Here is a 72,089-nt window from a genome sequence, read left to right as displayed (position 1 = left end):
CAGTTTTTCAAGAAAGTGATATAATAGTATTAGATGACCATCAAACCTCCGGTTTAGCACCATTGATCAGAAAACTGAACAAAAAAGTAAAAATAATTTACAGATCACACATACAAATCCGTGGTGAGCATTATCCGAAAGAACCAAGGATAAAAACCACATGGGATTATATTTCGAATAATTTTTTCGATCAAACGAAAGAAAATCCTGAAGAACATCCAATTATTAATTTATTTTTAGCTCATCCAATAGAAACATTCGTGCCAAATAATATACCAAAACATCTCATTTCTTATTTACCACCCAGCACAGATCTGTTAGACGGATTGAATAAAAAGATGTCCGATCGAATCTGTCTATATTATCAAGATACATTCAAGAAAGCATGTTTAGATAGTGGATGTACACCAATTGATCTAGATGAAACAGAATATACTGTATATTGCAGGTGTCCAGATTTGATCCTTCTAAAGGATTGATTGACTGTATTGAAGTTTTTGCAGCCGTATGCGATTACTTGGAAAAGAAAGAGAGTTCTGATAAATATTTTAAACAAAATTCAAATAACAATGCGCAAGTTAGAGATCAAGCAAAACAGGTTGAAGCAAATTCAAACAATCAGAACAATGGTAAAAGTAATAGTGAAAAACAACATTTCAATGACAAGAACAAAAACAAACAGCTGCATCTGATTCTCGCCGGTCACGGCTCAGTAGATGATCCTGAGGGCACCTCTGTCTTTAATTACATGGTAGCATTTCTACAACAAGAAAGATTCAAAAGGATAAAAGACCGTGTCAAACTAGTAAAAGTACCACCTTTAGATCAATGCCTCAATCTTCTCATGACAAAAGCAAAAATAATATTTCAACTTTCTAAAAATGAAGGATTCGAAGTGAAAGTAACAGAAGCACTCCTCCATCAAAAACCAATTATTGTCAGTGATGCAGGCGGCATTCATTTACCGGTATTTGATGAAATGAACGGGTTCATTTGTAAAACGAAAGAAGAAATGATAGAAAAAACGATATTTATCTTAGAAAATTACGAACCATTTCTAAAAAACGTTTCAAACATGAAAGAACTGGCACTCATAAACACCACACCATTCAATATCATGGCCTGGTTAAAAATATTTGATAAAGTATTAAAAGATGAAAGTGGCAATCAAGAAATTATTTATGATAATATTATTAAAAAGTATTTCAAAGGAAAGAAACAAACTATGTTACTTGAGAAATCTTTCAGAGCCAATCCATATAAGTGAATTTACGTAAAATAAAATATATTTCATATTACGTAAATATTTTGCAGAAATTATTTTTCATTTAACGTAAATATTTTGCATAGAGTGTTCAATAAAAATTTTACGTATTTTTTGAATTTTCTCAAAAATAAGTACGACATGTTTAAAAAAATACTATAATTTTCAGAAAAACGAACGTTCATTCAGTTTCGTGCAATATTCTCCCCTTGCATGGTAATATTAGCCTGCTGTTCCCTTTTAGCCTCTTGATAAAGTGCCTCCAACTCATTAGAATCTCTATAAATGAAAGATTCTATACCATTTCTTAAATTATCATCTAATGCTTCACCATTTTTCATATATAAAATAATTCTTGATAAAATATAAAAACCTGCACCCAATGCTGATGGTGACCGGTTGTTCATAGGAATAGCCAAATCAATAAAATGTAAAGAATTATCTGTATTACAAAAAGCAATAACAGGTGTTTTAGTTTTCGCACATTCTTGTATTGTTTGTGAATCAGAGAAAGCATCTGCTGCCAATAACAATTTTGGTTCTGAACAATTAGGTCTTTCGAAATTGGAAAAACCACCAGGAATAAATCTACCAGTTATGGCTGTTGCCCCTGTAGATTCACAGAATTTAAGAACGGCTTTTCTACCAAAAGATTTGTTAGAAACAACCACAATATTTTTAGGATCATTTATAGAAAGAAAGGCTCTTGCAGCCAATATCATTTTCTTCCACATCATATCAGTATCAATAACTGATATTTTATCAGTACGAATACCAAAAATATATGGGCGCATGTGAATATCTGAGGTGTTACCGCCTAAGTGACATGAACATTGTAACAGGGCGGTGACAATCTTCTTAGATGGTTTCTGTAGATCTGACATAATTTAAAATATATTTTTTGAAAACTTGATATTATTGAATGTATTGAATGCAAGTAAAAAAGAGTGATTGACTGTGCTGAGTTGTGCTGAAGGGGTTGAAAATTATTATTTTTTTGTAAGTAAGGGATTTCAAAAAATTACCACAATCAAGCCGTTTAAATTTTCAAACCGTTTGACAGTGAAATATAGAATTTTTCAAACGATCCAGAAGACTTTAAATGAGAAGAAAAATTCGAATTAGATCGGAGGAAAAGAAGGCATTTTTAAAAATATAAAGGCTGAATCAAGAATTTGCATTTTATATTTCTGAAAAAAATGAAATAGCATTTCAGGATCCGATTATTTTTTAGACAAGGTTTATGCTGAGAAAGACAATTGCTCAAATTAACAAAATTGCAAACAAAATATAGAATACTATCAAAATTTCGCTGTTTCTTTAAAATAATTTTTTGTAAAATATTTTTAATAACACTCAAAAATTATTTTATAATTATTATTCTATAAGAAACGGTAAATTTTTGATGAAAAATCAAAAGATCAAACTAGTTTACTAGATCAAACAATCCATAGGTGTTTTTCTGATAATTTCAACATTTTTCGTATTCAAATTATCGTAGAAGTGATTCTCGGTCAACATCAGTATATTTTCATCATTGTACATCCCGCCCTTCGATTTACAGTCAACCAACCTGATATTGGTGAAACAAATGTTCCTAAAACGAAATTCGATGGCAAACAACCACGATTCTGTCAGATCAAAGAATGAACAATTTTGAAATTCAAGAGTTGTCGTATCGGCCACCACATCTTTCAATTCTTCCAATACATGCAGTGGTTCATCTGAATCTCTTATAACTATGTTTGATACTTTTTTAAATCTGTGTCTCCATTCTTGTAATTGCATCGAATGCACCTCTTTAAAAACAACGAAATCACACGATTCTACTTTTCGTTCTGAATATCTTTTGGTAACTTTGAAAGGAACCTTCTGTTTAGAGTTATGATCTATTAGGGTGAGCTCCTTTAAAAACGGACATATTTTTTCAATTGTGGCTATCTTTGCTCTGAATGGGTCTTTGTCACTTTGCTCGACCGTGACATTTTTAGATCTTCGGTATTCCTGCTCCAAATTCTCATATTCAAGAAACAGGTATTCCAAATTGATCATTTTACATTTCGAATATTTTTGTGATTCGAAAATATGAAAAAAAAACGATTCGTGTATGAACATTATGACCGGCATACGTCTTTTTAAACCATCTTTCAGATCTGAGTCTACTATATTGATCGACCAGCCTTGATCAGATATATTCGAATGAAAATTAGATATGTTCGAATGAAAATTAGATATATTCGAATGAAAATTGTTTTCGGGCATCGAGGCTGAGCAATAATATACCACTGGCTGCTTCTGCAATTTTTTTACAAGCTTTTTCCAATGAGCAGCAATGCCGAGCGTGTACAATGATTCATTATCCTCAAGCATCTTTTGTAATACAAATGCGCAAATGTAGCGGTAATGATCGAAGAAATATTCATTTCTTTCAAGCATCTGCAATATCTTACAGTAACCACCACATTTCTCAAGTGTCTCGTTCCAATTTGTTGCATCTTCTTGATTCTGTTGATTCACGAGTGTTTCTGTTATAATTTGAGAGAAATAATTGAAGAAATCCTCTGACACCTCCAAGAATATTTTTATAACAAATCCTGATTCATTTTTTTGATGACATTTGACAGAAACATTCTTGTATCTGAACAATCTGTCTGTATAAGATTCGATCTTGTCAGAGGTGACCAAGTCTGGCAGCGCATTCGTACGTGCACGAATCGTGAATTTCTTTTTGGTTGGTTTCTTTTCAAGACATTTCCTTAATGACCTTTCGAATATCATGAAATTGTTCTCGGCACCTGTGTAAATATTATTCTCATCATTCTCTATGATTTGCTCAATATTTTTGATTATTCCAAGAAAATAGAGTCTTGTTTCTGATAGCACAATAGAAAGAAGAAGAAATATTCTCATGGATATTGTAAAACTGTTTTATTTATAAGAGCTGCCAAAAACTTATTCTAATACTTTTATGGACATGTCAGAATGTCTGATGTTTATGGTAAAAGTTTTTATGGTAAAAGTTTTCATGGTAAATTTAGCGGATTTTTAATTTAGATTATAATACAAAGATATTTCATATTAAGACAAAGATTTTTATTCGAAAACTATCTATGTAGAAACAATTTTCTGTCAATCATAGTTATCTGTCACATTTTTGGTAGTTTTTTTGACAGTTTGACAGTTTGATGTGTATAAAAGTGGTAACTGTCAAATAATCGCTATGATTCACCAGAAATTGTGTATGTCAAGAAAAAGGGAGTGTTTTATCTTTTAATTTTTCAAAAGATACACAAATTTACCATCTGACCGGTTCATTTAAGAAATGAAATTATTTTGAGAACATCTCTCTTAATTTCACTCGGGGCACTGAGATTCATGATTCAGGGCTCAGCAAAAATGTTCGTAAAGACTCATAACCACAAGAGTCATGTTTTTTAACTCAAACAAAAAAACTTTGAAATATCTTCATTTTTTCTTCAATCTCAATAACAAACACGGTTCAATCAGATTTGATAATTTTCAATTATTTTGAAACATGCGGTCAGCACTCTGTATGGGGAAAAATCAGAAGGGGCTAAAACAACATTTTACAGAATATCAGTACTGATCATCTTGAAAATTATAATTAATTTAATATCAATTATTCGTATATGTGGTTTTCTGTCCTTTTCTTTCTTTATTTGAATGCCTTTATTTAAATGCCTTTATTGAAATGCCTTTATTGAAATGTGTTTATTGCAATTCTCATCGTTTAATCAGATGAATCAATCAAATTACATAAATCGTTCAAATCAAATGAATAAATCAAATCAAATGAATCGTTTGAATCAAATGAATCGTGTTACTTTCACACTGAGAAGGAAATACTGTACAGATTACATTATTTTCCTGAACATTATTTTCTGTTTATTGGAATGAGTCGATTTTTAAAAAAATAAAAAATACTCAATCTACATCTGAAAAAAAGGGCAGATCACGAAATTGTACTCAACTCTCAAAAAACTAAGAAGACCTGATTATACTACAAGCTGCTTATTTCTTATTCTTAAATTTATGAATTGATTTTTTCATTTTTATTTGATCAAGGCTGGTTGATGAAATAAAAATGAAAAAAATTAATGAAATAGTTTTCTTTCTTTTTAAAAATTCAACTTGTTTGAAAAGAACCTGTTGATCAAAGAAATGATTTATAAAATGAAAAAAGGTATCTGTTCATCTGAAATTTTGAATGATATTTAAAATGAGAAAATCATTTAAATAAACTGTGCAAATTAAATATGTTTCAAATTAAATGGTTTTTTTAACTGATTGAATTTCCTGTTTATTTTAAAATTAGGAGAAACGTGCCCCTTCAAAATTGAACTAAATAAATTTCAACTGTATCAATTCAAACTGAATACATTTGAATAAATTAAAATTAATTCAATTCAAACTAAATAATTTAACTGAATCAAACTGAATAAATATAAATAAAAGAGAAACATGTTCACACTTAAAAGTGATTTGTTAGAAGATCTGATCCGTTACCGAACCAATAAAAAATCGAAATTATCAGTACAAAAAGAAATAAAAAATAATGTAAATGATGAGCAAGTGGCATTTTATAAATGGGCAGCTCAGCAAATCGGAATAAGGAAGGATTCTCTAATAAGTGACACGGTACATATTGAAAATAAATCAAGTGAAAAAAAATCAAGTGAAAAAAATAACAACAATTTAAATAATTCAAATAATTTGAAAGAAAAAAATAATAATTTAAATTTCATTTTAATTTATTTACAATTAACAAAAGAATCTTCTTTTAATGAAAGAATCCTAAAATATTTAAATAATATTTATTATTGTGATAAAAATATAATAAATTATTTAAATAAATTAAGTATAAAGGAGGAGATAATAAATAATAATTATTATAATGGATTAATTATTTGTTATATTTATTTATTTAAAATAAATGATTATTTTACTGTAAATAATTCAGAATTAAAAAATAAAAATAATTTGAATATTTTAAATAATTTTAATAATTCATATTCAAAAAATGGAAATAAAATGTGCAAATCACTGCGGTGCATCTGCCAAATAAGAGAAAATAATAATTTAAATTTAAATAATAATGTAAAACTGCATTTTAATGAAAAAGATTTTCTAAAATTAAAATTGCAGATCATCAATTTAAAAGGTGTATTTCACCATAAAATAAAAAAATATAATTTTCTAATTAAGAATAGTATCATTGATTTAAAAGAAATAATTTTAAATAATAGATTTATTGATAAAATTATTATTAACAATTTAAAAGAATGTACAATTAATTATTTGCAGAAATGGTTTGTGATTTATAAAAATGAAACGGATTATGATTTTATCAGATTAATTTATAAAAATATTTTAAATTTAGAATTAAATAATTTAAATAAAAATAATTCAGAATTAAATAAAAATAATAAAAATAATTCAGAATTAAATAAAAATAATAATTTAGATTCAAAAAATAATTCAGATTCAAAAAATAATTCAGAATTAAATAAAAATAATAATTTAAATTTAACTGATAAAAATACTAATTCAAATAAAAATAATTTAAATAATAATATTTTTTATTACGCAAATGATTTCACGAGATTGTGTCATTTAAATCAAATATTTTTCTTAAAAAAGATATTTTTAAAAAACACTTTATTTTTTACTGATAGTCATTTAATAAAAATAATATTTTCATATTTAAAAAAGAATAAATTAAAAAAAGAACGAGAAATGATAATTCTGATAATCAAGAAATTATTGTTGAATGAAAGATTGAGAAAAACTGTGATTGATGAAATATTTTCAAATGATTTTGATTATTTATTTGTTGATGAGAGTTTCAAATTATTTTTTGCTTTTTTTTTGTTGAAAAATGAAAATGATATTTTATTGATGGTGAAAAATGCGAACCGGTTCATGCAATTAAGTGAAATTATCAGGTTTTTGAAATTTACGGTTTTTCAAATGCGCATTCATGATTTGAATTTTAAAAATGATGAAAATAAAAATAATTTAAATTTAAAAAATGAAAATTTAAGAAATTCTAATTTAATTGATGAAAATTCATTGAATAATTCAGAAAATGATGAAAATAATGAAAATTTACTAAATAATTCAAAAAATGAAAATTCAAAAAATAGAAATTTAATTGATGAAAATGATTTGATTGTCAAAAAGACGACGGCCATTTTGATTTTTATTTTAGAAAACGTTGATGAAAAATTCAAAATACGAATCGTGAATGAATTGGTGGAGATGACGGAGTGTCTGATGAGAAAAATAAGTTTTTCAAATTTTCATTTTTTGGACGAGAAGGTTTTTGAAAAAATAGTTGGTGGAATCCTGAAATTGCTAACAAAATTAGAGAAGGAGGAGGAACTGAACAAAAAGAAGAAATTGAAAGAGAATTCGATAAATAAAAAAATTAATTCATTTATCAGTAATATCAGAAAATTTGAGGGACAGATGTCCGATGAAAAGAAACAATTTGTGATTCTAAGGCAACGAGGCATTTCTTTTTTTTAGATTATGAAATAAAGAGTATTTCAAATAAAATACAGGGGTTTGCATTCAATTTCGACTTTTTGCAATGAATTCCGTCCTACTTTATTGATAAAAATGTGGAAAAAAAATCGTTTTGAAATGATTTTGGAAGAAAATTCTAATCCCATATTCCTCTATTGCTCTCAGCATGTCGCATTGCTCTCAGCACATGACATCAAAAACCATAACACTCGTCAGCGGTGATTCCATGTGTCAATCATCTGATAGAAATGTTCAGTATTTTTCTCACTATCTGCTTGATTCAGAAAACACGTTATCAATCGGGTTGAATTGTGTAAAAGGAGGAAGAAACATTCAAGTGTGGCTTTCCTTTTAAAAGCAGTTTAACATCTTTATTTGCGTGAAATGGTGCATTAATCCAATCCTTTGATTGCGTAAATGAAACAAGCTCACACATGTATTATAAAATAAGATTTTGTTGAGGGCTGTGTTAGAATATTGTAGAATTCGTATCCGTTTTTGTTTATTGCACAGCATTATGTTCCTTTAGTGCAGTTTTCGTTGGTTTTGTCAAACAGGTGCTCGTATATATTTTGAAGCGTAAACACAAAAACCGACATCATCAACGGAAATAAGCTCTACAGCAACATTGGTTACTGAATCTTGGATCTTTGAGCATATGCTGCTCTTGCAATTCGTTTGCTTCCGTGTAAACTGGCCGAAGATTCCTTTTGATCATTGATAGGTGAAAAATATTTGATCATTTGATACCGTTCTTCGGTAACATTCTTTTTTCTTTTACAACCTGTGTGCTTTTGAATGAATTTTGAATGAAAAAATGTAGATTTATGAAGTTCTGCTTACCGCTGATCACCTTATTATTTATCATATATAATAAGTGTATTTTCACAAAATTTTGCTTCTTATTTGCCTGAGTGTGATATTACACTTTTTTTCTTATCTCGTACGAATTCGCACATTTCTCGAATATTTTTATATTTTTGGCGCCTCACATAAGCTTTCTTTAATTTTTTGGTCATTTATAAGAATATACACAATACTTTTCTATTGTTGATTTCTTTTTGTTGTAATTTCGACTAATATGCGAAATCTGCACCTTTTTCATGGTTTTCAATAATAATCTACGCGAATCATTAGGAACCTGAATTTTGAGTCTCTGCAGTCATATTAAGGCAAAATCATTGAAATGCCATTTTACCTCCATGATTTTAAAAAATATACTTTTAAAAATAATTCATATTTTTTCTTTTATCAATCTGTGAGACGAAACTGAATGCTCACCCCTGTGAATTCAAATATTGAAATTAATTTATTCAAATATTAAAATAAATTTATTTATGTAAAAAAATATTTTATTTAAATTTATTAAAATATTGAAATAAATTTATTTTCTGTAAAAAATATTAAAATAAATTTATTCATGTAAAAATTATTAAAATAAATTGATTTATGTAAAAAAATATTAAAATAAATTTATTTATGTAAAAAATATTTTATTTGAAATTCAAAAAAATAATACTCTTTATTTAATATTTTATTTTTTTTTTTTTAAATATTTTTATAAAACATAGCAGCCGGAGAATAAAATTTTTGCAAATATTTAAAAACAATTTTACACCTTTTATCATTAGAGATTCCCTTCAATGATTTTATTTTATTTTGTTGCAGATTCTTAAAAATAAAATATTTTTTCAATTTCAAATAACTGTCAATTGTCAAATTCAATTTGTCTATCAGAATCATCTCCGATTTATTCAATTTCAATTTTCTCAATTTCTCCTCTTCAAAAATATCCTTTAATTGTTTCTTATTATTTTTTATTTTTAGCAATAATTCTTCTATTAAAATACCATTGAAATATTTATTTATATCATTTTTTGATAAATACGGTGTTAAACAGGCGCATCTCTCATAAATATTTGAATTATTTTTTAATTCTAAATTATTATTTAAATTATTTAGATTATTTACATTATTTAGATTATTATTTAATAAATTATTATTTTTATTTAATTCTAAATTTTTATTTAATTCTAAATTTTTATTTGATAAATTATTTTTATTTAATTCTAAATTATTTAAATTATTTTTCAATATTTTTATTTTCTCTATTTCCGTCAGTTTCTTTTCAAAAATATTTAATTTTTTCAATTTTCTTAAAATTATGAAAATTTTTATACGAATCTAAAAGAAAATCCTTAATTTCTTGTGATTCAGTATTTTCCAATAATTTTAAATTATTTTCCTGATCGTATTCGTCCTCAAAATCAAGATCCTCCCTTTTCAGTGCATAAATAGCAATTTTATGATTATTCGGGTTACTCAGATTATTTAAAATTTCTTTATTTTCTAAAAACGTGTTATTTTCCATTTCAAAAATTGAATAAAAATGTTCCTCAATTTCTTTTACACTTTTCGTTTTCATATTTAAAGAAATCTCTGACCAGTTTCCTATTCCGTAAGTGACCAACATTTCAAAAAATATCAATTCTTCTAGAACAGTCCATTTCTCATCAATTATGGTGTAATCCAGTGGCTCAATGCAGAAATATTTGTGTGTAGGAAAATGGTTGAAAATTTCTACTTTTTTTTCATTATCTGAATTTACATTTGAATTTTTATTTTTTGAATTATTTTCATTATTTTTTGAATTATCTGAATTATTTTTTGAATTATCTGAATTATTTTTTAAATTATCTGAATTATTTTTTAAATTATTTGATAAATTATTTGAATTTTCACTTGAACAAACAAACCGTGGTATTTTCTCTCTCTCAATATTATAATTTTCCAATCCTTTATAATTACCAGAATATTCACAGCCAATAGCATAAAAACATTTTATGCAGATATCCACCTGACACTCGCATTTTATTCGGGTGATGTAAGTTATTTCTTGGTAACAGAAATCACAGAGAATCACAATCTGTTTGGAACTCTCGAAATTGGTGATTGTCATTTATTATTTTAAAAAATAGATAAATTATTTTTATATTGAAATACATTGAAATAAATTGAAATAAATTATTTTTAAATTATTGTTATATTTAATGTATGTTTTTTTGGTTTATCGTTAAGGAATATTTTACTTTTTTAAGGGTTAAAATTTAAAATAAATATTAAATATTCAAATATGATGATAAAAAAATTATTAAATAAAATAAATATATTCTTAATATTATATAATTTAATATAAAAAATATTTAATATTATATAATTTAGAATGAGAAATGTTTAATATCTTTATTATTATATAATTTTTTATTTATTTTAATATTAATTTTAATATTATTAATTTCGAACAGAAAGACACTCCACCGCCACCACCATTTCCAGACACCTTTTCCGTGTTTTGTACAGTTCATTTCTAATTTTATTATTTTTAATTTTCTCAAATTCCAATTGATCAATTATTTTCTCTAAACTATTTTTCAATGTTTCTATCTGATCGTTCTTTATGTAATTAATCATTTCTTTTGATTCATCATTTCTGATAAGATCCTTTTGTAGAAAGTTTTTCCTTCTCTAATATTAGTTTCTCTATTTTTTTTTATTCAATTCTCTTATGTGACTGTCCTTCTCTTCTAATGCATACAATAATCTGTTTGTTTCTAAAAAAGAATCACCCTCTTTTTTTGATGCAACATTTAATTTTGAATCTAAATTATTTTCATTCAAACTATTATTATTATTTAGATCTAAATTATTTTCATTCAAATTATTTTCATTCAAATTATTATTTTTTAAATCTAAATTATTATTATTTGAATTATTTTCATTTACATCTAAATTATTTTTTTCATTTAAATTTGGAATATTATTTTCATTTACATCTAAATTCAATTTTAAATTTGTGTCATTTCCTTGTTGAGGTGAAACAATTGACAGATTAGAAATTTCTCTGTTCAAAGAATCAACTGAGCACTGACAGCTCACATTTTTGAATTTTTCATTCAATTTTTCATTCCATTTCTCATTCACATTTTTCTCATTCAATCTTTCTTTCAGGAAACTGATCTCATTTTTTAACTCATCAATATTTTCCTGTTCTAACTGGTTCAAACTCATTTCCTGATTGAAAACGAGACTGTCATCGAAAAGGACCGTCTCCGATTCCTCTAAATCGTAGAAAACGGACTGTTGGTCATTTTCTGAATCAGTGTTTGGATTCTCTGAGTTATTTTCACTTTCTGAATTGTTTTCATTTGTATCAGTGTTATCCACATTTATAAATGATTTAATCAGACTGAGACTGTCATTTAGAAATGATTCGATTGTTTTTTTCATCTTTTTAGATCGAAAAATTGGATTGTCCGTTTTTTAAATTGGATTTTTTAAAGGGTCGCCCTTTTTTTGTATATACATACTTTTAAATTAAGAATTCAAAGAATTGTAGATACTTTCAGAAATAAAATACTTTTAGAAATAAAATACTTTTAATACTTTTAAAATAATTCATTTAAAATAATACTTTTTAAAAAATACTCTTTATTTTATTGTTTATTACAATACATTATTTTTACCGGCCGTATTGATAAAACTGTTTAATGAGAAGAGGGCCTCTCCCTCAAACTGTAAGGATCCTCTATTGATACGATACAGTTTCATATCAAATGATATGACATCCTCCTTTATTCTTTCTTCTGTGAAATAATGACGGAAACGGATCAGATCGTCCTTGTTAATGAAAATTATTGATCGTTTTGCTGAAATATTCTTCTTTAAATCGTGGTAAACGGGGAAAAGCACTGACAGATGGTCCTTTACGATCTGTCCTGTTTCTGTATTGACATTTTCTAATATGAGATTGACATTCTTTTTAACGGATTTTTCTCGTCTGTCCATTTTTACATTATGAAGGGAGAAATGGAATGTTGGGCCGAATGGCATGAAGGAAAGTATGAGACTGCTGGCATTTCCTTTCGATTCTCCTATTATCATTAAAATATCGAAATTCTGTTCAGAAAGTTCCTGTATTGTCATACTGCCACGGCTGATGGACGTGGCATTGAAAATTAGTGCTAAGTGTTTTACGAACTGTCTTCATTTTGATGAAGGTTCTCTACTTGTTGTAATATAAATATTTTTGTTGTTTTGTAAATCTTTTTTTTAAAGAATTATTATCAGTATCAAAGATTATTTCATCCATTAGATCTTTGGCCTTCTCTCTTAAATGAAATGGAACGGGCTGTGATTTCTGATAACATTCTTTTATTATTTCTATCTCTTTGTTGTGGGCCTTTATGTCGGATTCTCTTTGTTTTAAGTAATTACGCTACTCTTTTCTTGTCATTTTTAAGAAATAAGGGGGTTGTATGAAATATTTTTGTTACATATTTTTTTTGAAAGATATATATATTTTTTTTGTTACACATTTTTTTTGAAAGATTCTACATTTCTTGTAATTTGAATAAAATGTTTTATTTTTATAGGTTTTGAAATATTATTTTTTAGACTCAAGCAAGTGATTGTTGAAAACACTTTCCAATTACAAAAATATGTGAAACATTTCAAAAAAATATGAGTCTTCATAACAAAAATATGAGTTTTCAAAAAATATGAGTCTAAAAAGAAATATGAAAATCTAGACTGAGAGAAAATCAGTATATGTTTAATTTGCAAAGTAACAAAATTATAGATAATTTATTGATATGTAATTTTTTGATCCACCCCCTTACAATAATTTATGACAATAAAGATACGTGTTATGGGCTCTGGTCCATCATCTGGTGTTCCTTCTATCAAATGTAGATTGAGTGGGGGCTGTCAGGTCTGTTCGACTGTCAAAAGAACGAATGTCTCTATTTTGGTTGTCAAATATGAGGAAAATATGAAATTGATTGATGAGATGGCTGGAAAGGTGGATGGAGAAATGGATGAGAAAAATAATATGTCTAATCATGATATGATAGAAAATCATGATATGAAAAAAGAGGTGGATGAAAAAATGACAGGATCTGCCTTGATTGATTGTGGTAAACATTTTTATGAACAATTCAATGAATATTTAAACATTCATAAGGTTGATACGATGGATGACAGATTGATCGGGCCTGCACAGCCAGACGGTCCTGAAAATATCTCGTTTACAAATATTGAAAATCAAGACAATAAAATATTGAACATTTCTGAGATAGAGCAGGCACCAAACACGAATATACGTAGGAGAAATACGGAGTGATTTAATACCAGAATTGATATTAACGCATCCACATGCCGATGCCATTTCTGGTATACATACTTATGTTATGATGCATAGGGGAAAAATACCACTTTTTTGTGATCAACCAACACTGGATGTTTTAAAATGTTCTTTTCCTTATTATTTTAGAGAACCACGTGTAAGAAGAGCCCGGTCTTTTTTGACAGATGAAATGACAACCATTTTAAGTGATAATCTTACATTCAAAGCTGGTGGTATCTCTTTTAGATCTTTTTCTACGGAACATGGCAGATCCACGGCAATGGCATTTCTTATTGAGGAAAAAGCACTTTATATAGGTGATTGTTCTCATATTACGGAGGAACAGCTCAAATATTTCCATGATTTATCATTAAAATATCTTTTTATAGATTGTTTGGCACTTTTAATTTTGGCACAGTTTTAATTTGGGCCATTTGAACTTAAAGGATGTAAAAAAATATGTTTCTATAATTAAACCTAAAAATGTTGTTTTGATTGGACTGTCTCATGAAATACCAGATGTTAAAATGTTAGATGGGTTTATTGTGGCTTATGACGGGATGGAAATTGTGTTTAAATGAAATTTTCATTGAATACATTTTTTCTGAAATATTTAAGAAAAAAATATACTTTGAAAAGAGGAAAAGATTCTTAAAAAAGTAATCATTTAATGAAAGAATGGCACTTTGTTCAATAAAATTTGTTACTTTTAGTTTTTGAAGTGTCCAAAACCGGCACTTTTTTCTGATTTCGTTTCTGTTTTATTTCCTGAGCAATTCGCTTAAATTTGGCTTTCGGATTGATTCTTTTGGTTTTTGAAGAATTGCGAGATTGTTGTTCGAAAATTTCGATATCTTCATCTTCTGGCAGGTATTTTTTCAATGAGAGGGCAGTGGCGTAGAAATAAAGCATCCTATATCTGATCTGTTTATTTTTTACACAGTTTTTTATGTAACAAGTGATGAAATCGTTGTTTTCAACACAATGTGTGGTTTCTGATCCGTCTTCGTCCTCAAAAATGTCAATTTCTAATAAAAGCAACAAACTGTAATAAATATCAATTAAAATGAGAAAAACTGTTTCATCATGCTCAGCTAAACTTTTAATTTCTCTAATAATCAATTTACGTGCTTTATTAGCAAGTTTGGTTGTGGTGAGTGAAATTTTTTCTTTCAAGTCACCGGTGGTCATTGAAAGAAGGGGTTTTTTGAAAAAATGTGCATCTCAAGAGAAAAAATATTTGAAAAGAGAAAGTGCTTTCCAACTTTTTTATTTTTGGTGTTATTTGTAAATCAAAAATGATTTAGAAATAATTAAGTGAGTTTTTCAATCGAAATGCTGTGAATCATCACTTCAAGTATTTTATAAGCAATTGAATACTTTCTCACGTTGGAATGAACGAGAAATTGCCCGATTTTATTTGAAATTCACACATACATTATCATTTTGGTTTTCATCTTTTGAACAATACGCAGTGCAAGAACGATTCATACAAAAACAATACACAAGCGAATTGTAAAAGATTTTGTCTTAAAAACCAGGAAATTCTTCGATATTTTCTGTTTTATTGCCAAACCTGCTTATTAAAAGAATAATTTGTTATTTTTATTAATGAGATAAGCAACATTTTCAACCTCATCAACTGTGATACAATGAGAATTGGTCTGTGTCCGTTCTCTCTGTCTGAAAATCTCATCTGTCATGAAATAAACCATTTCAAAACATATATAGCCTAAAGAATCTAAAACATTTTCATTTATTTTCTGAAAACCGAGAAAATCTTTAAATTTTTTACCTTTTCTATATACGAAGGAGGACTGTCTGCATTCTGCAAAATATAAATATTCTTCTTTTGACATTTCTGCTGTCAATTTATCAATTTGTGCTAATCTTTTCAGTTGAAACTCGTCTTCCCCTTTCACTTCTGTCATCCAACTATATTTTTGCACTTTTTTCTCTAGAAAGGGAATCTCGACATCTTTGAGTTCTGATGAATCGGTTGATTCGATTCTTGATTCTAGTTTTCCTTTGATATTTTTAAATTCAACAAAATCTAACAGTCTCTGGAATTTGAATGGGTCCTTTCTAATAACAAAGGCCATGTCCTCCATGTTTATATTTTTACCACGTCTCATAATTCTTATATCATTGCAGGCTGAGAGAAACCGTCTGATTTGTGTCTTAAGAATTGATTCAATTCTCTGTGCTGTTGCATTTGAAGGTGTTTTACTATCACCAAAGGAATATAACATTGCTTTTATGTCTGTAGTGTAAACATAGGGCTGTTGAAATGTCATAGAAGGGTGTCTTTCAAAATGAAATTGGAGATTTTGCAAATTGAACGATTTTTAGGAATTTTCATGTAAAAACTGTAACTTTGTTTCAAACCTATTTACACATAATTTTTTTCTAATTTATCTTTCAGGTTAAAATTTGAAGTCTTTCTAAAATCTCATACATCATTTGGCAATGAAATGAAATCAACCTTTTTTATGAAAATCTTTGAATCACTCAGTTTTTCACTTTGAGTTTGAGAAAATATCTTGATCTATCTGTGTTTGTGGTTTATTTATCATGAACAGCGAATTTTCGTATAATTGAGTTTTCTAAATGATGATTTCAAAGCAGACAGTCCAATGAACGAGCTCTTTGATCCTTCAAAATTGTCAGTTTGAAAGAACTTATATTACTTTCATGTGATAAAAGTACCATATTGTATGATTTCCGACTTTAAAATGCGAAAAGATTGTTCTTTAGAGGTTTTTGTTGTGATATTCTGACATGTCTAGTTCATCAGTGAATCTGTCAAAAATAGCCTGATTTGATCTGGTTTGTGTCAAAAATAGTCTGATTTTATCAAATATATTTAAGTGAAATTTGACACTTTTTTTAATAAAAACATGATTGTAGATTTCTCAAATCAATTTCAATATGCCTCTTACGTCATTTTAATTTGATAAATATAGAAAATCGATTATTGAGAGAAATATCTGACATCTTAAGAGAAAAATGAATCTCGGATGGGATTTTTTCAATTCATATTTTGTCTTTTCGAAAAAATTCCTTTTTCTGACAAATCAAAATTACGTGAAAAATTGATACTTTAAAAGAAAATTTCAATCCCCCTCATAAATTATGATAAAACTGAGAACCGTCTTGCTTTTTCTCACTTCTATATTTTCATCTGTAACATTTTTTTTAAAAGTTGATGAGGATTTTTATTATTTCCTTAAAGAAGCGGAAAAAGATCCTTGTGAATATGTTAAAGGCCCATTTCATGATATGCAATCACTACGTTCGATTGATTTAATCAGAGGATATTACAATACATTAGAGGATCATGGAACGGAAGAGGAACAAAAAATGATGTTCAATGCTCTTAAAGAGATATATGTACTCGGAATATATACATCACTTTATAGAATATATGTTTGAAAATGACAGAAAATAAAATTGAAAGTATCACAATGTCCCCTGATGGTCATTACATGTCTGAAAATTGCGATTCAGCCATTTTGGTAAGACTGAGCAAAAATATAGATGACTTGTTCCTTTCGATGAGAAATGTTGAAGATCGATTTCCGGATGATTTGAGAGGAAATTTAGGTTTAAATGCTGTAAACCACATCTCTGAGCAATAAATTAACCATCCAAACGCTTTGAATTGATCTTTTTTATTTAAAAATTGCTTTTTTTTTCAGATCAGTTACATCATCTGATCCATTTACTTTCTATTACTTAATCTAAAATATTTTATGACTAAAATGAGTAGATTTTCAATATTATTTGATTTGACAACATTTCTATAAAGAGATGTAATATTTAAGAGCTCAAATTAAGAAAGGAATCACATTTGATCAGATCATTAGAAAAAGATTTCGGCAAAGAATCTCATCTGATTTTGTCAAACAGCTACTCATAGAAATTACATAAAGATTTTCAATGATTGATGATTTTGGCATTTTCGTTTGAAGATTATCAGATACCTCTTTTCATCATTTGAATTGGATTTTGAAACTTACAAATATTAGCAAAAATGTGAAGTTATACTTGAAAGTCTTACCTTGTGGAGACAATCAACTCATCTAATTGATATTTTTGTGTGATGTTTATGTGTTTTGATTCAAAACAAGTAAAATAAGAACATTTTTGCAGATTACCTCATTAAAAAATAGGGTAATCAGATTTAAAATCTGCCTGTGTAGCTCTGAAGGTTAATGTAACCTATTCAAAAACATTTCAGTCCTTTTAAGAAGATATGAGAATTTTAAAGAAAAATGACAAAAAACTTTGCAGCCTAAGCTGACTTGACAAATTGCGGGTATATTTGAAGAACTTTTGCTGAATATCTAGGATGAACTTTTCATATCTAGTAAAAAAACAGAATTTTTATAGTGAATCTATTGATGCGGATGACTAAACTTTTTAAAAGACAGTTTTAAGTTGCTTTTGATTCTGAATAAACTTATTCTGATTTTTTCATCTGCAAAGTACAAATGTAAGATCTTTACAATAGTATCTTAATTTTAATCAATGATAATCTATCATACTCTTGAGCCTGTGTTGACTGTGTGGACCATATTCTCAAAATATGTCTGAAATGGCCTGTCTCGTGAATTGATGTTCGCTTCAAATTGATACATTTTGAAACAAATGTGAAATAATTGACAGGAAATTTAATCAAAAAATCAAAAATACATTATTTCTCACAGAAAAAAAATGTAAACTGAGAGTATTGTCAGAATTATTTTTTATCTTTATAGTTATTACGTCAGAAAAGTGCACTTTCGTTTATTAAAATGCATAGCTATGGTTTAAAATACATAATTGGACTGATTTAATAAAATTTAAACAATTTAACGGTATTAATACATTTTAAGAAAAGTTTCCTTTTTGATCAGTGAGTTCCCCTCAGAATTGGATATCTATTCGTATCATTTTTAAAACAGCCCATATTTATCATGAATCCAACAAAAATTCTGACATTATCCGGATTGGTTATGTCTTCGGTTTTTCTATTTCTTGAAATAGATCACAAACTGCACAATTTTATAGCTCAAACAATTTCTGGCAATGTCGTTTATAATAAAGTATCAATAAAAGATATCAAGAGCTTGAAAGCAATTGATGTTTTGAAAGGATATTACCGTACATTGCATGAAAATGGCAGTAAAGGAGATCTCACACAAATGTGTGAGCTAGTGAAAGAATTATATCTTTCGGGAATACGCACATGTTCACGTAAAATATATTTTAAACTAATTGACAATAAAATAGTAGAGATTGGATTGCTACCTGAAGAACAATATAATTGGGAAACAGGCCGTTTTGGGAATTTAAATGAGCTACTACTCATTGAGGGAAATCTTTGTCTCATCATGAATAAAATTGAAAGCGAATTTCCCATTCAACTTGCACAAAACCTCGGGTTTTGTTCACCAAGCGATGCGTTTTCCTCCAATTCTAATCAAAACCCAACAGTATGCCAAGATAAGATTGAAATCTCTACAGAGAGCTTAAATGCGGATAAATGGGTTACTGAGGATTAAAAGGCGGTATATTTATTATTATTTTTTTACACATGCGCTGAATTTAGAATCTTTTTGTTCTTGATTTGAATATTTAATTTTCTAAAAAAATGCTCCCTACGGGACTTGAACCCGTAGCCTTGGCGTAACTTAGCACTGAAGCCAATCATTGGTAGTTGGTTCACAACCTATAAGCACCACGCTCTAACCACTTGAGCTAAGGGAGCTTAAAAATTTGAAATTTATCAAATATAAATTATAAAAGGAGATTTTCAAAAAACATGAAATAATTGAACATTACAGATTTATCAAAGAACATTTTGATTTTCATTTCAAAAAATGAAAAAAACACCTTGAAAAATCCAAAATGTATTTGCCCACATGGCATCGGTAAAAAAACCAAATCTAAGTGATCCACAAATCAAAATGCGTACAATCAAAGCACTGAACACTTTAAGACCCGTCGGAACACATAAAGAGCTCATTTTACTAACAATACTCAAAAAATATATGAAAAAGCCAAATATCATCACAGTTGAAACAATAAAAGAATTCATTGCTAAAGAATGCAAAATACCAGAAGAAAAAGACGAGATAGAATTTGATAGCTGGAATGATGTTTGTAAAAATATTTTCGGTGTCGATATTGAAACACAAAAAAACATTTCAAATGAAAAAAATGATAAATAAAATTCTTTTATCCGAACCTTTTGAATATGCCTGTCATTTAGAGGTCATAATCAATCTTTTGTGTAATCTGAGAAAGTTGACAGGTAAGAATTGTCAATATTTTTCAATTGATTGGTCTCAGAATTTCCGATAATCACAACCAATAATTTCATTGACCAATAAAGATGTCTTGAGTGCTATTTAATCTAAAAAAGGAGAGACTAGAATAAATGAAGAGATTTTTCTTACGATTTGTTATAAGAATGCTTTTATTCACGATGATGCTATAAAAATGTTATATCTAGAAGTGTGGTGTGTCAATGAATGAAAAATGTATTTTGAATGGAACATTTTTTTTTAGTGCTTCTTACTTTAAACCTAGTGAAAAAATTCGAGACTTTCAAAGACAGCTATCGCTTGATGTTTTCCTTTATGAATACCTTGACGAGTTGGTGGTCCTCCTCTTTCACAACAATAACGCGTCTTTCCCTGTCACAACTTAACATCAAATCTTTACAAAATGACAAAACCAGCTGAAATTCATTAAAAGATTCAAAATGGTCGTACATTATGGCACTTGTTTGAAATATACGATTTCTATTTTTCTCCCAGATTATAATTTGCTCTAAAACAATCTCGTTCACTTCTTTTGTACTTCTATTAGAAATATAATCACAAATTTGTTGACCAGTTATCCCTTTTGAAAGTGCCTTATTGATTGAATTTTCATCAATTGTGCACATTATGAGATTTGGCAACGTGCTTTTCACATTACAAAAAAGTGACAAAACACTTTTAGTATGATCAGAGATATGTATCTGTAGAGTAAAGTTTGTAATTCGTTTCTAAAATGAAAAATCTTTCCACAGATTCTTCTGAATTGAAAATTGTGTAGTAAATCGGTGTTACAAAGAAGAAATGTTCGTAAAAATCGCCCTTTTTTGGTGTTAAACCACCGAAAGAAATGGCGCCAATTAAATTCAATAATTCTAGGAAGGCATCTATGAATGACAATAATTTGGAATTCGCACGTTTTCTGATATTAACTTTGATTTCAGCTGATCCATAATTTCCGAGATCAAAGAGTAGTAAGAAGAGGTGTATTTTTGCCTCTTCGTTTTTATCAACAATTTTGTCGATGCCAGAAAGAATAAAATGACTCATTTGTTCACGCTTACTCATTAAAAGAAAAGAAAATCCTAAATGTGTTATATTTACATCTTTAAAACCTGCAAATATCAAAATGTGCTTGATTAGGTTGTTATTTCTGTGTTGATCATTTCTATGATGTTCATTAACGAGAACTGAGAGAATGTGATTGAATTTAGTTGAAAATCTTTTTCTATCTTGATTTTTGACTGTATCATGCTGTTTATTTTGTTGAATATTGTTCAGAAGAAAAAATCCAGCTGGTATTACAGTTTTAAAGGCTGTTATCAAACTTGATTGAACATTTTCATCTAAAAAGATGCTATCACTTTCTATTCTGAGCAGATTTAGATCATTAAGTGTTCTGAGTGTGTCTCTATTCAGATTATCGGTAAGTGTGATTTTGTTTTTGAGTAATATGAGAAATAAAGTTTCGCGTTCAGGCACGGTTAACAACTTAAGCAAAATTGATGAGAAAAGAGGATTTTCTATAAGAATACTATATTGAGACAGTTTTTGCAAGAGAATTGAAGAAATTGTCATTTATTTACCAGGGGCTGGAATTTTCTTTTCTTTATGATGCTGATTATTGAAAAATCAATGAGATTTCACGTTTCGTCGTTTATTCAAGTCGAAAAATGTCCTTTTTGCACTGTTTCTTTAAATATGATATCGCTTTTTTCTTTTAATTTATTTTTACGAAGTGACAAAAACATTGTTTGAGGCGGAACCCTTAAAATATGACCATCCTTACAAAAAACAGTCTGTTTAAAAAATGGAATATTACACCAGAGAACACCAATGTAATTGTCCACCCTCTTGTATTACTAGCTGTTGTAGATCATTTTCATAGAACAAATTGTAATAGAGCAGTCGGCTTGTTACGAGGTTATATTGAAGTGAAAAAAAGCAACTCAAAAGGAGACAATGATGAAATGAAAATGTTATCATACATGCGACATCATCTTTTGCACTCCCTTTTGATGAAAGTAAAGACTGGCACATCGACACACAATATATTCAAGAATCCATCAGACTAAATGACAAAGTCACTAAAAATGAATATATTGTGGGATGGTATCACTCTGGGCCAGATTTATATTTCAATGACATAGAAAGAACTCAATTCTTCAAAATTGACAATATTAACGCTCTTCTTGCAATTATCGATGTAAAATGTGAAAAAATGCCAGTTTCAGTATTTCATTTACGAAAAAATGAGCTAGAAAATCTCAAATCTGTTATAGAAGCAGAAGAGGCTGAGGAAGTCGGTGTTGAGCATCTTTTAAGAGAAGTAAGAGATAGTACAATGGAAAAGGGATATAGTAAAATGGCCAATGATTCAAATGAAGATGAAAATGACCTAAAAGCAAATGCTGCTGCGTTACCATTTTTTGCAATGGCAGGCCACGATGTCCTTTCAGGTTTGAAAATGTATAGAGAAAAATTAGATGCTGTTTTAGAAGAAATGAATTACATCATAGAAAATAAAGAAACACCAAAAGAAGAATTTTTACAATTATTGATCAAATCCCTTAAAAATGTCCGAACATCTGAAGATGAAACAGAAACTGAATCTGTAACCTCAAAGCTTTCTATTGACAGCACAAAGAAAGACACAATTGCTATTAAAGAGTCCACAGATGGCACCGACTTGCTAAGTGCCGTTGCAAAAACCTATATCTTAGGAGAGGATCTTGTAAGCAATCGAAGAGAATATTAAATTGGAGATTGTAATACAAAATGAGTTTATTTTCAATTCTCGACTACATGATAGAAATGAAAAGGATATTCATTTCGATTTACTTAGAAAGAGATACGAATCATCCATTAGTGTTTTTTTTTTTGAACATTTTTTTTCTCCGAAATTTTGAGCCACTCATATTGTGGATCCTCGCATTCTTTCGTATTGATTGTAAGAAAACCAAAATGTTTATGTAGTTTTATCGTAGAAACGCCCTTAATATTTTTTATTTGATTCTTTTCTGATTCAGAAAATCTTTCACAATTGTTTTTGCAACAAAACAGCTCTTTTATTGTATACAAACAGCTTGGAAACCTGGGAAATGTAAATTTTTTCAAATATTGATCGATTTTGCAAATCTTTTGAGCTTTTGTAATCTTGGATGGATTAAAAAGCCTTTGTTCCATATGATTCTTCTTTGAATAATTTGAAGGGGCAATTTAAACTGCAAGAATCTCATTTTTGTTAAATTTCTGCACTGAGTATGCTATAGATTCTATGGAACGTTTTTTTTGAGTCCTATTTGTTGTAAACCAACAAATCGAATCGTTTGATATCAAACTTTTCTAATATTTCACGATTTATAACCACAAGATCAGGTTTATAAAAATTAAGTGTTCTTTGCAGATCATTTTCTTTACAAATAGAAAACAACGTATTAGATGCCATAAAACCTGAGGAATCAAAGGATATTTCATCTCTATTTCTGTTTGACACATGGCCCATAAAGTGAGCTATACCATCAGCAATCAATTTCAATTCATTTTCATAAAACATATTTCTTCTTTTATAAATATTTTGAATCTGATTTCCTCCCATATAATTTAATAAATGCACGTTGACAGTTTGAACTCGAATCAGCACAAGCTCCTTCATTGAAATTCCATTGTGGAACATCTTGTCTATGAAAGATATTGGTTGTTTATAATTTGTATAAACTATCACTATTTTTACCATTTGTGTTATTTATATGGGCCAGAGGAAATCGGCAGTAAAAACGCCCCTTTTAGAAAGGAGAACATTTCTGCCTATAACAGTATAATTTAGTGTAAATTAGATTATTTAAAATACTATTCACATAAATCCACCGTTCAATTTCAAAAAATCATTCAAAAATAAAATTCAGATCAAAAATTCATATCTTCTCAAAGTCATCAATCTTCAAGTTCAGATAGAAAAATAATCAAAAATGTAAGATAACACGTTTCAATAACATTAGGATAAAAAGTTAAGGGTATCTTATCATAAATGAGAGAAACAAATTAGACATTAAAGAATTCATTCATCTTTGAAATCTTCGCAAAAAACTAAATTTACATATTGTATGAAACGAACCTGATATCAAACAATAATTTTTTTCATCCATAAAGATTTTGAAGAAATATTTTTTCACAAAACATTCAAGATCACGTAAAAGTTTTCAAACTTGCCCATTCAATAAGAAAAATGAATTAATTTTGAGATTAAAAATCAAAAGATTTTTACTTGAAGTATTTGTTCATGAAAAAGATGAAGAAATGTTCAAAAAGCAATTTATTAAGCGCCTTTCTGTAAAATATTTGTGGAGAGTAAATATACACCGTAGCAAACACCGACCGAACCAAGAAATAACACTGAAATATTCCTCCAATTTGATCCTGTTGCTCTGATATGCAATAAACTAACAATAATATACATTTCTATTGATCCAACTATAAAAAAAAATACTTCTTATAAGTGGATAATTGAAAAAAAGTGCAAGTGAAAATGTTGCAATGAAAAGAATGATTTTTAAACATCTCCATTCTTTGAGGATGTATTTGATTACACTTATGGTAAAACTTTCCGATCTTGACCGTTTAGAAAAACCAAGATCATTTTCTATAACATGTAAAAATATTTTTCTATATTGTATAATTTGTAAAATTATAATTTTAAAACGAGAAAGTACAAATGGATAAACCAAATAATGTGAAAGTGTTACTAAAAATGAGAAATATCTCATGAGTCCTAATAAAATGAATATTGAAACTGTAATAAAGTGATCTATAAGTATTTTTGATTTTGTATCATTCATTGTGACAGGATGTGTGTTGAATGCCCAAATTAAGAAGGCCAAAGGCTCGATAGAAAACGGACTAGACTGTTTTTGTGCTAGATGGTTCTTTTGAAAGGAACATGAAGAGGCTTTTCCTTTCGGAAAGAGGAAATGGAAAATTGTTTGTAGAATACCAGATCCTGAATCGTCTTTTATTGTAGATTTTGTAGGCGAAAGAATGCAGATTATGTACTCCAGAAAACAGCAAAAAATGAATGCGATTAAAATCAATGTTTCATAAAAAATTACCCTTTTTGTTCGTGATCTTCTTATGAATATGGCTGATATGAAAAACACGATAAAAACTGCTACTTTGGTGTCTTGTCTGACGAGTTCCTCGGAAAACTCGAATGACATTTTAAAACAAACAAGTAAACAAAGAGTGTTCAAGATCAGCATGCAAAATGAATAAATAGGCTGTAACTCGCTGAAAAAGAAAGAAATGAGATCCGTATGTTTAGAGGCCTTGCGATATTTACATTTCCCCATATGAACTACGAAAGATGAATTATTCTCTGATTTACGAGTTTTCTTCGACTCATTCGAGCAAGAATATGTTTTTTGGCGTTTGTTAGGGTGATTTTGTTGAGAACTGAAGGAATTTGCTTTTTGGGTTGAAGAGATGTCTTTTTCTTCAATAATTTGCTTGCTTGTTTGTTTTTTAAATGGTTTGTCTATGTTCGGCGATGTTGCAATTGAGTATGATGATTGATTACTTGTAACTTGTAATATCATTCTTAAAAACAACAGAAGCCTTTTCTCTTATTGGATGTGCTAATTGATTACATCCAGATTTCTCCGCTAAAACTTTCTTGAATTTAGAAATTGCGTTCGAATCAGACGATTTTCTATTAAATTGATTTTGTCTGTCATTTTCTTGAATTTTTGAACAAGAAGTGGCTGATATTTTCTTGAAAATGTATGGATTATTTATAGCCTTGAAATCTATGGTATTTTCAGTCTTTTTTCTGACAGTTTTGGTTTTCTTTTGACCGAATATTTCTGAGTCACTCGATGTGTCGATACTTTGTTTGTAAATGGACGGGGATTGTCTAAAAATAGGTATTTCCAAACTTTTTTGAAGGATAGAAAAAGGATGAACTGAAATACCACTAGTTTTGTTCTGAGTCTGTCTATATATGAGTGTACCCTGCTTGAGATCGTTTATCTTTTTTTCTGGTGGCTTCTTTTTATTTTCGCTCATCTCAGACGAATTTCTCCGTCTACCGATGACATTTTTTTCCTCAGATGGAAATCCAATTTTTTCTTCATTATTATCTGCTTTAATCTTTGATTCTTTATCTTGAGATGGTCCAATCTTTGTATCTTGTTTTGATTTCGTTGATTGTCCAGTTTTGTGAGGTTTCTTTTTCTTTTTATCATTTGATCTTTTTGAATTGACTGACTGTCGTGTCTGCTTTGATTCTTTCAGTCTTTCTTGATACTCCAGATTTTTATTGACAGCTCTTCTAACATCTATAATCATAGAAGATGTGAAGAAAGACACTAGACCGAAAAAAGTAATTGACACAATGGTTTTAAATAATCCCACAGTGTAATAAACCCTTGATATAAAAAATATGCATCCCAATAAATGTATTCGTGAAATAGATAAATCGTTCAATGTGTAATTTGCCATGACTTTTTTTTTTATCAATTTATTTTTTTAGGGGTGTCACTAATTGATTTTATTCACTTTTGATAAATCTACTTTTTATTTGAAATTTTGTTTTTTTCTCGTCTTTGTATAAGTTGAAGTGATCAATCAGAGTTCTTTTATTATCAACAGAATAAATAATTGGTTCTTGATATTCTCTTTTGGGAAAACGATGCATTTGAAATTCTTTAAATGGTTAATCAGACGATCCATTTTTGTGCTACTCTTTGTTAACTAGAACATAAATTCATAATCAATTGATCACATTGATCAATTGTAAGAAAAATAAATATTTTGACATTTACAAACGAAATTGATCTGTGATGGTCTATTCTCTGAATCAACATATTTCGTTATTGATGCATTTATTCAAAAATAATGATTTATAGGTGTATTACAATTATTTTTTAGATGAATTTTAAATTTTTTTTCAAGATCTTAGTTTTCATAACAAAAGGCTAAAATGCGCTCATTTAAATTTATATACCATAGCCAAAAGAGATATTTTCTACAACTTGGACATCTTGAATCGTTTTTACGGTGTAGGTAAAAACATTCTTCGTGAAAATAGTCCTTACATTTTAAAATGATTAATTTATCTTCTTTTTCATAATCTTTTGAACATAATCCGCAAATATAATCTTGTACAGTCCCTGTTTTGCATTCTAAATCTGGATTTTCTTCTAATTCACAAAACAACATTTTGCCCATTTCGATCGGTTAAAACAATTCAAGGCTGATAAAGAAAAGTTTAGATTAACTTTAGAAGAAAGATAGAGTTATTATCTGATCTTATTTCGTCATAAACACAATTAATTTGATAATTTAAGCAAAAGATGCCCAATAAAACATGAGAAACCAATTTTGAATGGTGCGTAGCATATGATTCGCCATATAAAGCACAAAAATACCAAATAAATCACTTATAGATCTAAATTTTCTTGAAATGGAACAATTGATAATATTCCAGACTCAAGTCTTTGATTTGAAAGGAGAGGATTTTCAAAAAGATAAATTGTAAAAACCGGCAATTTATTGACTAGAAAGAAAATCTAAAAAAGGTTTTTACATTCTTTCTAATCAGAATCTAATCTTGTGACAAATTTTCTACAAAGTGGGCAGGTTTTCTCTCTTGGCAACCATCGATCTAAACATTCGACATGGAAATTAATGACCACAGACTAGCACTTTTACAAGTGTATCGGGTTCGTAAGCATCCAGACAAATTAAACAATCTTGGTTTGGCTTGCTTTCTAGATCGATATATTTTTTAACAGGTATTTTATAAACAATATACCAAGCAATGGTGAACAGACCGAATGCTATTGAAATATTTGTACAAATAGGTACTAAATTCAAATAAAGAAGATAACTTCCAGTTCTTAAATGAAAAGGCATGTTATATTTCGATTCAATTAGCAGCCTTGTTGTAAAAAAAACGTAAATTGCCCACAAATGAAGGAATATGTCATTTATAAAACTAAGAAAAATAGAAAAAACATTATCTTTCAAACCACTAATTTCCTTACAAGAAATTACTTTGAACAACGAAACGAGACCTATGCTTATTTTTATGAGGAAAAGTGTTACAAAAACAATCAGAAACAAGAAAACAATATTTTGTGTTTCTTTTAGGTCGCATTTGAACATTAAAAATAATGACGCGGCAAAAATTGACAATTCTATGATAAATTTCGTGCTGTTGGTTATTTTTATGAATTTGAGCGCATTCTTATCTGAAAACAGCATTTTAACCGGATCATTTTTGCTTAAAGACACAATACTCTCCATTTTCTCCTTTTTGAGGGTTGATGTGATTGACTGTTTTGACATTTTACCGGTAGTAAAAAAAAATCGTATATTGAATCCCAAATGGTAAGACGATTCATCTCAGGCTATAATTAATGATATTTTTGAAAATTTTGAGCCTTTTCAAAAATTTTCCAAATTTGTATTCTTTTGATTAAAATATTCATTCTTTCCCTAGAAATCTTTCAAAAATGATCCAAACACAAATATTTGTTTTTTATGAGAATGTGAGTAAAATCTCCAAATTTGAAGGCCCTGATGGATTACTCCGTAGAAATTCGTATAAAAAATGACAATGCTGCACAGATGAAAAGAGTGCTAGAAGTGGATAAGGATTATAGAGATGACACAAAAACCTTAGACAACGTAAGAAATGACCACCTTGTTGTCACAACAACTTGCACAAGCCTTACATCTTTGAAAAAGTCGATACAAGAAAGTTTAAAAAAAATCAAACTCATAGAGGAGGTGGTAAATTTGATAGAAGAAAATGAGAAATAGCGCAGAATAAACAAATAAAATCAAAAATATACGGAAAATAGTTTTTTTCCTCTCTATATTTTTGAAAAACATATTTTTTTACAAATATCAATTCATTATATCAGCCTTTCGTATAATTCCTCATTGGAAATTTGATCAATTTTCTCTTTTGTAACCCAAAAGCACTTGTGATATGATAAAAGATTCTTCTTATGAGAAATGTGAAATATTTGTGTTTTTTTCATACCGGCTATGAGTTCTTGTAAGTTGGCCATTTTCGATTCATCAAGATTTGAATCGATTTCATCGAGAAGAATCACATCGAATGGTGAAATTTCATTGAGTGCAAACATAAGAGAAAGGGTCAATATTTGTAATTGACCACCTGAGAGGTTTCTAATATTCTTAATCAGATCATTCGATTCTTCTAATGAGAAGATGTCGCTTTCTGCACTCTGTGATCGCAGCTGTATGTTTTTGAATGTTTCTTTGAGATCGGGGTTTGATTCGAATGGTCTCGAAACAATTTCATTGTTTTGAGACGGGTTTAGTTGACTATTTTTGAGGTTTTCTTTTACTTCAGAAATTGAGCAAAGTGGACTATCAGCGGTCAAATCAAAATCACCAATCTTATTGTAATAATGTGTAATTCGCTCACAAATCTGTTTGATATTGGTTCTAAGTGCTTGCTCATTTTCTTCTAAGAGCTCTTGAGCAATTTTTTGCATTTGATTTTTTTGCTCATCTAACTCACACTCTTTTTTCATGAGCTCCTCCACTCTATTTGCTATATCCTCGTAATTAATCTTCTTATTGATCATTATTCCCTTCAATTCTTTGTTGATTCGTCCGAGCTCTTCGAAAAGATTCTTTTTTTCATATTCACTCTTCAACTGAAAATCTTCTGATATATTGAAACTTTTTTTCTGTTCAATAAGGCGATTCAAGATAATTTTCATTTTTTCTAGATTGTAATTGATATTGTTTTTACCGATCGTGATATTTTCAATCTCTTTTTCTTTTTCAGCAATAATTTTATTAATCAGGTGCTTAGTATCAGCTACAGATGTATCTGCCACTTTTTTGAGCTCGTTTTCGATTTCTTTTAGTCTTTCGATGCCTTTTCGATAAGTCTCCTTTTCTTTGATCATATATTTTAATTCTTTATTTTCTTCAAACCCACCTGTAATTGCACCGTTTTTATGTAAAACTTGACCTGTGAGAGTAACCAAAATTTTATTTTTCGCCAGTATGTCATATTCTGAGAAATTTTTTTGGCTTGTCAATATGTTTTCAACTATATACGTAAATATCTTTGAAAAGAAATTCTTTCAAACGATTGAATTCTTCTTTTGTTTTAATCAATTTTTTCATTGCAATAAACCCATCTCTCTTGATTTCTTTCTTCGTGTCTTCATGGTAGGCAATTTTGTCTAGAACGAGGTATGTTTGCCTGAACTTGAGATTTTCTATTTCATTGAGTGCTTCGTCCTCATAATGAACGACTTTTGCTTTAAGACGATTTCCTGGAACTGCTATAACAGCATCGGTGATATCTTCATCGAATTCAATCAAATCTATTACACGTCTGTCATTTCTGTATTTTTTGATATTTTCTTTAATCTTAGACTCCTCTCTCCAAAGGATCTTTTTTCTTTCAATAAGATCGTGCTCGTTTGATAATTGTGCTCTGAGATCATAAATTTCTTTTTCAAGCCGCTCTTTCTGCATCTGCGAAATGTTGTTTTCAAAATTGTCAGAAATTATTTCTTCTGATGCTATTTTATCCTGTAATTCCATGATTTTTGTACAAAGCTTTCTGCTTTCTTTTGATCGCATATAATTTTCGATTTTTTCCTTTTCCAGAAGCAATTTTTTGTGTACTTTAAAATTCTCAATATTATTCTGAACCTTTGTGTTGATCATTTTTAATTTGTAAGCACTTTCGTCTGCATCGTCTATCTCAATATTTTTCAGAGAATTTTGAATGTTTTCTCTTATGAAATTGTACATCGTGTGTTCTTTAATAATTTTTTCTATATGATATTTATTTGTGATGAGATCATCTTGTTTGATGTAATAAACTCTTAATTCGTTGAGTGGTTTTATGAGACAAACATCTTTGATCATGTTAGTGTGGCCATTGGTTAAATATTGATATATTCCTGTCAACATAACACTTTTCAACCAGCAATTAGATTTGTTCCATTCGCTGGCTCGATAGTTTCTTCTCTATAATTGAACGAGGTGATCATAAGGGGCTCTAAATGAGCTAAATTTTAATTTACATGATCTATCACTACAAATAGAAAGAAATATACTTCTCAGTCAGAAAAAAAGAAACAAAAACTTGTTTTCGTTCTGATATAAAAAAATCCGTTTGTGGAAGCAAAAAATATTCTCTCTATCTTAGTGAAATTGATTACCCCCTTAGTTCGAAAAATGAGCAGGCCAAATGAAAATTCGCATTCATTGATTAATTTTGGATTGGAAATAGATGATATAATGAAATATAAACGACAACTTGTATTGGATGATTGTACAATTGAAAATCAAAGAAAGATTTTCAAAACCAGGGTTCTAATTATCGGAATGGGCGGATTGGGGATACCAGTTGTACTTTATATGGTTGGTGCTGGTTTCAAAAACATTTCAATTGTTGATGGAGATAGAATTGAGCTTTCTAATCTTCATAGGCAGATAGCTTATAATTCGGAAGATATTGGATTGTTCAAATCTGAAGTGACTGGAAATAAACTCAAAAAAATGAATGATCAGTTGAATATTACAGTCCATAAAGAATTTTTGGCTCAAAACAATGTTAATTTAGTAAATGATCACGATATAATTATAGATTGCTCTGATAATATACAAACAAGATATTTACTCAATGATCATTCTCGAGATAAATTATTCATTTGTGCATCTGTTCTTTGATGGAATGGACAAATCTATGTTTTTTATCCAAATGATGCATGCTATCGATGTTTATATCCGGTAATGAAGCAGAATCCAGATTCTTGTAATAATGCTGGCATCATGGGACCAATATGTGGAGTGGTTGGCACACTTATGGCAGTTGAACTGGTAAAACTTCTTTTCAGTCCATCAAAGAGTAAAATGTACATATATGATGCTAAAAAGACCAAATTAAATGAAATGACATTGAGAAAACCGCATAGTAACTGTACTGCTTGTTTTGGAACACTCAAGTCCGATGGAACTAGCAATATAAAGCAACAAAATCTAAAGAAAATTTGTCCAGATTCTTTATCACAAATTAAACTTGATGAAAAACATTTCATTGACTGGTCTGATTATCTCAAAAACAAAAACAATTACGATCTTATTGATATTAGACCAGAAAAGCTTTTTAAATTAGCACATATAAAGCAATCTCGCAATATACCACGTGAAAGGTTCTCTGTTGACGAACTTTCCAATATAACACCAGTTATTTTGTGTCCCAGAGGTAAAAGCGCACAAAGAGTAGCAAAACTTGTTCATGAACATAACAAAAAGTGTTTTGTAATGAGAGGTGGACTCGAGAGTTTCGAAAAAGATGTTGATTGTAACTGGCCACTGTGAAACCAACTCTAGAAACAATCGAATTCGCAAAATAAAAAAGGCAATAAAACAGTTTACTTAAATTTTCTGCTCGTTAACTGTTCTTTTGAACTGTTTTAAAATGAGTTCTACTTGCTGGTCAAAACTTAGATCATCATTTTGAATAAGTATCGATTCTGGTAGACGTACAAGTGGTCCATGCTCACGGGTTTCGTCTCTTTCGATATCTCTTTCGAGTATATCCTGTAAGATTTCATTGTAATCTCCATGGACTTTATCTCCAAGTCTTCTTAAGGCTCTTTTTTCTGGGGAAGCTGTCATAAACACTTTAATATCGGCATCCGGAAGTATTTTGGTTGAAATATCTCTACCATCCATAACCACACCTTTTTCAGCGGAGGATATCAGATATTGCTGGATTTTGTTCGCAATGATTCTTATTTTTTGGTATGAAGCGAATTTGGAAACATTTAAATCGACTTCATCATCTCTCAAATTACATTCGCTGCCATTCCAATAATATTTGTTGTTTTCTATTTTGAATTCAACGTGCTCAAGAAAATCTATTTGATCATCTGATGGTTCTTTTTCGATTGATTCTTTATCATATTTTTTCAAATACACACTTAATAAAGCCCTATAAATGTTTCCCGAATTAATATGATCAAAGTTAAGAATCTCTGCTATTTTTTGAGCACTCGTGCTTTTTCCCGATGCTGCGTGCCCGTCAATAGCAATCTTATAAATTTTTGACATGTTTTCGGGGTCTAAAAATGTATCGGACAAATGAAGTGTTTTTCTGCCGCCATGTGAAAATAAAAAGAATTTTTTATAGCTCTTTTGGTATCACAAATGAAATTTTTCCTTTCGAAACGAGTATTAATAATTCAAACAATGCGTTTGACTTACAAAAAAATAGAAAAAGTCCGTTTTATAGATCAATTTACTGATAAAAAAATGAACATTCTTTCATATGAATATTTTCGGCAATGAACACTTTTTTCTGATAATTCATTGTTAACTGAATGATTGTGATGTTTTATGCACATTTTTTGTGTGAAAAATGAATGTCATGAAATAGAAAGGGTTTTTTCAGTATATTTCATTCATATCTTGATAAAATGGTGTATTGAAAAAAGATCAAAAAAATCTTGTTTAATTGCATACGAAACATTTTTGATCTTGTTCTATCATGTTTTTTGATATGAGTGGCTGTTTAGATCCATTATAGAACCAAAAATCATTTTTTTCTTCTGAAAGGATGGCAAAGGCAAGTGAAGAAGCAATCGATGCTATATAACATGTGTTTGCTATGATCTCTCTTTGCTATTATCTCTTATACCCATCACTTCAAAATCATCTGTTTTTTCTCTATTTTTTGCATTGAAAGCATCCACAGTTTGTTTAAGAATATTTTCATTGTGATATTCATTATTTAGAAACTTTGTGGTATTTTGATCGTGATTGTTTTGCAGATCTATTGCTGTAAATTTTTGGAGCAACGTATATATTTGATCGCTTCTTTTCGAAGAGCCTTTTAGGTCGCAAATATTTCTTTGATTGTCTTGTTTATAGAGATCTTCTATACAATGAAGGCAAGCGGTTTGCTTAAAAATGACTTTCTTAACATGTGCTTTTGATTCTTCGATCCCGATATCAATCAAAATGCAATTTGTTTTAGAAAATCGCATGTTTAATTCCATTCTACTCTCTATGTTGTCGAAGCAGCAGAATATAAGATCGTAGAGGTCAAGTTCAACATCAAAAAAGTTGTTATCTATAATTTTGATGTATTTTTGAAAATTGCTTAGGAAATAGTTTTGTATAACAGCAACTTTTTTCTGACCAATATCATACTCTCCTGAGAAAAATTGTCGGTTCAAATCAGTGAGCATCACAGTATCAAAATCGAGAATTGTTATGTCTAAATCATCAAAAAAGATGAGATTTTTGAGTATTTCCGTTCCGGTTGCTCCAACGCCTGCTATGAGTATTTTTTTAGCAGTCAAAAATTGTTTTAAAAAGACCGACATTCAAGGGGTTGTTACATTCTCTAGATAATGAATATATTTATTTTTTTTATTAAAAAGCGACACATTAGTAATTACAAAAAATGATCAAACATTCAAATTGTAAACCTTCAAAATGAACGAACAGGTTTTAATCCGTATTTTGAAATTGTTTGAGAGTATACAAAACTGTTTTGGCTCAAGATCATTGATTTGTTTCAGATTTTATTATTTTTCAAAAGACTTAAAACCGTTTAATTGAACAGCCCTTAAAAATGTTAGTTGAACAAAAATTCATTCAAAATATCAGGTACATATGTGCTTCTATGATAGAAAGGGCCAAGAGTGGACATCCTGGCGCGTCAATATCATTGGCACCAGTTTTACATGTATTATTTGGTGAAAAAATAAGAATACATACAAATTTTCAGGAAAGCGAATATCGTGACATTGTTATAATTTCAAATGGTCATGCTTGTCCCACACAATATACTTTACTTGCTCTTCATGGTTTTTTGACAATGGATGATCTAAAAGATTTTAGAAAAATAAAATCTCATACACCTGGCCACCCTGAAGTTTTTACAGCTGGTGTAGAGGCCTCCACAGGCCCATTGGGACAAGGAATTGGTAACGCTGTCGGTTTTGCGATTTCAATAAAAAAGATCAAATCCCCAGCTAAAGTCTATGTGATCTTTGGAGACGGTTGTTATCAAGAAGGAATTTCACACGAAGCATTTGCAATAGCGGCAAATCTTAATTTAGACAACGTTGTTTTTATTTATGATTCTAATCAAATTACAATTGATGGTTCTACTGAACTTTCAATGAATGAGTCAGCAGAAAAGCGCTTCGATGCTTACGGGTTTGAAGTGTTTACCTGTCAAGGAGAAGATATGGATTCTATCAGAAAAATCCTCAACAAAGAACAAAAAGCACCAAAAGCCGTTATCCTGCATACGCGAATCGCTGAAGGTTGCTCCAAAGTTGGTAGTTTTCTGACACATGGGCAACCACTTGGCCAAGATGTGCTCGATGAATTTAAGAGTGACGAACCAGAGTTCACTTTTCTTGATGAGATGGTAGCTTTTTATTCAAAACGAGTAGATGAAAATTTTCAATATTTTCAAGAAGCAGAAGAAAAACGTTCGACACCTCAATTTAAATCAACACTTGACGTTGTATTTGAAGATTCGAAAAAAGTTTATAAAAATCACAAAAAAAATGCAGAAGCTAAAGCGACCAGACAGTATATTGCAGACACACTGGATGATTTGAGATCTTATAAATTACCTGTACTCGGAGGATCAGCAGATCTCGCTTCAACGACTCTGACACGATCGAATTATGAAGAGGACTTTAATCGTACAAACTACGATGGTACTTACATACGATATGGAATAAGGGAGCATGGAATGACTTCAATACAAAATGCTATCACATATCATGGATTTTACAGATCATTTAGTGCCACTTTCTTCGAATTCTTACTTTATGGCTACCCAGGTGTTAGAATGGCTGCAATGGGTAAGATACCAAACCTATATGTATGTTGTGACACATGATTCTATTGGTTTGGGCGAAGATGGACCGGCCCATCAACCAATCGAGCTATATTCGATGATCAACATTTACTTATTTAGACCATGTGACTCATTAGAAGTGCGATTTGCCCTATGGTTCGGAATGACAAGGACAGAAACGCCAACCGTGGTTTGTTGTACAAGACAGCCAATTGAGGCAGTGCCAGAGACATCAATAGATGGAATCGAAAAGGGTGCCTATTTTTTGAGAAAGTGTGATCGACCCGATTTGACTCTCTTAGCAACTGGTTCAGAGGTACCAGTTGCTCTTCAAGCAGCTGATATTCTACAAAAACTCAATTTGAATGTCTCTGTAGTTTCCATGCTATCTTTTTGCTATCTGTTTGACGAGCAGCCTGCTGCTTATAGAAAAGAAATTTTGGATTCACCACTTATAATATCAATTGAGGCGGCTGCTAAATTTGGCTGGTCAAAATATGCACATCACAGTATTGGAATGGAAACTTATGGTGCATCGGCCAATTATAAGTCCATGTTCGATTATTTTGGGTTTACACCTGAAAAGGTTGCTGATAAAATACTGATTATCATGAAAAATAGCAATGAGTAAAATGCAATCATAGTTCTAATCGAATTTTCCCTCTAGAATAGTGATATTTTTGTTTTCGAAAGTTCTTTGCAAATTCGCCGTTTTTTCTGAACAACATATGAGGTTTTCTTGAAAAAATTGATTATTTAGATTCTAAAAATTTGTTAGCTTATTACTCATAACATAAGTTTATAAACTTTAATAATACACTGTATAAAGTATGACATTGCATACTTGTCAAATCTTTCTTGTTTTCAGAATTATTTTTTCTTGTGTTTTAGATGGAATATTTTGGAACCCTTAGATGTTGTTTTTAACAGCCTTCCTAACAGCAATCATGGCGCTCAATTTCGACATTCAACCGAATGGCGATGAAGTATTTTATGAAAATCTCAAACCAGGTACACAATACCGGTTAGAGTATAGTTCTGATTCTGGTCATGCTCTTTTGCTCAATATCATTGATAATAGAGGGCGAATCATCGGGGAATGGAATAGTTCATTTAGTGTTATTCATTTTAAGGCGGAAGAAGAGATGAGTATAACAGTAACATTCAAAAATTTGAACAATAAACAAGTCAAACTTACTTTACATGTGCCTGATCTCGATAATGAAACAACTGAGGCTACCGTAACAAGTGCTGCCAACATCCAATCTGTATATGAATTTGAACGCCGACTTAAATCAATTATTCGTAAGACAACCGATTATACAGAAAGAATGAACATATTCAGTGATAAGATGAATGCTTACAAATGGAAGATTCCAATCTTCATGGGACTTGAGCTAGTGTTCTGTGGCTGTATGATTTACTTCTTACACAGAGACACCGTCAGATTATTTGATCGAAGGAAAAAAGTTTAAATAAAAAAATGTGACTGTTTTTTTCGTTTAAAAACCGAAAATTCAAAACCCATAGAAAATGATTTATTGGTTCAATTTGTACTAGATTTAACAAAAATTCCAAGAATTAGACCATCTCGGTATTTTTTATCTTTTTTGAGAATTTCGAGTCCTAATAGTGTATAGAGGGTATGAAATGTGTCAGGATCCTCATTTAAATTGTGTGCATATCCTCTTTTATTATAACATCTATTGAGAAACCTCTTGAGATTTTCAATGTTCAACATGTGTGTCTTTTTTATGATTTCCAAACTAGCCACACACCAGAAACCATAACAGCTGTCTTCGTTCTTATAGGATCTGCTACTCAGCCCTCCAGTTTCATTTTGTAGATTAACTATAAATGATGCGATAGAATCTACATCAAGACCACCAAGAGCATTCAAAACTTTCAATGCAACAAGACAGCAATAGGTCATAGCAGCATGTGATTCTGCACCTGGAAAAGCACAAAACCCACCATCACCATTCAAACAAGATTTCAAATATTTGACAGTCTTCTGATAACTAAACCCCTTTTCCTCTAAGATTTTTATGAACTCGACCGACAAATTGAAATCTCTATCTTTTCGACGATTGCAGTCTAAAAGAGTAAGTGCAATTAGACAAGCGGCATTAAACCTGTTATTGTACTCCGCATAACCGTTATCCAGAGGCTCATCATAAAAAATCCCATTATTGTAGCATCTCATGATGAAATCAACTTTTCTTTCGTTATAAAAGTCTAAATCAAGTTCTGTTTCTGTTTTGCATGCTAAAAATGTCTCAAAAGAAGATGATGGATACGAGGGATGTGAACAGAAGCTACCATCTTCTTTTGATACTCTTTTTAGAAAACTTATTGTTTCCCTTTCAAGTTCTTCATTTCTATGATTTCAAAGTTTGAAAATTGTTGTCCTTGAGCTATAACAGAATAATTCCAAATAATCTTTTGATTTTTTCTTTTGAGGATTATACGGGTTGCTCATAAATTCGATCAGAGGATGTCGTTGCTCCATTTCAATGGGTAAAGACAAAATAAAATAGATAAAGACTAGAAAATCTAATGTTTGTTGGCTTCTGAAGAAATTGAATTTGAACTCAAAGTAGAATATGAAACCCCATTTAAAGTATTATAACTGAATCAACAGGCAAACATCTGAATCATAACAATAAATGTATTTTTTTGTATCAAAGTTCGTGAAAAGAAATCAATAATTTGTGATATTTTTTTGAGGACCCATAATGAAAAAATTAACAGACTTCACTACAACAGAGCTGCTTTTGATAGCATATGGTATTGAAAAAGCTGGAAATGACAGAACGATAATCAAAAAATTAGAAGACGAGGCAGCAAATCAGAATTACACATCTTTAATAGACTATGTTGAAGATTTGAGATTTCAAAGACTCATTGAAGTTTATAAACAAAAGAAGGAACAACAAAGGAAACTTATTGAAGAAAAAATGGAATTAGAGCAATTATACAAAAGAGATTCCGATTTTGAACAAAATCGTATCAATGAAATGGCAGAACCACCCCGAAAAACTGTGAATTTAGATAAAAAAGTCCAAACAGACTCGGAAATGTGTGATCCCAAAACCGATGAGTTTCTATCAAATCAGAATTGTACACAGGCAGGAATAAACATGTCGCAAGTTCAAAACATTGACGATAAAAACTCTCCAAAAAGAATGAAAATACCTTTACAGTATAACTTGAATCCTTTTAAAAATTATAGAACACCACTCTTCACCGTTAAGAGATCTTCAGAAAAATTTCAAATGAAGAAGACAAGACAAACACTAGACAAGAAAAACAACCGAATAACAATTATAAGTTTCAGATAAAGCAAGACAGCCACTTTTCAAACATCCTAGTTATACCACACAATCAGAATAAACAATCAAAAATATTTTACAAGCAAATGTCCGATGATGAAAGGGAAATCCATGATTTTCTAGACAAATTGCAAGAGAGAAATAATGAAAAAATAAAAAGTAAAAATCTAAGTCGAAATGTAGAATTATCCGAGAATGATGGCTCAAATGTCTTTAATTTTATAATTGAAAAGGTAACAAACAGAAAAGGCTTGAGGGACAAAAACCTTTGGCCATCAGAATACTCTGTTATAATACAAAATATCAAAACTGTTTTCAATGATTTGGATTTCGAGTTAAAAGATGATTCTTCTTTGATACATGCTTGTTTACCAGTGCTTATGGCATTGCAGCAATATATTTTTGAAAAAAATAATCTAGAAAAAGCAAGGTTTTTCAAAAAACTCATAATTTCATTCTATGATTTTTACCGAAAATGAAACAAAAAACTTGAAAAACTTGAGATAGTGTAAAAATATATTTGTATGAAAAAAATGTAAGAAATTTATTTTTTTAGTTTTGGAGTTCATTTAGTTCCTCTTGTTAATTTTCAAATTGAAGACAGTGAATCTCGTCCATTTTATATTTTATTTCTATAAGTGTTCTATCTCGATCTAAAATTCTTAAAACACCGTCAAATACAGAAGAAATACCACTTTTTAAAGGAGTTATTTCGAAAATATAGTCATATTTTCTTGCAAATGAATACTCAAACGAGTTTGATCGGAAAACAGATATTGCGGGCTGTATATTCGAATTAAAAATGTTTTTAGCCGTATAAAAATCGTCAATTAAAAGAGATTCGACTGATGAAAGTCTCAGAAATTCGTCTTCATTTTCAAAAATTGTTGACACAGACAGCCCAAGTTCATCGTAGAATGCGAAATTTTTATAAAATGAAAAAATTTTCATTTCAGGAAATACTTCTTGCAGAAAAACCAATAAAAAGGTACAATCTGCCAAGTTTTGTTCATCTACAGCAATGTTTTTGTTTTTTGGAAAATCTTGGGTTAGAATCTCCTTCAGTTTTTGCATTTTGTAAGGGATTAGAAAATCCATTACATAATTCTCATAAAAGTTTGTGAAGCAAAAAATGAGTCGAAAAGGTGTTCTATCTTATATAATACATTTACTGAATGCATTTTCGTAAATTCAGAACAAAAATCATATATTTGAAGACAGATGGTTGTAAAAAAAGATTATTATCAATAAATTTATATTTCCACAAAGATAACAAGACCGCTTCTTATACCAATAGCAAAATGGTTGTTTATATGATAAACAAAGCTAATCGGTACAGAAAAGGCACTTTCTATCTCATCATTTGTTCCATTTTGTTCAAAAGCTGTTTCATCACAGCTAAGAATATAATGTTCCTTTTTTCTAATTAATTTGAATATTCTATTTGTGGCTATTTTTTTCTTGGTAGAAATAATATTTGTGTTTATTTTTCCATCATATGTCCCAATTAAAAGGGATTTATTGTGATTTTCAACACAAGATGTATAATTTGAATGTATAACAACAATTCGTCCGTTTTGATCTGACAGATCCATCATTTTTGTTACACCAATGAAGGAGTCACACAGTAATAAACAGTCCAAGTCCCTAAGATAGAAAAAGCTTGTTGTTCCTACATTTGTGTGAAATTCTTGTTCATTCCTGAAATTTGTATCACATGCAAAAATTTTACCATTTGCATCCAAAAGGTAGATCTCAAAGATTTCACTTTTCTTTTCTCTGTTTATTGTATGTAAAGGAGGTCTTTGGGCCCTGTGTTTACTGTTCTCTGAAGAATCTTGCGAGTTTGATACACTAGAATCAATGGAATGTGTTAAATCCCTTGCAAGTATTGAAAGTACTGGAAATTTGAAGATTGTCGATGTGCAAACGAGTCTCCCAGATTTATATTTGAAGAGTTGAAATGAATCGGATAAAATGACCTCTTCGTTTTCATAATCATTGAGAATTGCAAAATCAGTAACTTTTTCTTGATTGAATTCTAGAATAGCCGTTCCATTTTGTATAAATCTTAGAAAGCCATCATTAAACAAACAGAAATATTGCTGTGCGCTTTCTACATTGATGATTGAAATTTTACGGACGAATCCAAAGTTGAATGAGAATTTTATAATTTCCTGCTTTTTCTCAAAAAAATATTACCATCGATTTTTCTGAATAAAAATCGAAGATTTTCTTTTCTTTTTGACTGTAATCACGGGTGCAAATACAAAAAATATTTTTGAATCGACAGCTAGATGTTACTTCCTGTTTGTAATTGAGAAAATGAAAATTTGAATCTAAGTTTTGTGAAAGTGGCTTTTTCTTAATAGATTGAATGTTTTGGTTATCCCAAAGTGGCCCCGTTTGCGTTTTGCTGTCAATTAATCGAATATGGTTCGGTTTATCGATGTTATCAAAACCAGGCCGTTCGGAAATACTTTCTTTGAGAGATTGAGGATCAAAGCTGATCTTGGAATTATTGATACATGTTTCTTGACAAATGTTACTAATTACGCCTATGGGTATCCCAGGGTTATATTTTTGTCCACGAAACAATATTTTTGACGGTATGGAATCAAAATGGTCAGAAAACTCCGTTATTGAAAAGTCATCTGTCAAAAGTGCGTTATATTCAGTAACGGCTGCTTCTTTTTTAGGAGGCTTCTTTTGTTTCATGATATAATCCTTACTTGTTGAAAATATCACCGGAAAATATTGATCTGGTGCAAACATAGAATGGTGTGCAATATTGACAAGAACGAACTTGTCATTGACGCCATAATTATAGAATAAATCCTGTCTTAAACTATCATATTGTATCTCTAAATCATGTTGTCTACAAAAAGCATCATATAGTGAGAAAAATGAATGAATAAAATTATTACAGTGATATTTATAGGCCATAATAGACTTAAAATGTTTTCCACAAGCAGGTATACCACAAAAATAAAGTTCTGGTTTGTCCAGTTCGTTCATTCTTATGACGCTGTTCGAAAAGGTTTGATTAAAAATTTGTAATAAGATGGAATTCTGTTGCAGAAGTATTGAAAAAGAGATCAAAACAACTTCTTCCTTCTCTTTGAAAAGATTTTCAACGTTTTTCTTTATTCTAACGTGCTCTTCTGTTAGCTCTAAGCTTATTTTTTGTTTTTCTATATGATGAAATGAGGTTTTTGTAATTTGAATGTTGCTGTCGTGTACATTATGAAGATCTTTCAGCGAGTGGTGAGTAAAATTCGTTATGTGATGTGAATTATTTGAATTTTCTGATTTAAAATTCGGGTCAACCGTTTGATTATTAGATAAAACACCGGTTGGGTACTCAAAGAATGAATCAAGTCGTTTATTACACTCTTTTCGATTCGAAGCATCTGGTTTATTAATGTTCAGTTCATTATCTTGTCCAAAATTAAGATGTTCAGGTTCGCTCGTTGTCATATTTTTCTTTTGATATTCATTTGATATTGTATTTGGACATTTTATAGATTCTTGAGCTTGCTTTCCGTTTGTGACACCTGTTTTTTTCACTCTCTTGATTGTACATTCATCATTTTCGTTTGAACTATCTGCTTGTACATATTCAGTTTCAAATAATTTGATTATTTTTGTTGCTACATCTTTTAAGGTGGTGATATGCTTTTTGGCATGTGATTTTTCTACGTGTCTCATGAAATCTTTAATATTTTTGATTGCTATTGTAGAATCACAATCAAGTTGCGGACATTTGAAACATTTTTTTTCGTCAGAAAACAGTGTATGTTCATAAATCGTGATATGCCTTTTGAGTCCAAGGATACTATCATAAAATAAAGCACATTCATTGAATGGGCATTTGAAAACAAACAGTTTTTCTTTCTTTTTGTGAAGATTTTTCACCATTTCTCGATAAGAAGGGGCGTTTTTTACTTGTTTCTAAGTGTATTTAAAAATTCCTCTCTTGTTCCATGTGAATAAAAATTTTATGTTTTGATAGTGGCGAGCCACTTAATTAGCTCCATTTCTTATTTCAATGACCAATTGGTGAATAGGAGTCTGTTCTTGGATCTTTTTTAGCAAATTAGAGAGGTGTCCCAAATCTGGCCGAATTTAACAATAAAGAGAAAACTTATTTTTCTGGTGGTTTGAATCGATTAAACTGTCGCTGTTTTGTTGTTACTATGAGATCACTTTTTTTACCTGTCAAAAATGATCTTGAGAGAAAGAAATTGATAAATATAGAACCACAAATACTTTCAAAGCAGTTGATCATTACTTGGGATCACAATTCTTGCCTTTTGAATCTAAAATACATGAAAATAGGCACAAGGCATTTATAGTCGAACATACTGAATTATAAAATATCAATATTTTATCGGCATTTTTCTAAGCTATTGTGGTAGTAAACTTAAAAGCTTGAGCTCCAATCGTGTAAATCTTGAAAAATTCTTCTTTTCTGACCTAATCAAGAAAAGAAGAAAATCATAATTCAAATCCGGAAATGAATTGAAGTGTGTTATATTTCGAATTGATTGTGCGCAATGATGTTCATTTGAAGCCATACTTGCCTTATTAGGCCATCTATAGCCACTTTGAGCAAAAGTTGCCATTTTTCCCAAAGTATTGTCAAAACAGTTTCGTCAATGATTATTGTTATTTTCATATAGAACTGCAATTCAAATGGACAAAAATCTTTTGGTGTCATGTTTTGAGAACTCGCTCAATTTATGGATTCACAATTACAAAATTTTTCGAAGCATCACCCCCTTCTGAAGACACCTTTGATATAAAATCAAAAAAAATTCTGAATCCAATACTTCTCAAATAGCCATTGAACTCAATTCATTCAAATATTGTAACTATTTATACAAAGTTTATTTCTAGATGGCCGGCAATAAAAGTAGAAAATTCAAAAAAGCCTTGAAAGACCTCAAAATAAAACACGGTTTTCATTTACCATTACAAATTTTATTTGATAAGCCATGTCTTAGCCTATGTGAAAAAACGAAAATGTCAATCCGAGTATTTACAAAAATTTTTGGCGAATCCAATTTTTTCACTACAAAATGTATTTTTGATGGCATTTATGGTTCTAAAGATGCTAAAACACATCTTGATGGACATATAGATATAAGAAAATGCAAACATTCACACATCAAAAAATCAAATATCAAAATGGTTATTGAAAAAGAATTGGGTGGAAATGAATCACATGATGGGATCAGAGAAGAAAAATTAGAAAACAAAAACACTGCTTTTGACATCACAAACATGACTCAGCTTGAAAATTGTGATTCGAAAACATCAAAGCAAAACAAAAAAGAAGATTGCAATTTGTGTCTCAAAGATTTATTAAAACACAATAACAGGAACCATTACATTCTAGCATGCACTTTTGAGTCTTCAAAAATGTACAAAAATCTTCCAAATGTACCTCTGCTCATCGTTAAAAAAGGTGGGACTTGTGAAATAGTTATGAAAAATTTCTAAAAAAGTATATTTCTTTCAATTAACGTATAATTTCACAAAAACTCCTTTTAAGCTAATTTATCTAAAAATATTCCTTATCTCGCAAAATATCCAAAAAAGGGGCACCTTATAGTGAAAATTTAACAAACAAACATTACTAACAGATTTTTTCATATATTTGAAAGTGCACTTTAGAATAAAAGAAATTTTTCATCTCCGAATTCATGAATTTGATGATTTTTGATCTGAAATATATTTTTGTAGGCCATATATAGCCCCCTCAAAGATTATTCTGAAAATGGCCGTTCCAAATAACCAATTGGACCAATTTTTTTGCGATAAACGCCTCAAAAAGTGTAAAAAAAATAATTAATGGCACTTTTTTAGTTATTTTATCTGTTATTGTGACATGTGTGGTATTTTGTTTTGTTGCTCAATTTTCATTTCAAAATATGCAACAATTTGAAATAGATTTCACCCATTTACAAAAAATCTCACTTGTGTCTTTTTCCACAATTTTAGTGCTATTTCTTCACAAATTATATCCTTGGATTACCATAATTTGTTGTAGTACGTTTTATTCTTATCAAATTGTTTTCAATACGATTCTTTCGTCATTTTTGAAGTTAGAATCGTTTTTTGGCACAGGTATAGAAGAGTATATCTTAAAATGGTTGTCTTGCTTGGTTTTGGCTGTAATTATAGCCGTTCTACAAATGGTTACGATACTATTAGCTGAATTGGTAGAAAAAAGAAACATGTTTACACACAAGAACATGTTTAAAAATGCTCAAATGGATAATTTTTGCTTTAATGATCATTTTTCATTCATTTTTACTAAGAAAATGTCAAAATTTATATCTAACAATCTATTTTTTATATTTTTCACTTTTATTGAAATAACTTTCTTTTATTGGTGTTGGAAAATATCTAATTTTAACACTTTTTGCTATATTAGCATTATAGCTCTGGCATTTGTTATTTCAGTAATTTACAAATATATTATAATTTTTTTTAAATTACACTGTTTTAAATCAGGATCCTAATAAGACAAGCACTGAAAGTGAAATATTTTCTACACCACCAGCCCAGGATATTGCACAAATTATCATTAGAGATGCTGAATTAGAAATGGTTGATAGTTTTAGAACTGCTAATTCTACATTTAGCTCATCGAGTGTAAATCGACCGTCTGGCCCTGTAACCAATTCTCAGCCCACTCAGCAACCTACAAATCATCAAACAATATTTCCTGAAAGAAAAGAAGAACGTGGATTTTTTGAAGGATTTCTTGCGTGTTTGCCTTTTTTTATGCTTTATCCCTACTCTTTTATACCAAACATGCCACTACATAAAAATGTACAATGTATTTACAGAAACGGGCTCAATAGTTCAATTATCAGATTTATCATGAACGACCAATATGTTTATTTGAACAGAAGCGGTCTCATTATGAGCGATTTCATAATTTTTATGATTTTTATTAATTTTTTCTCATTTCGTATATTTAGACAAATGACGCCGTTTTTTCTTTTAATGATTTACTGTAAAAGAACAGCTTTTTTAATACTCGATGCGTACGATGTATCGGTAATTTGTGGACTCATTAATCAATAAACATATACTATAAACCTATTTATTCAATAATTTTGTTTTTTTTTTTTCGAAATTGTCTTGTCTAAATCGTTTTTTTAATTTTGAATGTAGCTCAAAGCAGGTTAGCTCATCGATCTAAGAAAAAAATTACAGATTTTCTGTAAAATGAAGTACTGCCAGGGAAAATTTGTCAAAACATAAAAAGAATAAAATTTTACTTCTTTTGTTGATTAATTCGTTTTTCTCCACTATTTTTTGAATTGGTTGTACGAGGATAGGCAGTAGATCCTTTTTCACCAGCTGCTCCGAAATATTTATAGCATTTTCTGTGGGTTCTGTCACCTGCTACGAGTACAACATCGGATAAGTCGTTTGAAACTGCAAATAACTGATCTAAGAATAAAATCTCTCCACCAAATTTGAGAATTTTCTTTTTTGCTTCCCTAGAAAAATTGAGAGCAAGAACCTTGAGTTTAGGTATTTCAAAAAGCCTTTCATCATCGAGAACCTTTCCAATGACAACCACGGTTTTACCAGAATGTCCAACTAATTTAGAAAGCTTGACAGGCTGTCTGTTAGATCGTGACTTGGTTAATCTTTTTGTGATTGCATGTACAATTTCATTTTGACTGTTCTCTGAGATTCTTTTGAATAGATTGAACAATTGAATATGTTGAGGATTTCGACTGTTTGGTTTACGTGTTGTGTCAAACAATTTGAATTGTTTCTTATGGATGGTTTTAATCATTTTTGAGGGGTCAGAAAAATTTTAAATTTGATCTTCAGACTCTCAGGCTTGGTCTGCTATAAACTTTTTTTGATGACTCTGACTCTTCTCAAATGTATCGAAGATTTAAGTTGATTAAAGAACAACAACACGGGGATTTTGCAAAATTGAAAAATTCACAATGTTTTTTTGGTTGCATTGTCTTTCTCTATTCCAAATCAACAGAAAATGTGAGTATGTAAGTTCTTTCATTTGAATTACAATATTGTATTTCAAATCTTTCTCTTATTTCTGATATTTTTAATTTGTATAAAATTAGAACATTTTTCAGGTCAGCAATTCAAGCAGAAATATTTTGCTATCTTTTTTGTTATCTTTTGACTTCATTTGTATAAAAAGAGCATCTTTTGCTTTTTAAAGAAATTGTGCCAGTTTCTTTAAAAAGTATAATTCGATCAAAGCGAAAAAAGAAAAATTATTCAATTTTCATTAGAACATAAGAGAAATTGAAAGAATATACTAATATGATCTCTTTGTTGGTAATATTTCTTGAGAACATCTGGGTTAACCACCTTTACACCTTTTTTAATTAATGAAAGACCAATTAAACAGTCTCTTACCATCTCATCATCTCTATTTCTTGTGATTTCTTTTATATAAGTGTTTCTTGGCTGTTTGTATGGTGGACTGCTGTTTCTATTCACTCTTTTTGTTACATACTGTGTCTTCTTATTATCCTGTCCGTTTTCCTAAATAAATGCCATTTTTGTTCTATTTATTTTTTACTTAAGAATGTCTATTTTTGAAAATGATTTAAGAACGTTTATTAAAGAATGTATTTTAGTAGTATAATTTGGTAAAAATTAGAATAATTGAAATTGATCAATAAAGGCATTAAATTAACTGATTTATGAGATGTATTAAGATGTCTTTAACTTTTTAATGAGAAACAATTCGTTTTTATCTGAAGAGACGAGCAGTTTTTGCGATAAAAATTGAGATAATCCCATTTCAAGAAAATGACAGTTCTGAAAAAATCAATCATAAAATGTCACATTTGTGATAGATTACCATTCAAACACATTTTTAAATCATGATCCGTTGAAAAGATGATTGTTTTTGATTGATGATACTGTCATTTTTCGTTGAAAATACTTAAAAAGTTCTTTTTTTTCATTCACAAAAATACATTTTCTCGAAATCATCTTTTTTTTCACATCTCAAAATGGCAATTTTGATGAAAACTTATCGCAAAAATGGGACCATAGCAGATAAAATTGTGACAGAAAAGCGGGTAATTGTTTTTAATTTCTGATTTTTTTTTCTAATCAAAATGAAATTTTGTCATTTCATAAATTAAAAAAGTTGGTTGATTCACAAAAATAAAAATATTTTGATGACAGGCAGTGCATTTCAGGGTGACATGGTGAAAACAGAAATGAACAAAACAATTTGAGAAAAACTTTACTGTAATCATTTCAAAAAGACTGAAACAGGACTGAGTTTTTCAAAAAGCTTTTCGAACAAAATGAGGCCGTTTTTGGCAATTCAATTCAACTGTCAAATAAGGGATAAATTAAGAATTTGTTGACTCAAATTAGAAATTTACACTTAAAAAGAGTTTTTTAACCACACGATTAAAGAAAATGAGTTGGAAATGTTGTAATTTTTTTATTTTTTTGAGTAAAGACGTGATTTTCTTCTCAATTTATGATATTACACGAGAAAAGAAGATTTTTTCAATAAAATAGATTCTTTTCAGATTCTGTTAGAAAATCATTAACTTTTTTTCTTTCAAAAAATTCCTCAAAAATTTGAGACTGTTAAGCCCCTCTCCAGATGGCGTTGAAATTCAATAAAGATCTGGGTCAGCATATTTTGCGCAATCCTGGTATTGTTGATAAAATAATAGACCGTGCTGATATAAAATCAACCGATACAGTTCTAGAAATTGGAAGTGGCACAGGAAATCTTACATTGAAATTGCTTGCCAAGGCAAAAAAAGTTATTTGCTACGAATATGACAGAAAATTGGCTGCCGAACTGATTAAAAGGGTAAAACATGCAGGATTATCTCATAAAATGAAACTTTTTATAGGTGATTGCATGAAGAGCGATTTTCCTCCATTTGATCTTTGCGTGTCAAATATTCCGTATCAAATTAGCAGTGTTTTGATTTTCAAACTTTATAAATACCATTTGAGGGCGGCCATACTTTTAGTTCAGCACGAGTTTTGTTGCCAAGCCGAACTCCTCAGCTTATTCAAGATTAAGTGTGTCTAGTCAACTTTTCTCAAAAATCAATTATTGTTTCAAAGTCTCAAAGAAGAATTTCAATCCACCACCAAAGGTAGAAAGTGCCGTTGTAAATATCAAAAAACGACCTGACGAACCGAAAATAGATATTTTAGAGTTTACAAATTTCCTTAAAATATGCTTTAAACGTAAAAATAAAACACTTTCCAGTGTTTTTGCTGATAATTCAATTTTAAAATTGGTTAATATTCAAAAAGAGGATCTACCAGATCTGTTACAGTCCTTTTCTTCTCATCGAGCTAATAAGTTAGAGATAGAAGATTTCCTCCAGATATTTTTACTTTTTAAACAGAAAAAAATCATTTTTCCTAAATTATAGATAAATTTTATTTTCCAAACCATCAGAGTATTTTTCTTTGCGTAGACCTGTTCTTCAAAAACATAAAAAAATTCTTGAAAAATATGCTATTGCTCGGTTTCGAACCGAGGACCTTATCCGTGTAAAGGATACGTGATAACCACTACACTACAACAGCTTAGAATCTCAATAAATATAGATATATAAACTATTAATAGATAGTCATAAATTTCAATGTGAATCTGACAGTCAAAAAAAGTATTTCATTTAAAAAAATAAGAACAAATTATTTATTTAATCATCAGTGACAATAAATCTTGTTATTTTCATCCATATAACATTTCTGATTTGAAGAAGAAAGTGTGGTAGTTTTGGAAACAATTGACTGTCCTGTTGGTACATCATGAACAATCATGTTCAAATCACGGTCAATTGTGTTTACAAATGCTGTTTTACTGTCGGAAAAATAATCATTGCTGCCTAATCGCTCAAACTCACTTGTGTCTTGGGTAGTGTTTTTGATCGTTTGTGATCTCAGTGGACGTGTTTCAGACACGATAACCCTTTTATCGGCAGTAGGAACGACAACCGTTTGTTTCTGTAATGGTGTTTTTCTGTCGACAATTCTTTCCTCAACCAAAACTGGTGCACCAGCGGTGCTCAAAGTTACAGTATTGGTTTCACTGCTGTTTTTATTTGAGGCAACAACAGGTGTGGATGATCGCAAAATTGCCATGTTCTGGTTCTTTAGATCGTTTGGTTTGACAGAATTGTCATTATATGCATTTTCTGGTTTATATGGCTTTGCCTTGAGAATTTTTTCTGTTGTGATAGAACCCACAGTCGCTTCTGGGTTAGTCTCAGTTGTGATAACAGCTGTAGTTTCATCGGAATTTTTTGATTCAGTTGGCACGAGAACATCCTTCTGTACCTTTTCAGATTTTCTTGTTGTTCGTCCACCAACATTATTTTCAACAATGACCTCTCTACTTTTCACCTTTGGTGTTACTTCAACATATCCATCTGGCAAATATTCATCTGTTTTGTCATTATCAATCGCATACGAAGAAGTTTCAATATCTAAAATGTCACCTTCAGAGTTCATAAAAGTAATTTGTACAACATCATCATTTTTACATGATTTAAGGGTAAGTTCGCTAGAATCAGAAAATCTCTCGATTGGTGATGTGAGTGCCGCACAGTTCGAATTTTGTCTCAGATAGTATGTATAATCTTTTTTGACAAGTTCCCATGTGCCTTTTGTTCGTTGCTTTTCACAGATTCTGAGTTTTCTAGTCTTAGTGATATAGCACAGCTGTTCCTTTCCAAACTTGATCACAAAATTGGCATTTTCTTGTAGCATTCTTATTTGTATTTGTAAATTAGTAAATACAAATACTTATTGTATTTATATCTGCTCTCGGTGAAAAACTTTTACATCATCAAAAACTATCCATAAAAAAATGTAGAAAATCATTTTTTATTTTGTTTTTTAATTTCAAAATCCCTTTTTATAAGATTTTTGAATTTATGAACTTATGAAAAAACAGTGTGATTCGATATAAACTACACACTAATTAGTAGGATATAGGTTTTTTTACCTCAAAAATTGAAATTCTTGAATTTCAGGGATTCTGATAACTAAGCTTATGAAAAAGAGCAGACAAAATACCAAGAATACTAAGAAACGTGCCTTAGTATTATAAAATTAAGACTATACAACTGAAAATAATAGTAAATCGATAAAGTGTACAGTGCTTGAAGAATTTAAAAATATATTAAAAATTGAAAAATAACAAACATGAGCGATTAGATTATCATCAGAAAGCTACTCAAATTAGGAATAAGGAAATCAAATGAGCTAATATAATGAGAAGAAGAACAAATTACGCATCAAAGAACCATTTTCACGTTTGAATATTCTTCACAAGAAGCTTGATAGTCCTCGTTTTTAATCTAAAATGAAAGAAAACCATATAGAAACAGTATCTAGCACCTGTGCTCGCAGATATCTGATAAAAAAAGATGAAAAACTGTTGAAAAACGTAAATTTAAGTTTATAGATAAAGATTTTATTCTTATCATGGACAGCTCAGTGAAGAAAGTAAAAATCATACTCTTTCAGTTATATCACTATCGTTAGATTTATTGAACTATTTCTAAATCCAATATGAGGTTAATGAAGAAACTTCAACAGATCAATCTGTCTTGAATACGATATATTTTTTTTTTGTTACAGACGTCTTATAACAGAATTTTCATGATAATAACTGATTCTGCAAAATATAACACAAAGGCAGCAAAGGTTTTGACCGATAAATTTACTCATCTGATTTGAATAAAATGTTTTTATCAATTTTTACAAAATTGCTGTGAATATCTCATTAAGAACAAAGTCAATCTGAATAAATTATATGTGAATATGATTATTGAAAGACGAAAAATATTAAATTCAGGAAGACATTGTCTGATGATAATAGTACGCAACCTATACGGTTTTGCAAAATACGATTCAGCTTGTTTGTATTAATTAAAATATTGTCCCCAAACTTATTATGTGATTATTCGGAAATTTGATGATTATGTGAAGAAGCAAAAAAATTAACTGACAGAGATAACAAAATAAGAAAATTGATAGCTAAAAATTATCTCTATTATCAATTTTTTGATATCTGTATTGATTATAATCAACTTTAGTGATTATAGAAAAGACAGGAGGAAAACAATTTACGATAAAAGATGATTTCAAATAATCAAGGATTTGGATTTGAATGATGATAATTGAGAGTTGAAATCATACCTCGACGAAAAATGGATAAAACACCCAATGAAATATACATATGTTCGATAGATAACGATAACAATCAATCAAGATTGAAAATATTTTTATTACTACCAGCTATCAATATCGAATTATGAAACTTTTTTCACTTCCTAAAAACTTAAATTCTTCGAATAGACACATTGTGATAGTCGGAAATTTACAGCTTGTAAAAAAGAATAACGTTATCACAATTATAAAAGAAAAAATATTGAGACCCCCTCAGAAGAATTAAACCAACAGGAGGAAGACAAAGAAAAATTAGCAAAGGGAAAAACAAATTAGGATTGAAGAGAGTACTTCAATAACTGATTTAAAATAAAACCGATTTTTTTTATGAGTTTCCACAAGATGCATCATTCAAGGTGAAATGGCTCATACTGGACCAGAAATGAGAATATGAGTTATGAGGAAAAGTTGGCAGCATGGTTCAGAAACTGTCTTTGAGAAGCATCAATTTAGAGCAAAGATAGGGAAAACAGAAGGGCTTACGGTTACAATAGAGGAGCTAAAATATGTGGAAATACAAGAAGTGGATAAATGGATTGACCAATAAAGGAATATTGTAGAACCTGCGCGGCTAGATGAGGAGACTGCTTGCTCAGATGTGAATATAATGGTGAATGATAGATACCACAGCATGTTTGTTGATGCGATAACCACAGAAGATAAGTTACAGGCATTGACAAAGAATACTTTTAACGAAGCTAAACTCCATAGATTAATGTACAAATTGGATAACATTCAAGTTGGAAAGTTTGAAAATGTCAGGAAGTACCACTAAAGATTTGACAAACTAGTAAATCTGGTAAATTTGTGGTTGAGCTATGATGAAAAACTAACACAGAGAGAGCGTGTGGATAAATTAAAAAAGGCCTTACAGTGTTGATGAAGTTAGAGATAAAGGGATTATCTATCATAGAATTTGAAAAATGAGTGATATGCTTAGAGAAGATGGAACAGGATAGGTTCAAGGAGCGCCTACTCGATCAATATAGCAGGAACAAAGGCTATTATAAGCCTTACAATCAGAAAGCAACATATTGACCGTATAACGATCATCACAATAGACATCAGAATAACCAGTACAGAAATGGTCGAAGGGATTATTATGTACCTAAGGAAATCAGTTTATCAACTATAAGAGCTATGGACAGAGGAAAAAAGGAAGAAAATGAAAGCTAACAATCCAGTAACCAAGCAGTCAAAATGATCAAGGAAAAATCTAATTCAATGAATAAGATCGTTCTTACACGTAAAATCAATAACGAAAATATTCCTATGCTGGTCGTAACAGGTGCTTCCTGTAATTACATTTCAGAAGCAACAGCATCAAAACTAAAATGTGTAGATCTGATGAAAGAAATACCTATTTCGTTAGCGAATGGAGAAGTGATCACTGTAAATAAAAAAGCAAAATGCACAATAACGATTAATGAAATTTATACCACTGGTTATAAAGTTGAATATCTCGTTTTATCTGGAATGAGTGATGACCTCGTAATAGGGATACCGTTCCTAATTTATTACAATGCTGAGATAAATCTAAAGACGCTATTTTTGAGGATCAACGGAGTGTATAATAAGATTGAAGGAGCAGACTTTTATGTTCAACACTCTTAAAAATGCTGGGTTAAAAACAACCCAATCTGGGTTGTTTTTAACCCAACGCTGGTTAAATATAGGACCAACCTCGCGTTGGGTTATTTTAACCCAACAAGTTGGGTTGGTTCTCTTAACCCAACAATTGGGTTGTACATTGGGTTGTTCAAATGACCCAACGCTGGGTTCATATTTACTACACGGCTGGGTTATTTCAACCCAGCAAGTTGGGTTGCCAATATACCATATATATTTATATATATATTTTAATTATTATTTATTTATTTTTATTGTATGCTAATACTATTAATAATATATTACAATGATAATGACACCAATGTAACAATAAAATATTTATTAAAATTCAACATTTCCAGAACATACAAATATAACACCTCACAACATTTCCTTCACATATGAACAAATTATGTACAAAAAAAATAACATTTTAAGAACGGGTGAGGGGGACAGCTATGAGAGAGTGATATATACATAGAACAAGAGGCTCTGTGAGCAGCAGCACAAATGGGGAGGCGATTCTGCCTGCTGCAAGTATTCCACCTTGTTAGCGCCGACCTACGATGAGAAAAGAAAAAAAAGTAAGTATTTTGTAAGTATTTCTAGCAGTGCAGAGCAATTGTCATCAGCTCTCTACTGAAGCTATTTCAATATATATTCTACAGGGAGAAGTATGACACCTGTAAATTCAATGGCGTGTTGTTCAACAATTTATTCAGGGGGTTTGGCCAGTCTTATGTTTGGTCTGTGGTTTACATGTCACACATCACTATGGAGTAACAACTTACACCAAGTTACAACTTGTAAGAATAGTGCTTCATGAAATGAGAAACACAGCCAAATGTTACGTTGTCACACATTCCACGAAATACAATCTTTTCAAGTAGCTCCTCATAAAAAGAGTCCTGCTTTAAAACTGTGTAAAAGAACAACTGGAGTAATTTCACAATTCATTTACATTTTAATTTCTATTGAAAGGTAAATTACTTACGGGCTTAACATCGATGAAGGCTCTCTTCACCTCCTGAATACTCGCCCGGACCAATTTCCTGCCCTTTTTAAACACAGGCGGAGGGAGCAGGATGGGCAGCAGCGTCAGGGCGACTTCTCCCCTGGAATCTGTAGGACAATTATGGGTGTCATTACCAGATTGTTGAGAACATGAGTTTTAAATAATATAATATTACAATTTTAGATAAAACTGTCTTGTTTTCAATATGTTCCACTACTGTGCAGTGTTGTTGTATTGCAATCAACCCTAACATAATATTAAGAAAATGTCTCGATTATGTTTACTTGGTCTATTTTAAAACACAAAAACACACCCCAAACATTTTTTTACCAATTGGGATCATAATGTGTACCATAGAGGGTTTGTCAGTTTGTCTTTTTGACTATAACAGCAATATATATTGGAATCACAAGATGGATCACAATCAAAATCAAATCAAATTTTGGGTATTGGTACAAGCTACGGTGACTGACCCACCGCCATTTCTTATGTATAGAACATATAGTAGGCACAGTAGCTACTGTAAAACAATACCCATAAAATGAAGGCATGAAGATGACTTACCTTTCAATCAGCCCTGGTAGCTGCCTCTCAGTCAATTTGGAACTGATAAACTCATCCATAGATGCTTTTCAGCGAACTGAAACATCACAAAGAGGGTCCATAAGAACAAACATACCATGAAATGAAATAAGATTCAGTAGTCCAAACGCATTCTCTACATTTATATGCGACTTACAAAACTGTCGTCGAATTCGCGCCCAAACTAGTTGAAACTGCTAAGTATACAGTGGACTATCGGTGGCTAACGGAAGCCCGCTAGCATGCAGGAGTCTAGCTTAAAAAAAAAAAACACCGGTTCATCAGCACGCTCGTATTAATTCACGAGATTCTTTAACTTGATATCACATAAAATGGCAAATTGACGAGATAACTGACGTTGTCCTCATAACTATCACACATAATGCATGTCTCTTGTAACTTCAACAACATAGTTTGGTTCCTCCATAGCTCGCCAGCGAATGTGTTCGCTTGCCACTTTTGGAGGGAATGGAAGTTTGCTAAGGTTACCGATCCATTCCTGAAGCTAGTACTCAACAGTGCTTCACGAACTTACATTTTAACAAGTTTATGAAGCTTTATATAATAATATAAAGTCAATTCTACGGTAAAACAATAGTGGGCATGTAACAAACCTTGCTCCGTGCTGAAATTCGTCTCCTCAGATGAAATGAGCGGTCCGAACGAAGTAAGTTTGTGGGCGGGGCTTTGTTGCTCGTGTCCAAAATTCTACCCAACGCTTTGGGTTGTCCAAAATAACCCAGCACAATATAATGGAAATCACAACCCAGCAGCAAATAACTCAGCACCCAACAGAGATAACCCAGCGAATTGGGTTCTCAGAATACCCAACTCAATAAAAATAACCCAATTAAATGACCCAACAGGCTCAACCCAGCGATTGGGTCAAAAAAATAACCCAGCATTTTTAAGAGTGTAATAATCTTCAAACGAAAGTTAGAAGAATCAAGATATTTTATGAGAAATGACAGATATATCTAGTTTCTAAAACTGCAAATATTTTATTAAGATGAAAACACTTCTATGGTTTCTTCTCCATAAAAGTTCTATTATTAATTTACTGATTCAGTTTTCTTATTTTTATGTGTTTGTATGGTTTTCTCTGAATAGTTAGATAAACTTAAAACGGATTTCCATGAAACTAGACATCCTCATTCGTTTAATTTGGACGATTTTTTTATTGTTGATACGATCACATTTTCAACTAAACGTTAACCCGATTGGAAGATCGAAAATTAGCTGAATCATTCTAAATAACAAAATCGTGTGGCTAAATTGGCTCTTTTCTTGTGATTTTGAGCTCTCAGATGAAGCTGTTACTGTGCTCAGTAGCCGCGCCTCATTTTTTAGTAACGAATAGAGGGGGACCATTTTTTGTCTGATATTGAAAAATGAATAACAAGATATTTTTTTTTATTTATTTGATATTCTTCCTTTATCGGTCTTGTAATATAATTTTGATATGTTTTTCATTTTAAAACGTGAATAAAACCGTTAAAAACCAACTTTTTACAGGAAAAAACTAAAGGTAATTTTTCGTAATTTAATACATTTCATAATCAAAAAGAAAATTACGATATAAATATTTTTCCATTTGTTCAAAATATTCATTTTTTTTATTTTTTGATGAAAAAAATCGCATAATGAATCACACTTGTAATTACTTCGTCGTCCAGGAATAGGGGTCGGTTTCTGCCGATAAATCTATTCGGTAAATCTATTTTTGGCTGTAAACAAAACAAAAATAATCAAAAATAAAATAAAATTATAATTAAATCTACTAATTTAATCAAATTTGTCGACTTTGCTTGAAACATAATAAAATACGTTTTTAGATGCTGTTTGTTCTCTTTTATTATTCAGAGCTTGTTTTAAATGACTAAAACCTCTTTCAGCTGAGGATGTTGTTAGCTCAACATATTTAATCATCTCATATTGCTCATCTTGATCGATTGAATAACTCAAATGTGAATGAAACCTACATTTTTTCTTACTACATTTTCAAAACGCTGTTCCAAGGGACTATTTTGTAATTTTATGCATATTCTTTGGAAATCATCATATTGATGAGATAATTCTTTATCATTTTCTTCAAATGCAGTAATTACATCAGCTAAAAAAAGAAATGAATTCATAATTTCACATTCTTTAAAAATAGACGATTTTTGAATTTTTCTCTTAAGTTTCACAACATTTTCCGTATTATCAGAAATGGACATCAAGAAGAGTTTGGTTTTTTTTGAAATTCGTATAAATAAAAGAAACACATCTCAAAAACGTTCCCCATCTAGTTTTAACCGCCCAAGAAATAAAGGCAAGTTGTGTTTTCTCCTTATATCCAGGTTTGATTTTTTTACTTTTGTCTGATTGTCTTGGAAAGCAGCTTGTAAAACCTATGAAATATAGGAAAAGCCTTTTTTACCACTTCCTCCACTAAATTCAAGTTGTGTGCAAAGCAAACATTGTGAGTTATATTTGGAAAAGTTTTTTTCAAAATATTAAAGACAGCTAGTCAAGTTGCATCACCATCTGACGTCAAAACTCTGAAATTTGATTGATTCTCAAAATCTTAAAATAATCTCTCGAGTCGCATAGTTATCGAGCTTGATAGTTTTTCTGCTGTAGAATTATCCACTTCGATCAAATCGAGCATTTTTGGATCATTGTGTGTTGAATTTAAGTTTTTCGCGAAAATTGATAGGAATATTTTGCCGTCTCGGAAGGTTACATCATCGAATAGAATTTGAAAAAGATTTTGTCTAAGATCAGATATAATGTTGTTTCTTCGTTCATTAATCACTTGAGGCACTAAAGTTTTCCTATAAAATGATTCATAAGACAGTTGAAAACCTAATCTGCGCTGTAATTCAATGGTAATTAGTTGTCTAATGACATTAAATACAATAGAATTCAGTAAAATAAATTTTATGAAGAGTTCACGGATCTCTTTGACTTCAAAAGCAGTTTTGATGATTTTAGTGCGTAGCTTAGCTAAATTATCAACAGTTTCGATATGGTTTGATAACAGCAGATGTTCTTCGAGTGACTGCTTAGAATTTTTACGTTTTCTAAACACAACATCACAAAAAACACATGCAATCTTATTCTCATTGAGAGTGAAGCACAGACACTCAGCAATAAAAGATTTTAAAGCAATTATTAGACTCATTTCAGAACTTGCAATTCGTGCCAGAAAGAATAAGGGGAGATTTATTCTTCGGGTAAGTCCATTTTTTATATTAGCTGAACCTGGAAAATCAGGACTCAATCGAAATGAAAAAATGTGAAAAACGACTCAAAATAGAATTATAAATTTGCTTTCAAAAATATTAAGATTTTGATTCATGAATTTTAGGGATCAAAAAATAGATTTGCCGGCAGATCCGACCCCTATCCAGGAAGTAATTATATGGCTCTAAATATCGAATTGTGAGTAAAAATATCTTAATAGGTGTTTTTTTTTTATTTAAGTTCTTTCGAAAATGAATAAAAAATAGGTGTTTGGCATCCATAAATTATTTATTTATTTTTTTTGGTCCATCAAAACTTGATCTAAGATACATAGTTGTATTCTTATTGAAAAGTTTCTTCGAACTCTATCCAAATATCTAGCTTTCGAAATGAATCTTCCACTTCAGAGCTACTTTGTGGTATTTTTAAAGATTTATATTTTCCATTCTGAACTTTTCATCTTCAATATATACCTTGTATACTAGATTTATTTAATGATTTTTCGATCTTTTCTCTTTATAATCGTATATATCCCCAGGATCCTCTGAGAAATTTTAGATTTTGAAAAATACTAACTGCATCCTGTTCTCAAAAATTATCTCTCTCAGATAGAGTGACAATGTCGATCAAAAAGCTTTAATTTTTAGTAATATCTATCGTTTGTGATTTTAATACATTCTTATTATTAATTAATTCTGTTATTTTGTTATCTCTGTACTTTTTAGTCGGTTTAAAAATGTTCTCTTTTAGTTCTATCATTTGAACGGAGTTATTCGACCAAAAATCAATCGTTTTTGAAAAAGAGGAAAACTTTGTCGCAATATAAACTGGTGGTAATTCAATATAATCGATTATTTGTGAATTTTTTTAAGAAAAAAGATCGATTGCTTGAATTACAAATTCTGTAAAATCTATATAGAAATCCGATATTTTTGATAAGTATTGTATAAAAGATACGGAAAAAAGTAAATCCATCGTAGTTTGTTTTTTTTAAATTCTTTTGCAACTTTTACTTTATAAAATTCCGCATCAGTTACAATGTATCTAACACTTTTACATGTTTTTTTTAAAAGCTTTAGATATTTGTTCTCTTAGCTTCGAACTGGATGAACGTTCGTATAAATAAAAACTTCTAAAAGTTCAAAAGAAAATGAATCATCAACACTAGGACACAGTATAGCTGTGTGATGCTCTTTTTCGTTTCTAATAGAATTAGTCATGAAAATGATCTCTTTTTTGAAGAATTTTCTATTTATTCTTTTTTTTTTCATATTTGTATTTTTAATTTTTTTCTAAAAGTTTTACCCGTTGAGAGATTAATTCCATATTCGGACAATGGTTTGCGAAAAGCGGGATCGTCTATTTTTTTAGGGGAATATCCGATCCTGTAAATGACTCGAGGAATGTATTTGACAAATCTTTATTTTCGAGTCGATCTTCTAATGATTTCATATTATTTCTTTCATCTTCTCGAATCAATATTTGCCCATTTACAGTCTTATGAATCGAAATGTTCAGTCATTTTCGATTTATATTTTATATGTAAGACTTTGATGCAAATTTTACATTTTAGTCGATAATTATTTGTATTAAATTTAACTTCATCACTAATATGTACATTAACTCTTTTTGCATAAAATAATCTGATTCCTCTGCCATTTTAGGATTTTGACAAATATTCCTCAATGAAAACACTAAATAATGACTAAAATGATTCAAGATGGTACATCAAACTTATCGAAAAGGAAATATTGATCCATCAAAAATGAACAAAATTTGAAAATTTGAATTTTCACAAAAAGTCATTAAAAAAAGGTGTGTTTTTCAATAAAAAATAAGATTAGAACTGTCTTTTGATTATTTATTAAATAAAAAATATGTTTCAAAAAAGTTCCCCCTCTAGTTTAAAATAAAAGATTTTTTTTTTTTTTTTGAAAATTTTATGTCACAGGTTTTTCACTTGATAATGAGGCCTTCTTCATCAATACAATACTTTTTTCTTAAGATTTTATTTACTACGTTCTTCTATTCTTTGCTGGTTGATATCCGTTATTTTAAACGTGAGGGTATCTGAAAACCTAATTCTTCTTGAAAAACGACAAATATTAGATTATTTTTATTAATACATTTGAGAAATATTTCTACAAAAGCAGATGAAAAAAAATCGAGGAATTCAAAAGTTATAGGATCATAATTTAAAATTTGATCTTTCGTTCACCCGAGTTTGAACCCTATTTTTTTTACACAAGAGTGCGATTATTTAGTTCTTACCAGATAATCTGATTAAAAATATATTCAACATAAATAACAAGAAGAAAATTGGAATAAATTCAAGAGATTCTTGAGAAAAATTGTCAGTGAAGAAAAAAAAATACAACTAGAAGAATTCACTAAACAATAAAAAGAAAGCGAGATGGACAAATACATAACACTCACGTATCAGAACAAATCAATGTTGAAACAAACTTATCTAAATCAGTTATGAATTTGAACATTCAACAAAAATTATTTTGAACAAATGTCTCTATTCAAAAAAAAAAACTTTATTGTTAAAAAATACATATAAACCAAAGGAAGTATAAAAAAACTTTTGAATAATTCATAAGGAAAAAGGAGAAACTGGTCAAATTGAATTCAATCTAGTTCGATCAAAAAAATGTTCCCAAAATATCAAATCAATGAAACATAATATTTAGCAAAAAGACAATAAATTTTTTGTCAATAAAATACTGATTTTTTTTTTATTTGAAAATTCACGTTTTTCTCAAAATAAACGAAAAACTTCGAAAAGAATTGCAATCCCAAATAATTGGAGAATTTGACGAGTATATTGGATTTATAATGCCGTTCCCTCTGAAAAATGTATTTTTTAAAGGGATCATTTTTAAGGTAAATATTTTAAAGATTACATCAACATATAGTAAGAATAAGATTTTTACTGAGAAGTGTAATGAGCAAATAAAATTCGATAAGAAAAATTATGTGCTCAAAAATCAGATTTGGAACAGTTTTACACGCTAAGTATGGTAGCGAATTATTAAAGTCTTTGAATAATAAAGATCATAATCGAGGAATACAGGTGCACATGAACCAAAAGGGGACAAAACTATTTATAATGTAAAAAAAGAGCGTCGGGATCTGAGTTAACAAAAACCTCATTTAGAAAAAAAAGTATATTTAGATTCCTCTGCGAATACGAATATCCCGAAAGAGAAAGTTAACTCACCAGTTAACAAAAAATCATAAGTGGAGGCAGTTATTAAGAAGTTGTCTGCGAGGACAATTGTACAATAGTAAGTAACGAAAATGTTCAAACAGAATCATCATATATCGAAATATTGTCTGAGAAAAAATTCATTTACTCAGAGATTTGTAGACTTTTAAGATTTGACATAAAACATTAATCCTAAAAATGTCTGTAGTAAATCGTCTTAAACATTTGTTCATTGAATCCTAAGTGCATAACGAGTTCTCGAATGCAGATTTTAATATAAAACAAATTCGGTATTCACTCAGAAGAATACGTCGAGCATAAAAATATGAAGAATAAAATCACAGACGCTGTTGCCTATGATAGTAGGCAAATAAACAACTGAAAAAACTCTCTTGAGTTTGACTTGGATTTTTCGTTTTTCACATTTGCGGCATATTTTAGCAAGATATATAACGGATTCTTACAAAATAGAAGCATAGTTATCACAAAGAGAGGTATTTATTTTATTCAAAAATTCACTTCTCGTTATAGGAATTGAATTTTTCAGAATAACACAAAATAGCTTTGTTTTTTTTTCATTGAAATAAAAGATCTATTTGAATTATAATTTTCATTCGGTTATTACGGTAGTGATGAATAATATACTATCAAAAAGAACAGGGAGATCTCCAAGAATATGAGAAATCTATAAGATCACCAAAAATAAAATACAAATGATATAAGTCTAATCGTCAAATGTTAAAAATGATCCATACCGGCTATAAGGGAGGTCGATAAAGTGGATTTACCTGCGGAAAAATTTGGGAGAATCGGTACCATCTTCCACGCTTCTTTAAGCTTACTCATTTCTCTGTTGTGTTGTTTGTTCGTTGGTGGTGTTTGCGACTTGAAACTCTGATGATTCTAAGAGGTTTATAAAAATTTGTTTCCTATATAGTTTCTTACAACACTTATAAGAAACGTTCTTCGAATTACTTCTATCTGACATCAGTATTACCTCTGAAAAATCGGATATATAAGATACATATAGCATTTCTAAAATAGCTATTAGCTGATATCTCTAAAACCGATATCATAATTGAACTATTCAAATCGATCTGATTCAAACAAGCACCTCTTTGAAGTAGAATTGCCCTTTCTGTTATATACTGATGCGATGAACGTAATCACATCAACGCAGAAGAACCTTTCTGTTTTTTCTGCTAACAGCGACGTCATAAAACATAACAGAACATATAATAGAGATAATTAAAAGTTGAAGTTTTAAGAATGATCCAGATTTTGTACTTCTATATCTTGATAAGAAATAGGCAGATAATCTGATAAATCAAATTGTTTCTAAATTTTGTTAAATTTATCATGAGGATTTCTACTCAAATTTATAAACAGATATCGATTACAATAAAACAAGTTGAGTATTCATATGAAAGAATAACAAAATTGACACAAAATAGAAGTATATTCTTACGAAAAACGAAATCAAATATGAAATGAAAAAAACTCAAAGAAAATCGATAAACTTTGTAAATTGGGTTGTAATTACGAAGTTTAAGATAATAAAGTGATTATATTTTTTTAGGTAATCTATTTTAGCCTCGTCTTATCGACAGGCTCTATCAATGAGGGGCTGAAAACTTTCTTGGTGGGAGAATTTTGACATTTTTTTGGCAATCATTCAACTCACAAAGACTGTAATAGTTTTCAATGAAAAAATTAACTTATATTCCAATTCAAACGAAACTTTGAAAATTTTTCAGGTCATTTATGTATTTTAAAAATCTAAAAATTTTATAATTTGTCGAATAATAGATATTATACAGCAATTTGCATTCAATTTAAACTTTTTTGAATTCAATTTCGACCTACGATATTGATAAAAAGAAAAAAATAAAATAAAAATCATTTAAAATAAAATTTTGATATTTTTTTGAAAGGAAAATTTTATTCTTCTCTTCTTCTCATTTCTCTCAGCATATTACGCCAGAAACCAGCACAATCTTCAGCGGTTATGACATTTAATCCAGTGTCAATCAGCTGATCAAAAATGTTCAGTATTTTGAGGTTCATTTCTTCTTAATATCGTTTTCCATTCAGAAAACATGTCTTCAATCGGGTTAAATTGTGGTGTGTAAGGAGGAAGAAACATTAAAGTGTGGTTTTTTTCTAAAAGCAGTTTAACATCATCATTTGCGTCAAATGGTACATTATCCATCACAAAAATGCATTCATTTAATCCTTTTGATTCCACAAAATCAGCAAGCTCAGACATATAGTTAGAAATTAAACCTCCATTGTAGGCTGTGTTTTGAGATTTGTAAAATTAAACCCGTTTTTGTTTATTGCACAGCAGATTGATATGTTCCTCGAGCGTATGCTTTATGCAGTTTTTATTGGTGTTTGTCCGACAGGTGCTCGTCCATATTTTGAACGCATCGACACACAAAAACCTACTTCATCAACGAAAAAAATACGCTCTTCAGCTACATTAGTCACTAAATCTTGAAATCTTTGAGCATATGCAGCTCTTGCAATTTTTTTGCTTCTGTTTCAACTCTTTCAGCAACAACTTGTATCCTTTTGAATGAAAAATGTAGATTTTTTAACGTTCTGCATATTGCAGATTCACTTACTGTTATATCATATTTTTCCAAAATTTTTCTTTTTAATTGCCCAAGTGTAATATTTTACTTTACATCCACCTCATCTCTTATGAATTCGCGCATTTCTTGAGTAATTTTTATATTTTTGGCGCCTCCCATAGCTTTTGTTTTGATTCTTTGCTCATTTATATAAGAATAGACAATACTTTTTATTGTTGATTTCTTTGTGTTAAAAGTTCCGACCAATGTGGCAAAATTTGCGCCTTTTTCATAGTTTTCAATCATTAATATACGCAAATCATTAGAAACCATTTCTTTGAGTTTCTTCAGTCATATTAAGGTAAACATAACGCAAATTGATTAAAATCCGATTTTACCTCCTTAAATTCAAAGAAATAAAAAAAAAATTGTAAATAATTCATTTTTTTCTATTTTCAATTTAATCAATAAGGTAGGACGAAATTGAATGCTTAAGAGTCGAAATTGAATGCGGATCTGGTCGAAACTGAATGCAAACCCCTGTATTGTTTTTTTAAAAATATTGTGACATCCCTCGATTGCGTTATTGGTTCTTGGTAAATGATTGAGAAATATATTCGGGGGCAAGCCAATATTTTAAAGGAAATCGACTCGATCGAACAAATAATTACGTCTAAAGTAATCATATACAGGTTCTAAGCAAATAAGAAAATTTGGAGATGCTAATAAATTAGTAAAATCAGTTACCACTCTATCTTTTCTATCAATAAAAACTGAAGATGCCGAACAAATTTTTAGTTCAAAGAACAAATGTGATACCAACGGCAAAGCCGTCAGACTGTACTCTTCTGTATATACTCGGACTAGGTGAAACATACAGCCAGAAATAATTGTAATGGAGATAAGTATTCCATCACGTGAATAGCTGACATTTGTTATTCTATTTTCACACATCTGCATTGAATCAATAGTACTAGTCGTAAACGAATGAAAAGCTTAAATATAGGTTCAAATTTGATTATTCATCCTGATTATGAAATCGACTGGAAACACGTTCATGTAAATTAATGTCGAGATTATAAAAATACAAGGTAATCTTTTGTCACAATCCCAAAAATCCCATCCAATGTCCAAATAGTTGCTTGTTATAGTATTTGTATGCAACTCTGTGAAAAGTTGAGTAAAAAATCCTCATTCTTCTCAAATCTTTTACAATTTTCGATGCCATATTTAGTTAATTCTTCATTTTTCATTGTTTTAGAAAGTCTATCTGAAAATTCAAGTTTTCTATAGCGATATGGAGTTTGATTGAACATGGATAGACTGTAGTGTAGAGAGTCTTTTTTAAACTATCAGTAGATTAAAATATTAATTACTCTTCAGCATTGCATCTTGCAATACCCGGTTGAATGTATACCGTAAATTAATAAAACTATCGTCCAGAAAATTATTAGCGGTTATTTTCATGACCATGTGAGACATTTTCAATCATAAAAGATTCTAGGAACTGCTTTTCAGCGAGAGATGTACTCACTCGAGCAAGACAGACATCGAAAATGAACCTCCAAATCTTTTCAAATTGATAAGTTTCGAATCTTTATATAATATCAGGACATGAATTAAGAGCCTGGCTCCTCGTTCTGATATATGAAAGAACAATTGCTCTTCAGTCATCAGAATATTGGGTGAGAAAAAATCTCACATTTTGTCCAAAAAAAATCGGCAGTAAATTTTGTTTATCTTCGATCCATTTTATAGTGGTTACTTATGAAATCCGTAGAATTTTCCGGGCACCGTTACAATCATCAGACATTTGAGTTTCGACTTTGTGAGATCCTCAGCTGTGCAATTGTCTTTCATTCATTAAGAGTTAAAATTATGAATTCAAATTGCCCTTTTTTCGATTATTTAAATATTCACGCATACAAAATGCCATTAATGTATCGTGCGTCCATCAAATTTGAACGAAATGGGTGTATTATTTTGTTTTTTATCTAAAATTTATTTTTTCGGAGTATTGTAATCATTTATAAATTTTGTTATGGTTTTTCGCGAGATCGTGAAACGGTGCAAATCAAATTTGGACCAAATGATTCTTTTTTCTTTAAAATCGGGAAACTGAAACTTAGAATTTTTATTCAATGCCTGACTAGGTTTTTGATAAGTTGCGTTTCTGACATGGTGATTGGTGGATTTCTATTCTTTCTATATATTGAAGAAAAAATCTATTCTCCTTTGTTTTTTTGCTCATCTTATCTATTGAAGAATTCATTCGTTGAAATGTCAGAATGAATCCTTGAAAAAAGTCATGATAAATTATATGCACCACCATTCATTTCGACTAAAATGTTTGTGCCTTTAAAATTACTAGACATTTTAAAACATTTTTATGAAACCTTCTACTGTTGAAATATTTTCCTCTTTAGCCATTTTTTCATGATGTGAATCTTTGACTATTTCATCTCGAGTTTTTTGAAACCTTTTTTACATCAATCTCGCTCATGATGTTACGCATAAAAGTTTCTTTTAAGAGATAATTAACTAATAATAAATCATTCAGCAGAATCACAAGGGAAAAATTCATAATGATATTTTAATCATAAAATGATCAAATCTGATTAAGCAAATCCCAAATAGTTAATTTTGCATCGAGCCACCCCAGTCAACAAAAAAAACAACAAAAAGACACCCCCTCCATATACTGCAAGCTCCCATACGCCGAGGGGGTCCCCTCGCACCGGCGTTAAGTGAGAGAGCTCTTATTTATAAATTCGAAAATATCTTTTTGAATATTTTAACGCATCTGATTTGAATTTAACATCAATTTCTATCATAAAAGCATTATTTAAATTTTTTTTCTCGATAATAATAATTGTCATTCTGCTATGAAACATGGTCAAGTTTGCACAAATGGAATGTAACTTCAAAATTTTGAACAATGACAAGTTGAACGATCATTCTGCTCAACTCTCACATATGTTCATGTACAAAATGTACAGAAATTTCCCTTTTACAAGATTCTGAATACACCACAAATCTCACATTTTACCAATAATTTTCCTGTTATTATGTAAAAGAATAAGTTTAGAAGCTTTTTTTCATCAAATTTAGCTCAAATCCAATCACGACGACAGTAAGATAACACATTTGGACTTTTCCTATTATTCCCCCGGATATAAAAAAAAGTCATAGCAATTTAATTAAGACTTTTCAAATTAAATCAAATCGAGATATTTTTGCACAATATTATCTTTGAATGTATCATTAAATGAAAAGAAATTAGAAATTTCGCCTTTTCTTTCGTAGAAACAACCATTTGATTCTTTCAATGATTTTTTTATCTTATTGTTGGAACTTTCAACATTTTGTGTGTGAACACCTGTTATTGGATCAACAAAATTATATTTATGACAGATAGTTCTATGTTGATAATTTCCATTCCTTGAACGTGCATTATATGCTGCCTATTCATCCGTGTGAATAGTTGAACCAGGAAATACAACGCGTTTAAAAATACTTTTCAAAGTATTTGTTGTTCTGTCGGGTACAATTGTAGCATATCCTTGTGCTGGTTTTGTAGAGCAATCAACAATCACAAATGCCCATATTTGACTGCTAGGTGCTCTTCCTCTATGAGCATTTACTTTGTGATTAAGCATTGATCCGAAACAGTGGATTATTACTCCAGATCCTTCCAGTTTGATTTCTTTTTTTCTGAAATACATTCTTATTCTGATAGAAATAAATTTTTTTTATTCTGACTAATGTATTTTTATTAAGATTTTCTAAATTGCTAATTTTCGCTGATTTAATATCAGCAGCAAAATGCATACATAACTGCATTAAGAGCCTTTCTTGTTTTAAGGGGTTAATTTTCTAAAAAAAACTATTAGTGAAAATACTTTGTGTTGTCTGATATTTATTGCAGATTTTGTACAGACATCTCCAATTTTTTCCTATTTTGGTATCTTTTGTGTTTTTCAAGACAATTTCGAAGCCACAACTTGAGCAGGGCATCCTATCTTTCATTATTCTTTTCTCATCAACCAATTTATGAAATCTACATTTTTTGATGATTCAAAAAATGTTAAAGGCGCTGAAACCTTCTTTTCGGGAAAATGTATTAAAAATATTTAAAAAATGTATTTTTATACCCCGATGTCCTAGTTTTCCCTCTGTCGGGGTGAAAACTAGGAAGGTCCCACATTTCACCGCCTTTACAAAAATCGAACGAGCAAGGGTAATATTTCAAAGCCGGCAGAATTATCGCTGAAATTTTTTCTTCTTAAACCCATAAAAATAAGGTATAGAGCAAAGGATTATAGGAACAAAAACAAATGAAGGAGGTATAAGAATAGTATATCAAAATACATTGTTTACATACGATTATGAATTGAACAATTCAATAAGGTAACGTAACTAACATCGACAAGGGTGTCGTGCAGAGGTTTGGACCGATAATAATTCAAAATATAAGTACTTCATTTATAAACACCATCATACTATCGATCTCAAAGAAGTTTTGAACCATAAATCATATACAGTATTCAAAGAAAATATTACTAACAGAAACGACGAATCATAAGATGTTCCCACCAATGTTACTGAAAAATGGCACTAGGATAAAATATATCTAACACTGATTTTTCAAAAAAAATACAAGGGTTCGAAAAAAAATTAGCTTTAGAAATGTCAGATCTTCTAGAATACAAAGAGGATCAGTATTTTCTTTTTGAGAATTATTTTAATTATCGTATTAATATTCAGACAGAGCATTTCGTTTTTTGGCGTTGTGAAGATCGAAATTGCACTGCAAGAGCAGTTTCAAATCTAGATTTTGTTGAGAATGAATCTTTCGTGTATAATGGTGATCATAATCACCCAGCAAATGCCAATGATATCCAAAAAGCGACAATAATCGAATTCATGAAAGATATAAGCTCATTTATTCATATTCCGGTAATAGAAATAATTCTCGGCCGGCTATTCGGACGAGGTGCTCACTGATAATCAATGCGGCACGATCGAAACGCTATCTCGAATGATCCGACGAGCAAGAGAAAAAGTCATGAATTCAAGACCATACGCATATACAGAATTATCACTTTCTTAGAGCCTTACTCGGACATGTAGAGGTGAATTTTTTTTCAATTCGGACAAGGGAATTTTCCAGCGAACATGTACCACATAAATGAGAATTTGTTCATCTTTTACTACCAATCTCAGTATAATATATCAAGGATAAGGATATTCGTGCACTTGATGGCACTTTTTATGTAGCACCTCGAGGGTACAATCAGTTGGTGAGAATATCATTTATTAAGAATGATCATGTTTTCCAGTGGTCTATTGTCTCACAACTGACAAAACACAGAGCACTTATTTATCTATTTACCGTTCATTGCACACCTCACATGGTCGTCTGAATCCGAGAATCTCAAAAGTGGATTTGAGTCGTCAAATATGAATGCTTTAGAAGTTTTTATCCAACAGCACATATAAGTGGCTGTAGCTTTCACTTAGGTCAAAGCATATACTGAAAGGTTAAAGAATTAGGCCTAAGAAATAACTATTATGACCCATTGGATCATACTGTCAAAAAAAAATACAAAATGCCATTCAATTCTTTCATTTATTCAACCGGAATTTATTGAGCAAACATTTGAGGAGTTATAGAGATAAAATGACTTTCCACCGTAAGGGACTGTTCGCCTAAGTGTAACTCAAGGTATAATTAGCGACTATTCGCCAATATGCAAAAATAAAGTTGATATCAATCATAATATTCTGAACTTTTTGCGAGTAAAGATCCTTTACTAATTCATGATAGGCTTTTATGTCATGAGTTCATCATGAAGAAACGTATGAGCCACATCATAAACAATTTCAGGGCTATCTTTCTCAATATGAAGACGAGCGAGACATTTACGATGCTCGCATCGCCATTTTCAAAAATCATTTCCTTTTTTCTTAGAGTTGAAAATGTAAAAATCTGTCACACGCATCCGTACGCCTCTTTACTAGTCATTTTTGTATTAAGATTTCTTTTCTTGCTTCACATCACACAATTGAGGTTTTGATTAAAAAAATTTACAATTAAACTCGATAAGGTGAACAGTCGCGTTTTTTATAAGTAAACACGATTAGACGAATATGACGACTGTTCACCTAAAGGCGAACAGTCATTCAGCCAAAATGCCTTTCAATTCTTTTTTTCATTGAACCGATTCTCTTGAGCCAACACTTGAGGAGTTACATAGACAAAATGACTTTTCACATGATTTGCAACCACTTTACAGCTATAATCATGAAAATTATATATAGCTCTAGATCATGATATTCATTTTCCAAATGGATTCTATTTTTGTATATGTCACGAAAAGTCCCTCATACAAATAATGAAATTGACGGATTCCACAGAGCTTTAACACGGAATTATCCTCTTGCAGCCGTTTGCCGCTTTTTGATTATTTTATTAGAAATGAAGAAGAAAGAATACAACAGAAAATATTAAGAGATGAACACAATGAGCAATTTTATCGTGTTTGGAGATATCCATCTTGGAAACTCTTTCTTCAATGTCTTTGATTATACCGAGCGCAAACATGGTGTCGAATTCAAACTAGGTTGTTTGCATTTGATTACTATCAAAATTGACTCAATTTTCTTCAAAATAATATTTTCAACTACCAAAAGTTTTTTGGACATTTTATTTTAGCCATTTTGTACGATCACCGAAAAAATGTCTCTCGAGTTGGGATATAACATTTAAGATTGCAATCATATAAAAAGATAGATATCTGCCAATAAAAAAGCGGTTTGATGTCAAAATATCTACACTGATGATATTACCGAAGAATACAAAACGACCTTGAGAGGAGATTCATTTCAAAGGTATAATTCAGGACCAGCAAATCCAGTAAAAAGAATTGTAATTTTTATGTCTTCCACTGTGGAGGATGCGGTATAAGATGCGATGCATGCCTAAAAGATGGCAGTTCTCTGAACGCGCCTGATGAATAGTTGCTTTTAATAAATGCTTTTTATAGATGGTGAATT

The 72,089-nt window shown here is 30.1% G+C and overlaps 1 protein-coding gene and 2 non-coding genes across 3 annotated transcripts; 1 reads left to right on the top strand and 2 right to left on the bottom strand.

Moving 5' to 3' along the window:
• Window positions 1-19,639: 19,639 nt before the first annotated feature.
• Window positions 19,640-19,755, bottom strand: trnai-uau (transfer RNA isoleucine (anticodon UAU)). Its single transcript has 2 exons — window positions 19,718-19,755; window positions 19,640-19,675 (listed from the first exon to the last, which is right to left on the bottom strand). It is a non-coding gene; the product is annotated as a tRNA-Ile (tRNA).
• Window positions 19,756-49,196: 29,441 nt separating this feature from the next.
• On the top strand, window positions 49,197-49,992 carry LOC131119356 (probable dimethyladenosine transferase). The gene is given in 2 exon segments (XM_058064707.1): window positions 49,197-49,591; window positions 49,593-49,992. Coding segments are annotated over 2 exon segments (795 nt in total).
• Window positions 49,993-50,076: 84 nt separating this feature from the next.
• On the bottom strand, window positions 50,077-50,149 carry trnav-uac (transfer RNA valine (anticodon UAC)). Its single transcript has one exon. It is a non-coding gene; the product is annotated as a tRNA-Val (tRNA).
• Between the last annotated feature and the right edge of the window lie 21,940 nt (window positions 50,150-72,089).

This window comes from Doryrhamphus excisus, unplaced genomic scaffold, assembly GCF_030265055.1.
Source record: "Doryrhamphus excisus isolate RoL2022-K1 unplaced genomic scaffold, RoL_Dexc_1.0 HiC_scaffold_26, whole genome shotgun sequence".
In the NCBI taxonomy this organism is placed as follows: domain Eukaryota; kingdom Metazoa; phylum Chordata; class Actinopteri; order Syngnathiformes; family Syngnathidae; genus Doryrhamphus; species Doryrhamphus excisus.
This window is presented reverse-complemented; position numbering and strand designations above follow the sequence as displayed.